The sequence below is a fragment of the Lactuca virosa genome, chromosome 2 (genome assembly GCF_052849685.1).
Source record: "Lactuca virosa cultivar CGN04683 chromosome 2, Lactuca_virosa_CGN04683_v6, whole genome shotgun sequence".
Lineage (NCBI taxonomy): Eukaryota > Viridiplantae > Streptophyta > Magnoliopsida > Asterales > Asteraceae > Lactuca > Lactuca virosa.
In genome coordinates, this window is record NC_136427.1 from 71,689,352 (window position 1) to 71,761,440 (window position 72,089).

Consider the following 72,089-nt stretch of genomic DNA (forward strand, 5'->3'; position numbering starts at 1 on the left):
GACATATACTCTAAAACATACTATAGTAATATAACTTACATAAATAGTCTCAAAACAACTAAGTAGATTGGTTTACAGACAACTCAACCAGCACATAACAACCTAAAGTAATATATTGGTTACTGAGTACCAGAGCATAGTAGTTATTGTGTAGATTCTTTCACAACTATCAAGTAAGGAATATCCAGTCAAGACAATCGGGAGGCATAATCATTTCGATATATAGCATTCCATAAATCCAAGAACTAGGCCAATATGTCTATCTTAGACATTATTCCCGTAAGTAAATCAATTAGTATAATAAATGGGAATAATGACTAATCTTGTATTTATTAGTTTCGTAACAATGACTATGAATATAATCAGACATGGATAAGAGTAAGTGTAACTTACTCGATTGACATAATCTACATGATTGCAAACATAACTTCGACACTTACTTCCTTTTCATATAAGTATCCTTACAAAAATCCCAGAGCTTTGTTGACTATATTTTGGAATTAGAAATCAAATTAGGAGGGACCTAGATCTCGAGATGGAGAGATATATATTTTTGAAAGAGAATGGTGCAAGGATGGAAGACGGGGGTGGCCCTATATTTATAGGGTCGAATTTCTGAAGACGCGTCGTGCCCTGACCTGGTTAGGTACTTCTTTTGTGGATGCAGCATCGGCTTCCGTGTACGTAATCTCGAAGCTGTAGACATCAGGCACATTAAATGTGGAACTCCGCCCCTGATAGGCTCCCCGCGCTCCCAGATTTCATCGAAACTTCTAAAAATCATAAATTAGTCACACAAAATTCGTTTTGGACGTTATTTTTGTCCACATGTTCGTATTCATGTCTAGTACAACGTTCGTGTTGATCATTTAAGCTAAAAAGAAATATATGTTTACTTACATTTTATAAACTAAGGTTTATATTTTCATTACATTTACAAGTGAAAACGGGTGTTACATAGTTGCTCAGAAATATTGGCCACTTATGAATTTGGATGTAAACTTCATATTTTGTAATGATGATTTGTCGAGAAGTTTATCTGCAAATACTGCAATGCTATTTTAGAATGCAAGGAAATTCATCGAAAACTCCGTTGGTTTGCAAGCTTCAAAAGTTTCGTTATGGTTTTCATCAAGACTCAAGATAATAATATGCAAAATTTTCCAATTTCTTTCTTTCGTTTGGTGTTAAGCAGTCTAAAGCTGGTTATTCTTTATTATGCAAAGGATTCTACGTATTTTGCACTTCTTTTATATGTTGGCAATATCATCATTATTGGGGATTCTTTGGATAACATTTTTGCTTTAAGACAATTTTTAAACTACCAGTTTAAGCTTCATGACTTAGGAGATTTATGACATTTTTTGAGTTTTGAAATTGCCAAATCCCTGAGAGAAAATTTTCCTTCCCAACAATAGTATACTTGCAACTGTTAGAAGAAATGGGCTTACTTGGAGCAAAACCAACACAACTTCCAATGTTCAAAAGTATAAGTCATCCAATATTGAAGGAGAATCGTTGGACGATCAATCGTAATTTAGAAGGTTGATTGGTCGTTAACTATGTGTTTACAATCACAAGACTAGATATCACTTATTTTTTCCATCGTCTTAGCCACTATGTTACAAAACCTTGTGTTCATTATATCCAAGTTGTTACATATTTTTTTGTGTTACTTAAAGTCTCGTCGTGGTCAAGATTTGTTCTATCAGCCCAAACTTCTCTACAACTTAAGGCCTTTAGTGATTATGTTTGGACAAGTTATAAGGACACAAGCCGAAAACTGGTTTTTATGTATTCTTTAGAGAGTCTCTTATATCTTGGAAGTCCATAACCAATTTGTTGTGTCCTGTTCCTCAACTAAAGATGAATATAGAGCTATCGTTCTTGTTACATGTTAAATTATCTGGCTACAATGATTACTAAAGGAATTTGGAGTTGTTGATCATGGTCCAATAATAATATTTTGTGATAATAATTTGGCCATTCGGCTTGCTTCCAACTCCACCTTTCATAAAACAACTAACACTTGCACAACTTGATTGTCATTTTTAATCGAGATGAAAGTGTCGATCATACTAGACTAAATTACACGGATTGTTCCTGTGGTTTGGGATAATTTACATGTTTGGTACCAAACAAATTTTTAACTTGGACAATCCCTTTGTTTTGTTTTTGTTTCGTCGTTGGCCCCTAAATGATGTAAAAAGACTATTATGTCCTTATGTATTTCCTTTTTAATTTTCTATTATTATTTTTTTTTAATTTTAAATAAGAAAGAAAAAAACCACTTATTTTATCCCGATTCACCCAGCTCTCCTTTTAAAACCGTTTTTCCGGCGATAAACTTTTCCGATGACACCGTTGCCACTTTTCCAATGACCACCCCTCCTCCCCTCCTTATGTTTAGTCACTGGGAAAACCACATACGGCCACCACCACCATAAAACCATATGCAAAAAAATTGAAATACCAACCCCCCACCTCCCCATTTTATCCTACACCAACATTTTTATGTCTCGTTGTTTTCTCAATACCATGTTCTCCATCTCAGAACATTAAAGAGAAAAAACCTCTCATCTCCCTCCATTCACCCAACTCTCCTTTTACGTCTCTCCTCAAACCCTTTTCAGGCGTCCCTCTTGTCGTTTATGAATAAGGAAACTATAGATACAAATAATATCGGATGATCCTGGAATCATGAACTAGAAAAAATATTTTTGTTCTTGAAACATAGAAATACAAATCCTTAAATCAAATATGATGAAATTTAAATCATAGACAAGGATGATGAAATTGAAATCATAGACAAGGAAACCGAAAATATTATTTTGTTCCTGAGGTATGTAATCGAAATAAACCGTAGACCTAAACCAAAATCAAATTGAATCAAAATTCCCTGAAATCAAACACAATAAGCATAAATCTTCATCAAACTCTTAGACATGCACACTCGATCTAGAAATTAAAGAGCTCCGTCCATAAAATCAAATGCGCCGATCTTTTTGTTGACATCAAATGCAATGGTCTTAACAAATATGGTTCTCCAGGGTTTGTTGCCGGAGAAAAATTAGGTTCACTAGGGTTTGCTGGTCGAAGAAAACTGCAAAACAGAAGTACCGTCCGCAAGAAAAAAGGAATGAGATGCGTCGCTATTTCATACAGTCTTCAGGTTTCTGGCAAGATGGTGATGAACTCCGGCGAGAGGTTTTGGTGAAGGGCAACAAACTTAGGGGGTGTTTGGCTTAGCTTTTCACAGCCCAAAAGTCCTTTTTGGAAAAGTTACAAAAAGTCAGGTTTTCCTGACTTTTCCAAAAAGTTCATTTTCCTTGTATCAAAACTCCAAAAGTAGCTTTTAAAACTAGTTTTGCCAAACATCTTTTGCTTTTTTTTCTTTTCCAAAAATGACTTTTGCCTGTGAAAAGCTAAGCCAAACACCCCCTTAATTTTATGAAATTTAGCGAGACATTTTCTTGAGAGAGAGAGAGAGAGAGAGAGAGAGAGAGAGAGAGGAATAAAGAACGCCCTTCAAGTCATTTACCCTTTTGTTTTTTTTAATTATGGATAATAAAATTAAAAAAGAAAAAAGAAAAAAGAAATTAATTAGGGAAAATTCGTCATTTCATGAGTCAAAGGGATCAAAGACGCAACAAAATCATAATATAGGGATCGTCCAAAGTTAAAAAAAAGTTAGGGATTAAACACACAAACAACCCAAATTAGTCGTATCTTATAGGTATTCATACTATATTTTGGCTAAAATTAGTCGTCAATTAATTATTTTTAGCCCATGAGGTCAAGAGCAGGAGAAAAAGGTTGCTGACAAAATGAAACACGCGCCTTATTGCCTAAATTGAAGGAGGGCAGCTGGCAGTCAATTTGAAATCAAGGAGTCGCACACCTAAAGTGAATCGAGGAGTCGAGGAATTGTGAAGTATAGAGGTCAGGAGCAATATAAATATATAATTGGTTAATCACCATTAATGATTAAGTATTTCACATTTTCTCATCTCGCCGACTTCTAATTTCCATATTAGACGTCTAACTCTGTGATCGGATGAAGTTTTTCAAGTTCAGTTCACGGAGAAATATAATACGTTAAGCTTTCCGAGTTCAATTCTTTCTCATCAGCGACCGACAAAGAGATCTTAAACACATCGAAGTTAAAACATGACAAAAAATTGTCTTAACATTAACAACATATTAACTTATTTAGTTTACCCCACCATTATGCAACTATACAACTAATAAAGTTAGATATACATTGATCAAATCAGCACTATGATCTAGTAATAAATATAATTATTAAAAATACAAACAAGCAAAGTATAAATATCTTTATATTATAATATTCATAAAATAATGTAATATGATATTGAACATCAAGATAATCTCATATTAATTATTACGTACTCGATTCAAAATAAAATTACAGTAATATAAAAAGTAAAGGAAATCACATGTGAGTAATGGAAAATGTTAAATACTTATGTACAAAATTATACTTTAATAAATGATTTTTTTTGTGCCATATGTCACATTTTTATTGATTTGGCTACATGTCATCTTGTGCTTGTTTTGAATTAAATTTTTCCACAAGACATTTTGTGGTTTTTGTTTTCCATTTTATTAATTCCAATAGTATTATATGTCAGATGGACTGTCCTTTCTTGATTTAATAAATGAGTTTTAAGTTATGAATGAAATAATTGAATCATTTGTACTCCAATTTCAAAATTTCCATATTCAATTTACAATTTAATATAATTAATATATTAGGTTAAAATATATTATTAAATGAAAAAAATTCTCTTATATTGGTAGATTTTTAAATTTATAATTACAATATACTTATTTTTTATTTAAAATATTAGGTGTGAGATCCGCGTACTACACGTGTTGATTAGAAAACTTAAATATAAAGTCTAAACATTAAATAAAATTTAAAAGTAAAATGATGAAATAAATATAAACACAATTATGAAAAAGTAAGTAATTAAATATATACTAATAAAAAAACAAATAAACAAATGATATATGTTAAACAATTGTGTTTAATATCATGGTGTAAATATTAAACATTTTATAAAGTATACTTTCAAAATAAATACAAGAAAAACATCTATAAATGGGTAATTGAATCTATATTGATAAAAAAAACAATTGACGTATTGTAAACAATTGTTATGAATCTTAAATTTCCAATTTTTTTTTAATACAACATTAGATGTCATATCGCTAAGTTTATCGTCATTGTCTAAAATTAATATTTTTAATCTATATATGCGGACAACTCAACATACAACTACCCATGAGTGAATATTGGTTGTCTAAAAAACAACCCCACCTTCGATAGCGATTGTCTTTGACTCTTGTTTATTGTTATCACAAAATATATATGTAGTTGAAATTGCCTTCTTTGAAATGCAAAAGGAATCCTTTTATCCGAAGGCGTTAAAGACATTCTTGGAAGAACAAGTTGACTTTAAACATACAAAACAATTCAAATGGAATCACTGTAAACATACAAAACAATTCAAATGGAATCACTGTAGAAATACCTTTGAAATGTGAAAGGAATCCTTTTATCATTTAACCTGACAAAATCGAAAGCACATAAAACAATTCAAATGGAATCACTCTAAACATACCTTATTTGAATATTAATTGAAATCGGAGATTGATTTTGGGGAATTGTTGAATGTGTGCTCATGAAATGACTCAACAAAGATAGTACATGTGACGATATAGGAGAGAGAGAGAGAGAGAGAGAGAGAGAGAGACCATCGATGAAATGACAAAAATGTGAACATGTACAACGCACATGGGCATGTTAACAATGCACTCAAACGAACATTTACAATAAGGACCATTTGTATGCAAGGTTTGCTCCGCAGGAACCATTCTTGGAAAAGAAATGTTTTATAGGGACGATTTTATGGACAAAATGAAAAACATACAGACCATTTGTGAAATTTTGACTAAAGTTAATTAATATGAATTCACAAATGGAAATGGAAGGTTAGAATATACATTAATATACATTAATTATTATATTAATAAAAATAAGAATTCACAAATGGAAAGTTATTATGTACATAAATATATATTAGTTAATATATTAATAAAATTAACTAATAGGATTTGACATTTAGTAGGTAGAATTTAAATAAAAAAGATAATTATAAAAAAAATGACAAGCGAAAAAAAGTATATCTTAAATTCCCAAAAAATGACATATGTGAAATTCAATGAGAAACTGACATTTGGCAAAAATAATCATCTTTTAATTAAGGTAGATTTTTGAATTTATTATTACAATATACATATTTTTTATTTTAAATATTAGTTATGAGATCCGTATACTACACGTTTTGATTAAATACGTTAAATATAAGGTGTAAATGTTAAATAAAATTTATAGTAAAATGATGAAATAAATGTAAATACAATGATGAAATAGTTAGTGATTCAATATATACTAATAAAAAAACTAATGATATGTGTTAAATAATTGTGTTGAATATCAACATGTAAATTATCCCTGTCGAAAATACCCAATACCCGAATTATCCACCCGATTTTTTCGGGTATCGGGTAAATCGGGTGTCGGGTAAATTTTTTCGGGTAATCAGGTAACCCGATTTATTTTCAGATCGGGTAAAGGGTACGTTTGTTGGGTTTCGGGTATACCCGAATTAACCGAATTATTTTAAAAATTCTTTTTTTCGTTGTACTCTGTACTAGGTATTTGATCACACTTAAACTAACTATCATTATTGTAAAACATGAATCTTTTTTATTATGACAATATGACACTAGCAATATTAAAAGCAATTGTTTATATATCATCATGTTCTTTAAAACTTAACTCTTTTCTAGATTATATTTATATTGCAACTAACAAACTCATTATCTTGACGAAACTTCAGAACATTGACAAAACTTATGGCTACAATTATCTTAAACATTTTAAACTTTTAAATTAAGATCTTTAAGTATTTATTTTTTTAACATCTTTTTAGATTAGATTAAGTTGTTAAATAATTACTTGATATCTCAGGTATTATTGACTAAAAAATCTCAATGTTTAAAGCTTGAGTAACTTTGTTTATGCCTCGTTTGTTTATATAAACAAGACTAATAAAGCATGACGTATTTATTTCATTAAATTTATTTTCAGGCGAAATTCAAAAAAAATTATATATTTCGGGTAATACTCGAATTACCCATACCCGACCCGATACCCGAATTACCCAAAACCCGAATTACCCGAATTTAATTTGGGTCGGGTAACGGGTATTTCTTTTAACATGAAAAACCCAAATTAGCCGACCCGAATTACCCGGAACCCAAAAAAAATTACCCGATAAATACCCCTAGTGTAAATATTAAGCATATTTTAAAGTAACTTTCAAAATAAATACAATCAAAACATGAATAAATGGGTAATTGAATCTATACTAATAACAAAACAATTGACATATTGTAAATAATTGTTATGAATCTTAAATTTCAAATTTGAATACAACATTAGATGTCATATCGCTAAGTTTATCGGCATTGTCTAAAATTAATATTTTTAATCTATATCTACTTTTAACTCTGGACAATGCAACATACAACTACCATTAGTGAATATTGGTTGTCTAAAAAAAACCCCACCTTCGATAGCGACTGTCTTTGACTCTTGTTTATTGTCATTGCAAAATATATATATATATATATATATATATATATATATATATATATATATATATATATATATATATATATATAGTGGATGTTACCTTCTTTGAAATGTAAAAGGAATCCTTTTATCCAAAGGCGGCAAAGACATTCTTGGAAGAACAAGTTGACTATAAACATACAAAAAAATTCAAATGGAATAATTGTAAAAATACCTTTGACCGACAAAATCAAAAACACATACAACAATTCAAATGGAATCACTGTAAACACACCTTGTTCGAATATTAACAAAATCAGAGATTGATTTGGGGGAATTTTTGAATATGTGCACATGAAATGACTCAACAAATATACTATAAGTGACGATCTAAGAGAGAGGGAGAGAGATAGAGGGAGAGAGAGAGAGAGAGAGAGAGAGGGAGAGAGAGAGAGAGAGAGAGATACTATCGATGAAATGACAAAAATGTGAACATGTGCAAGGCACATGGGGCATGTTAACAGTGCACTCAAACGAACATCGACAATAAGGACCATTTGTGTGCAAGTTTGGCTCCATAGTACACTACTCTTGAAAAAAAACGTTTTATAGGGACTATTTTAGGGACAAAATGAAAATCATACGGACCATTCGTGAAATTTTGACTAAAATTAATTAATATGAATTCACAAATGCAAGGTTAGAATGTACATTAGTATGCATTAATTGTTATAATAATAAAAATAGGAATTCACAAATGAAAAGTTATTATGTACATAAATATACATTATTTAATATATTAATAAAATTAACTAATACGAGGTGACATTAATAAAAATAGGAATTCACAAATGGAAAGTTATTATGTACATAAATATACATTGGTTAATATATTAATAAAATTAACTAATACTTGTGTCAAAATCAATGTGAAATTGACATTTGGCAAAATGATCTTTATTAATAGGGTAGATTATGTTAAATCCAAAAACATGAATTATATTATTAAATTAATTTATTAAAAATATATTTAGATACTATTTTTAAAATAATTAAAAAGGTTTAATTGTTGTAAATGTAGAACGACATGTCAAATTAAATAAAATTATCAAAATTATGTTTATTATAATTGAATTTTTCCAAAGAAGTCGTTTTTAATAAATTAATAGAAAAAATGACATTGCATTAACTTACAAACAATTGTTTATATATCAATTAACCATCATGATCAAAATTAGAAAGAAAAATAGATAAGCTATTTTCAAATAAATAGTTACAACATTAAATTTTAATACTAAATCGTAGACCATATTTAGTTTTATTTAAACGTAAATTGAGAGCAGATGCTATTGACTTATACGAGTATATTATCTACCTATAATTATATGTTATACAATAACAATTTTTCTCCAATTACTTAATTAAAGTATTTACTTAATTATTATTTTGATCGTATTTATTTCAAAATTTTATTTTAAAAATGTTTAATGTTTAGACCTTCATATATAACTTTTTTGTTTTAATCAACACGTGTAATACACATGTCTCACAGCCAGTAATTATATAAAGAGAGCGAACTTGTGTGAGTAAAAGATATAGAAAGTGAGTAACTCTTGAGAAACACGAGGCATTCTACAATACACATGTTGTTCTTTTTTTCCATCTCAACATTCTCAATTGTTTCGATAGCTCATGTATGTTTTACTCCAAATTGGAATGTTTATGTTATTAATACTATCTCTGGTGATATTGTTGCTCATATCAAATCCGGAGACGATGATCTTGGGAATCATACCATTCCATTCAATGGAAATTACAATTGGTCTTTTTGTGATAAACTTTGTGGGTCCACTCTTTTTTACGGCGACTTCTGGTGGGGTTCAATGTTTCAAACCTTAACATTGTTTGATAAAGAAATAGAAATGAACGTTTGCTATTTAGAGATGGAGCATAATACAAATTGTTATTGGTTTGTAAAACCTGATGGGTTTTATATATCTGCATATCCAAATCCAAGTGGAGATAAGGTTTTCTTTATGAAACATTGGAATTAAAAATATATATGTAATATTTTTCTTTTTGTAGCTTGATATAATATAAGATAAAACTTGATTGATGACATTAGTATGCTTTATACATGTTTATTTCTGGTGCCAACAAATGATATGTACTTGTTCATTTCTCTAGTAATGAATATATGAGTATTTAAAAATTCGCCAAAAGATATTTACCAAATACACATTCGCTACTGTATGTCTCATGTAATTATTAGAAAAAATCAAAGAGATGGACTAAAAAACTCGTCGAGACTATGATACCTAAAAAAAGGTGAAGGTATAGCCTTGCAAGGAGGTAAAAAATGAATTAAGAAAACTAACCTAAGTAAAGACTACCGACGAAATAATTTCCTTGATAAATTTCTTATATGTTTTTATTTGTTAATCAACTAGGTGTAAAACTCATGTACTACAAGGGTTGCTCAAAAAAGTTAAATACCAAGGTGTAAACTTTAAGCATTTTTTTAAAGTAAACTTTAGAAATTAATACAACTGAAATGATGAATAAGTAAGCAATTTATATACAATAATAAAAAACAAAGAGACTATAAAAATCGTAATTTTCAATCATAAATTTGCAAACAGTTACTTTTTAACAACATTGATTGTTTTTTTTGTAAGTCTGTCATAGTTATTTTTATTTAATATGTAAAATGATTTTAAAACATTCAAAGTTTTTTTTTTAACTCAAGATAAATATTAATATAATCATATTGTACGATGAAATATAAAATTTAATATACTAAAGAAAATTATAAATGACAATATCATTGTTTTATTTAAAATTAGAAAGCAAGATAAGGTAACACATATATCACTGGTTTTGTGTTAAAAAGTACATGTAAACAGCTTGTGTTTAGAAAAACATGAATGACACCTAGTACACCAAATTATATAAATGATAGCTGGTAAACTTGAAATAAATAAATATATGGTCTTATTTAACTAACGTTTAAGGTAAATTTACATATAAACAAATTTATCCAAATGTTTGAAAACACATTTCTTATATTTAATGTACGATTCATGATACATTATTTTTTTTATAAATGGCAGCTGATAAACTTAAATTATAGAAATGGTCCATGTTGCACTTACATTTGTAGAAAATTTACACAAATAGGATTTGTTCTAAAAAAATACAGGTTTTGTCCATATTACAATAAATAGATATTAAATGTACGTAAATGGTGTCGGATTAAGTTCATCTGCATAACTGCTATGTAAAAAAGGGGTAAACTTGTTGTGTAGAATGCTTTCAATTTAGGAAGCTAAACTTGGAAAAAACATGTAGACATCTTAAATATAATTAGTATTATTAGGTGACATTTAAATAAGTAATTCAAATAAAACAGAAAATAAAAAGTGTTCAATTACATGAGAAGATCACATGTGACAAAAATGATATTGATTTATTAGATATATGTTATACCTGTGGGAACCACGATTACAAAATTAATAAAATTTTTATCGTAAATAATCATAATTGTTAATCAGTTATTTTCAATAAATTAATAATTAAGAGATTTATGTTTCTTAGATGTGTAAATATATGATCGTTGATTAAAATAAATAGGTGAAATCATTTTTTTTCAAGATATAGGAAATAGTTTTTATTTGTGAATTAATGAAAAAAATCATTATATAATGAAATATTAAATCAATTTAAAGTAAAACAACCACAAACAATGAAATAAATGAAAATTGGTATGTGGAAAATTAGAAAATTAAGTTATTATAAAAGAAAATAAATTCAGTTAAATAATAGTGAATATGTAAATTTAAACATAATTCATATATTTTTTTAGTTAATTATATTTTAAGATTTTTGCGTAGAATGTTATATATTATACTCTTTAATAAACTTCATTGGTTCATCTACCCTAATAAACAAAAATTATTTTAACACATTTCACTTTGTCAAGAATTTTGCCACATGTCATTATATGAGATTTTTAAATTACTTAAATTACACATGTCATTATCTGCTATTTTCATATTTTTATTAATGAAAAATTAATCAATTCCACTGATTATTACTTCTATTATATATGTAAAGTATTCATTGTATTAAATGTGTAAATCAATACAATAACTATTAACTATAATTATTGAAACATTTATTATTTAATATAAAAATATTTTTCTTCATAAAATTAATATAATAGTAAATAGTTTTTTGTTTTTTTAACACTAAAAACATTTATTATGATTTTTTTGTTATATGAATTAAAATAATGAAATATTATAAATTAATATTGTCAAAAATGACATAAACTGATTTTAGTGGTGGGTTCTAAGATTTTAAATTTTTCTATAGCTAATTCGTTTTTAAGACTCTATTTTTAGTATGTATTTTATCTATCTATAATATCTATTTTATATGTTATATGACAATCAAGTTGTATGTATAAGTTATATTTTATACATGTAATACAATTATAAACAAAGCAAAAAAAATGAATTTGTAGTTTAGGTTTAGGTCATGTAAAAAATATTTTGATATATTAACATTATTTTTATATAGCTACATATTTGAATTTATAATATATTCATTTTACTAATCGAACTTTTAAAATTTTATAATATTTCTTCATTATATTTTTATTACATGAATTATTATTTAAAGATACAAATCCGATATGGATTCAAATGACCCTAAAGACAGACGCAAATATAGAAAATTATATTTGGATCAAAGAAAATCCAATGTTATGTCCAATGTCAATAGGAAATTGTTTATCTACAACTCAATTTAGTTTGATTGTCATTCATTTTTTATATTTTATCACTTTTTATGTCACATAACCAATACATTTTCTTATTAAACATTGTTACTATTATGTATCAAATATTGTAACACTCGGTTTCAGATTGCTTCATTATTCGGGGCTGTGGCCCAACCATCAGCTGTCATGAGGTTTAGGGCCTTAGGGAAGGTAGGATTTGGCCCTTTTTGGGTGTGGGTGTTATGGTTTAAGTGATCCAAGAGTTCGATTGTGTTTCAGAGCCCAAGGTTATAATCGTAATTTGTTAGTTCGGGCCTTTATGAATTTGGGTTCTTGTTCTGGAAGTTTTAAGGCTATGGTGTGTTCTTAGAAGCGTAGGGCTTCTCACCAGCTTTCCATGGGTATAAGGTTCGTTGGAAACGGACCTAAGACGAGGGAGTTATGGTAGTTTCAATAATTGGAAGATATGACCCTTATTGGAAAAGGTTTGCAAGTTGGTCCCATGCATGCAAGGAAATTAGGCTCGTGTTTGGTCGCGTACGCCCAACATAAGCTGGGGTACACCCAGCGTAACTGGAAGAGTGCCAAACCCTAATTTTTAGGGCTTGTGCACTATTTAAACATCCTTATAAGGTCAAGGTTCTCTCATTTCTCAGCCTCCACTAACCTCTAGCGCCATTTCGAAAAACCTAACCTCTCATTGAGTGTTTGTGAGATCTAAGTGTGCATTTTTGTGTGCTTTTGCTCATTTAAAAGGAAAAGGTGTTTGGTGCTAGCTTAGGGTTCAAAGGAAGACTTATAGATCCAGACTCTTAGCTTTTATTTCCAACTCACTTAAAGTATCAAGTTCATACCTTGGCTTCTTGTTATGCTTTATGGGTTTAAGACTAGATTTATGCTTATTTTGGAGTTTTGAGTCCTCCTTGTGAGTTTGAGCCACTTTAGGAGCTAAGATTGCTAGATCTTGCCCTTTCTAAGTTTATAAGTTCATAAAAATGCATTCTTGATGTTAAAGAATGGACCATGCATGTGTTAAGGTGCTTAATGTGAGTCTTAATGGTTATATTTGGAAGTTGGGTCCCATTAAGATATGTAAACTGATAAAGTTGCCAACTTTATTAGTTAAGAACTTATATTGAAGGTTTTATGAGGTTTGGATGCAAAGGACTTAAGGGATTAAGGCATGGTTTATGTTTTGGAAAAGTTGCAAGTACGCCCTGCGTAAATGCAAGTACGCCTCGCGTACTGGTCTGAGACCCCATCCAAAATCATCGAGTACGCAGAGCATACCTAGGGGGTACGCACCACGTATGTTCAGTTGTGGACTTTTGGGCTTGTCATGCTTTGGTATTTGGACTTGGGTTTAGCTTTGTATGTTAGGGTTAATGGGTAGAGGAATCTTAGAGTCTTGGACTCTTGTTTGGGCTTTCCTTTCTGGGCCTAGGATTGATGGATTTGGGCCTTAGTGGGCCAAATGGGTTTGGGCCTTAGTCAGCCCAATGGGCTTGGGCTATTAGTGGGCCTGATTAGTTGGACTGTTCATAGATTTATGGATTTGGTTTGAAACTCAATTGCTAATTGGGTGTTGTTTGTTTGATAGCGCGGGGTTTCTAGCGGATCTGCAGTCAAAGATTATTCATAGGTTCAGCTGTCGAGGTGAGTTGTCCTCACTGTACTTGCGGGTCGAAGGAATCAATGTCGGCCCATTGGATTGATATCCTATTATGCATGCTACTGTAATGTTATGATCTGTTTGATCAGTATCCTGTTAAATAGGATGTTGTTGTGTTGTTATGATTTGTTAGATCGGTAACCTGGTAGATAGGATGTTGCTATGCTTAGTGATCTGTAGATCTGTTTGATTGGCTGTAGACTATGATATGATAATTTGTTATATGTGCACATGTTTGATTGGTGGCTGGGGCTTCTCTGCTTTGTGCGTAAGCCAACAGGCCGGGGCAATCCCAACCCGATGGTTGAATGGGCCTCAGGGTATTCCATCGCAAGGATTACTGGACCCATTGTATATTGGCATTCCAACCTGATGGTTGATTGGATCTCGGGTATTCCAACCTGATGGTTCATTGGACTCATAGTGTGTTGGCATTCTGTGACATCCCCAAATTCATGGTCATTTTAAAAATTTTATTTATGCTTTTTTGAAAATCAGAGTATTCATTTTAAAGAATTTTATTGCAGAATTTGTTCCCAGAAAACATGATAAATATATTATCAGAGCATTTCCGAAGAAATTTATTTTGTTTATATTAAAAAACAGTTGAGATGTCATCGTCAATACAGAAACATAAGCATAAACAGACCTTACGTTCTTTTACACTAATGATCTGCATCTCCATTAATCTCTTAGTGTAATGTAGCTTCGTATCGACACTTATGATACAAATAAACTGAGTGGGTCAGGTTGAGAAACCTGGTGAGTACATAGGGTTTTCAACCCACAATAATAAAGTTATTAAGTTTCATCATCAAACAATTAACCCAATTACCCATCCCTATTATCTTCTTTACTCTTAACTATCTTCCCTAAGAATCATCTATTCCTCAATATTTATTCCTAAGGATTGTCCTAAGAATAGGCACGAAGTCCATCAGTTCCAGGGTTTATATAACATGCACTAAGTCCATAGCTGTTGATGTTATTTGTTAGGCACTAAGTCCATAGCTGCTAAGGTTCATCTATAGGGCACTAAATCCATAGTTGCCAACCTTTATTTGTTAGGCACAAAATCCGTAGCTGCCAATATTAATCTATAGGGCACTAAATCCATAGTTGCCAATGTTCATTTGTAAGGCACTAAGTCCATAGCTGTCAGGGTTTTTAGAGTGCATCTGGTGAACATATCGTTCACAACACCTACAGGCTGCGAGCCTGCTAGTATTCCACTGGACTGTCTAGAATAGTCTGTGGTTGTCATCTATACTCTGCTAGATGACTGGGCCATCGCTTGGGTCAAGGCTTCTCATCATACTTCACCTCTCATCATCAATATCATCTTTCATTTCTCATCTTTCATCTCATTTCATCTTTCATCTACCCATCTTTACCCATAATAATTATAGGTATAAAATATGTATATAGTTTAAATCAAATAAAACATGTATATTTTGTTCATCCAACATAGATATCAAGAACACAGATAATATGCATACATAACACGTAATTTATATTAAATACTTCATATGTATGTGTAATATTAAAGCAACTATACACTCACTTGTTAAAGTGATGATTCCAAAATCGAGCAGCGTTGCGCTTCTAATAATTTATTTTCCTTCGACGAAACCTAGTATTATTACCACTAGATTTTAGTCTAATATTTATTGCGAATAATTACAAGTGATATTTTTTTATAAGTGTTAAACAATGCCTTTCAACCACTATGTATAGACAGGGGCCAGACATGAAACACCGGAGGGCAGGACCATTTTGACATTATACAACTTCTGAAATCCAACAACCCAGACGGTCCTTCAAACCGGATTCCCCGTACCTCGAGTAGTTAAAAGATATTATAATAACACTTTTTATATTATATTTTATAATATATATTGTTTATAAGTTCATAATAATGATACTGAACTTAAACATAAGCTATACTTAATGTAGGGTAAGCATATCTCACTTACAGAGGGGTTTGGCTAAGAACCGGGCTCTACGGGGGCAGAACTTTCGAGCCAAAAAGCTTATCTTCACCTGACGTCCGTTTTCATCTTTCTTTTTATCATTGAGCTCCTATTAACGAGATTTTCGATTCTTGTTTAGGTTGTGTCGGCTAAAAATCGGTTGATCTAAAATTCGAATTTGGGGTTGCATATTATTATGCCAAATCTTAGAAAAATCATATCTTCCTCATACTAAGTCAGATTTGGGTGTTCTCTTTATGTACTCTCTCATTTTAACGTATAATACGACTTTTGTTTAGATCGCTAAGGCTAAAAAGTATTTTATCCCAAACTTACTTTTCACGTCACACACAGCCGTGCCGGTTTTGTCGCGAAACATCGACATGTCATAACTTCTTCGTTATAACTCGGATATCAGCGTTGTTTATATGTATGGAATCCTTGTGACAAATACTATAACCTAGTTAAGATTATTTATTCTAAATAATCTTCTATCAAAAATTCATTTTTGACACTTATTATCTCTAAATTGACTAGCCCGAATCTGTGGGCGTTACAATTATCTCCCCCTTAGGATGATTATGTCCTGAAATGATCAACGGAACAGGGCTTGTATAATGACTCCATACGTTATCTCTTCATCCTAGGTAATAACCGTAACTCTTTTGTTCCTTCACATGAGTATTTAACTCTTGGACTTCTTGATTGTAGGCGATGCTCAATCTTACACCCACTCTTTATCCTATGTTGGACTTCCAATCGTAACCTTCGAGTTAGAAATTGATCCTTATTGGATACTCCTACTTCTTCTTAAACAGACTTAACTTAAGATAAGTTCTTTACTTTGATTATCATGACAGACCGATGGGTCATGTTCCAATGACCTCATGTCGTATGATGCAACAGTTAGACTCAGGTCTCTTAGAGACAAATTATAGAATGGAATATACCTCCCTTGATGTTCTAATGTGATATAATCACATTCTAGCTTGTAGAACTTCTAGCTACAAGCTTCTTACTTTAACAACGATCACGATACTTCTACTGATTGCTTCGGTTATTTTTCATTTCGTTCTTCTGGCTTAAATTAGATGTTACATCGATCTTGGTTGTTTGAACCACGTAACATACTCGTCTTAGTCGGACTCGATATGATATGACATCTAGGGTCGGAATGATAATCATCATCTTCTTAGTCATTACCGAAACGATAGTAACAACATACATGAACAAAACGGAATCAATTACTAGTGCCTTGTTAACCTTGTGACTTTCCCTGATCCAAGTGTGAGTCCTGTGCTTCCGATAGTATAGGCCTCTACTACCATTCACACCTACTCATACTCGTCCCAAGTATTGTCTCGTAGTTCACCAAGTCAGCATACAAGAATTTCACATAGTCATTTAACACATCGGATAACATAACCAAGCTTTATATTATTTCTTGAAACGATTACATAGATGTTCAAGTTCAATCTATACTATGCCTCTAATAGGCTACACCACATGATACTATCCGCATGGCTACTTCATATCTTGATCTTCGAATATAAATTTCACATTTCTGATTCCTCGCACTGTCACCTGCTTCGTCAAGGATCATCTGGAATGGTCTTGCTTTCGGCTTTGGCGGTGATATTTTTTGTAAGTGTTAAACAATATTTTTCAACCACTATGTACAGACAGGGGCTAGACATGAAACACCGAAGGGCATACCATTTTGACATTATAGCACTTCTGAAATCCAACAACCCATGCGACCCTTCAAACTGGATTCCCCGTGCCGCGAGTAGTTAAAAGATATTATAATAACACTTTGTATATTATATTTTATAATATATATATATATATATATATATATATATATATATATATATATATATATATATATATATATATATTATTTATAAATTCATAATAACGATATTGAACTTAAACTTGGGCTATTCTTAAAGTAGGGTAAGCATATCTCATGTAACACCCGAAATCTAGAAGGTCAATTATGGAAATAAACCTTATTTCTATAAGTCAACTCGTCGTGTTTTGGAGGGAAAGTCGACGTGTTGGAATTATATGCCATGCACGATTTTAAGGATCAACTCGACGAGTTGGGAAGGTCCAACTCGACGAGTTGGCCGCAGTTTGAGAAACCCTAAATTCGGGGTTTTGCACCCTATTTAAGCAACTTAAGCTCTAGGGTTTGGCCTCATTAACAGCCTCAATCGTCCAAGCCCTAACCTCGAAAACATAAGGCCATTTTTGAGTGTTGTGAGTGTATAAAGAGTAATTGTTGGTGATTCTTGAAGGAGACTTGAAGAGGGAAGCACCTAGCTTGGAGGAGTGACTCTAGATCCAGAAACCCTTCATCACAAGCTCCATCTTTGAGGTATAAATTCGTCACCTTGGCATATAGCTTACTAGATCTCTTTTCTTGAAGTTTTAGCGTGAGTTTTGGGGCTTTGCTCAAATGGTCCGAAGAAAAGAGATTTCCAGGGATTAATGGGGTAGATCTGACCCCTATATAACCTCTTGAGGCTTAAATTTGCAAAATTTAATGGCCTCCATATCCCATTCATGCAATATGTCCATTGTAAAGCCAAAAATAGACATTTGAGGCGTGTTTCTAGCATGCATGGACATAAAGTTGGAAACTTTATGTGATTTGTCCACCTTGAGACATCAGATCTCTATGTTGGAGTGTTATAGTAGGAGTTTAGGGGCTTAATGGGTCAAGACCATCTTTAAAGAAACTACGGTTTGAGTTTTAAGCTTAGTAGATGGTTCTTGAGGGTAAAGTTGGAAACTTTACCCTTCTAGACATCATAATGGAAGGGATCTGAGGTTTGGAGCTGCTGGATTCGAGAAAAATGGCTTAATGTGTCACAACTAGCATTTTAGCTAGGAAATTCTATTCTTATGTAATCATTCAACTTTTGTAAAGCATGTACTCTAAGTGAATATCACTCAATGCTCATTCAAATACATCTCTCATGTTCAACTAAGGGTTGGAAACCCTAGAAACCCCGGTTCAAGTTTACTATGGACTAGGATTTTCTTATTGGGCCTAATGGGCCAATAAACCTTCAATTCGAATATTTTGGGCCTAGAATCCTTAATTGGACTCTAAATGGACCCACATTCATAAAACTTAACACTTTGGGCCATGTGGACCTAAAATGGTCCATGCTAATCCTAATGGGTCAGGTTGGGCCAAAATAACTCCAATAGCCCTAATGGGCAATAAACCCCATTTCTTTGGTTCTAATGGGCCGTGAACCACCTAATGGACTTGTATTGGGCCGTGAGCCATCCTAAGGGCCCAATGGGCCGAAAAATATTATTGGGCCTATGAAATTCGAACAAAGCCAAGAATTTGAGCCCAAAACCATTTTTCCTTCATTCCATTAGGCCCATTCTCGGCCCAAGGTAAAAAAAGGAAAAGCAAATAAGAGGACTAATGAGCATAAGACACATCATTATTGCATGGAGAATCTCCATGCAACATCACTTCACTCTCTCTCTTCTCACTTCTTCTTCTCGGCCAAACCACCCTCCCCACCATCTCATTTCTTTAAAAAATCCTTCAAAGAACTCTCTCTAGAAAAACCTCCTTCCTACTCCAAATTTTCGAAGATTTAGAGTTTTTTCAAGAAGATTTTCACCAAAATCATCAATCCTTGGTAAGTCACTACACATCTAAGTTATATAACTTCATTCTTATGTTAGATCACTCCTCCTAAACATTTGTTTGTGATCACACTCTTAGAAACCTCATAAGATCGAGATCTACTCAAGGAAAGGTTGCTAGAGCCGAAACCTCTCTCTTTTCTTCACCAAACCGAGAACAAACAAGCAAGGTGAGTTCATACCCCCTTGTTTTCGGTTTTCATATGTTTTTGGGGGAGAATACAAGTACTATGTGATAGATCTAAGTATTGTGCATGTTACGTGTGTGTTTATTGTGAAAATATGGTTAAATATTCTAGATCTCGAAAACTATAGTAAAAATGATTGAGTTTGTTAACTAAAATACTCAAAACAACACTCTTTAAGGGTGAAAACGTTAAACATGCATGTTTGTTGAATAAAACTACAATAAACCATGTTTAAGGACTATATTTGTCAAACAAACAAAAATGTTGGGACTTTTTATGACATACACGGTTTTCATGAGGACAAAAAGAGTCAGTATATTTTAATAATGAACTTTTATGTTATTTTGATATTAAAGGGACCATAAATGAAAAGTTTCGCATAATGGACCTGAAATGGGCTTTACGGCTTTCTTGGGCCCAAAGTGAAAAATATTGAATTTGGTGGACCAAAAATGTCATTATATGTAAACTTGAGCCTAAAATGAAAAACTCGCGGTTTAAGGGTTAAAAATGACACTTATTTCTAAATTGGGCCAAAAATGTAAAATTTACGGAATTTGGGCTGAAAATGTAAATTTTATAAAATAAGGGCTGAAAATGTAATTTTTACAAAATAAGGGCTGGAAATGTCATTTATTATGGAAAAAGGGCTGAAAATGTCAATGAATGTATTTTTGGACCGAAATTGTAAATTATTTTATAATTGGGCCGAAAACACAAAGTTTCATAATTTAGTGGGCTAAAATGTTATTTTTATCAAAAAGGACCAAAAATGTCATTTTAGGTGAAATAAGTCCTTAAATGTTTTATTTAGGTCATAAGGGACCTAAAGAGTCAATTTTGTTGAAAATAAGCCCAAATTGTAAAGTTATAACTTAATGGACTAAAATTTCCATTATAACACAAAAATTAAGCATTTTACGTCTTTTTGATAAATATTTAAACTCAAATAAAGATGACGTAACGAACAGAAACAAAATACAATGATTACATGTTTGTTGGGCCCAAATCATCTTTTACATGTTTATTGGGCCTTGGTGGCCCATTTACATGCTGATTGGGTCTGGACTATTCATTATATGCTTAATGGGCCTTAAAGTGTCCTTTTGCCTACTTAACAAGCCTGGAAATAACTTACATGCCTAATGGACCACAGTTGTCCCTTTTCCATGTTGGTTGGGCTTTGTCTATTCATATAAATTCTAAATTGGTATGTGCAAGAATCTAAATTCATATACATCTTATATCGTGAAATTCGAATAATTATGCATTAACAATTGGGATCTAGTGAGACATGTTGGTTGACACCACTAAGTGTATGATCGTAGCCTGTAGTTATAACCAGAGTCTCCTGGAAGGAGAGCGAGAGTTTGTGTATAGATCTATACAGGGGTGACTCCCCCACACCTAAGCTGTTCGCTACAGTTAGACTAGGCCAGTCTAGGATGACAACCTCATTCTTTATTAAACTGGCGTTTGGAAAATGCCACGACAGGCGAAATAGTCATTATCAAGCATGGTTATAACGACTCACATAGAGGTCATTATCATCATAACATTACAGAAATCAGAGTATCAATCACGTCCATACAAGTCATACATATATCAATACATGGTCTTAGGGTTTAAGACCACAATACGTTTATAATCAGAAAATATCGGATTTTCTGGAGAAACACTATTATTCAATTACCTTCTACTTACAACAAAAATAATACAAAGAATTATCTGGATTTACTATTCATACATATTTTACAACAAAATTCACACATGCATTTATACTCGACTATTACATCATTTTACAGACTATACACTGAAAATATCGGATTTTCTGGGTTTTACAAACAATACAAAATATTTCATTCAATCATGCTTATGAACTCACCAACATTATATATGTTGGCCGTTTTCAAAATAATTTTTATTCTCAGGTAACCGTTAAGCAGGGGAAACTTTCAAGTGTAGGGATTTATTTTTGTGTAATGTCAATCATCGTACAATTAATATTTTGGAATATGTAATCTAAGACAATGTACTTGATGTGAACAATACCGGTTGTATTTGATATGCATGATGATGATGTTGTCTTGTTTCAATTATATACAATTGTGATGATATTACAAGATGAAGTCACGCACAAGCCCCGGGACGATTCTGTCATCTGGTTCGGGGGTGTGACATAATGCATTTAGTGGGTTGGCAGACTGAAGAACTCGACGAGTTCATAGGTGAACTCGGCAAGTTGGTTTGGCGTTGCCCCGATTCGGTTGAAAAACAGAGAAACTCGACGAGTTGTAGTAGAACTCGACGAGTTGGGATGCGGTATTGCGATTCTGACTTTGGGGAGGACTCGACGAGTTAAAGGGTAACTCGACAAGTTAGGTCAACTCGGAGAGTTTACCTTGACTTTGACTTTGACCTTTGACTTATGAATTTGACCAAGTTTGCCCCAATAGGTGTTTGGGATAAAATGAGGAGCATTCAAGGAAAATATGGGCCCAAGAAAGACCCATATAGGAGTGGGCCCAATTTGGAAAATTGGGCCATATGTTGGGCCTTGGATCATTGTTTGGCTTTTGGGCCTTCAGAGTGTGAGTTTGGGCCTTGGGCTTGAATCAAGCTAGGTTGGGGATAAAGTAGTCTTTTACCCCAAGAATGGACTTATGGTTACGTATTGGAACCCAATTATTAATTGGGTGTTGGTTTGATGTTGACAGTTCGGGAATCCGTCATCCAGCAGCTAGACTTTATCTGCGGGATTTCAGCAGTGCGAGGTGAGTTACCTTCCTAGTAGCAGTGAGTCTACGGCACCAAGGCCGACCCACTAGTAGTTGTTTATAGTTAGATGATTGTCTGGTATGCCACTATCTATTATGAGTATGTGCCAGTATGCTATGATATTATGTGGTAGTGGTATGAGGTGAAATAGACCCCATAGGCGGTAGGAATAAACCGGCGGGTAGGTCGGGCACCCATATATGCCTGACAGTATGATTATGTTTTGAGATTATATGGTAGTGGTAGGGGTGAAATAGACCGCGTAGCCGGTTGGAATAAACCGGAGGGTAGTTCGGGTGTAACACCCCGATTTTCTGAATGTGGAATTTGAGAATTTTATACAAGGTGGAGGACCCACTCGACGAGTTGGTTGGCCCCAAATCGTCGTGTAGGAGTTGATCAGGACGCACGGGTTTTGAAGCCTACTCGACGAGTTGAAGGGCTGGACTCGACGAGTTGAGGCTGCTTAGTGAAAACACTAAGTTTCAGGGTATGCACCCTATTTAAAGGAATTTAACTCCTTTACCTCGCCTCCCTCATCACCATATCACGTCTAGAGAGAAACCCTAGTGAGCTAACCTATATTTTGAGTATGTGAAGCCAAAAGTGTGCATTCCTTGAAGAAGCTTGAAGATTGAAGAGCTTGGAACAAGAAAGAGTTTTTTTAGATCCAACATTTATACAGTTGTAGCATCTATTTGGAGGTAACAAGTCTTTACCTTGACTTACAAATTGTTAGATCTCTTCTTATGTGAGTTATGAGCATTTTGGTGAAAAAATGAGGACCATTCTCGGGTTAAGCTTGTCCAGAGGGTGTAGTAGCAGATCTGGACTCCTCTAAACCCCCATGTATATAAAGTCTCAAGATTTATGATGCTTTGACCCATCTTCATGTCCTAAACCCCTTCTTGAGCTTAGTTTTGGGTGTTTTAGCCTTATGAGGCCTTGCATGATTGTAAAGTTAGCAACTTTACGTGGTAACTTCATCCTAGGAGGTTGGATCTGAAGTTTGGAGCATTGGAATCGACTGGAACGAGTTTATTGTGTAATAGCTGAATAAGTCGGCGAGTTGGGCATCGAACTCGGCGAGTTGACTCGGGTTTTCGCGATTTACTGAGTTTTGAGGTACTCGACGAGTTCGTGAGTTGTACTCTGCGAGTTGAGTCAACACGGACTGTTGACTTGTGTGTTGACTTCCGTTGACTTTTAGGGTTGGCTCAAGTTATGGACTTTGGAGAACATGGAGGGGTAAAATGGTCTTTCACCCTTTCTGAGATTTTGTAGAGGAGTTAGCTTAACATTTTATATAAATGTTAAGTAGAGATGATTGTGATATGTGTAGGCGGAGTCTAAACCAGCAGCTCGAGTGTAGGATACATTGCTTTACTCTGCGAGGTGAGTCTTCTCACTATACTTACCTGTGTGGTATTTATGTGATACCGGAGGGACCTATTCGTGTTATTGACCGGTGGGTCTTATTTACATTATTGACCGGAGGGTCTTACTCGTGTTATTGATCGGAGGGTATTATTTACACTATTGACCGAAGGGTCTGATTACATTATTGACCGGAGGGTCTTATTTGCTTATACTTTGATATGTGTAATTATGCATCCTGTCTCTGTGACTTATGCTATTATATTATTCTATGTATATACTGAGTAATGATCGGAGGGTCTTATGTGCTTATATTGAGTTATGTGGTATTATGCATCCTGTCTTTGTGATTTATGTTGTATATTAACATGTGCATTATTGAGATAGGACCAGAGGGTCCAACCCGATCCGTGAGACCGGAGGGTCTTCACCGAGATACCGGACCGGAGGGTCCAACTTGAGCCGTGAGACTGGAGGGTCCTCATTGAGAAACATGACCGTAGGGTCCTTATCGAGATACAGCCATCAGAGGCTAATTATTTATGTGTGGTATTTTGGGGAACTCACTAAGCTTCATGCTTACAGTGTTTGTCTAAATGTGTTTCAGGTACTTCTATATATCTCGGAAAGGCGAAGGCATGATTGTACACATCCGTCGACTTATAGAGATTTGAGGATTTTGGGATACTCTGATGTTTTCTTGATAATAAATTACAATTTTTGTGATAACTTGGGTTTATGAGTAATATTTTGAGAATTAAAAATGAAAATTTATTTGAAAAATTTAGAGTGTTACAAGTTGGTATCAGAGCCTTGGTTTGAGATATTCGAATGTACCCTCGAGTATGTCTGGACTCAAACTGAGGATTTGAGGAAATTTTCTAAAAGGAAATGATTTTCTAAACGAGCAAATGATTTTAAGAGGAAACGAGATGAACCGGTGTGTACAATCAGCCAGAGCCCGAACGGTGATTTCCCAAAATAGCCTTACTTTTTTATATTATGAGATGAGATATTTCAGAGATATTAGAGCTACATGCTAGATGGTAGGCTAGGTATTTCAGGATTTAGAGCTAGAGTTGTCTGATTCATGATGCCTTAGCCTAGGAGAATGCTATTGATTGACATTATTTGGTATTTGCTCTGTGTGTGTGCTGAGTAGGGGTATATGGCAGGTAGTTTTGAGTCAAAGAGTAATCTAGGAGGGATACCTAGATGTTCAGTTGAGGAGTCTAATAAGAGAGTAGTTAGATATCCATGAGAGGTAGGATTGCCTAAGTTCGGTGATGCCTTTTGTGTTGTGTATAGAGCAAGTGGATTTGTATGCTAGAGTGGGTTCATGTGCTAGTGGAGGTTACTCGATGCCCGAATGTTGCTTGCTTTGTGCTTTGAGGAACTCTCAAGTGATGTGAGTTAGCTAGAATAGCTAATTGTCATTGTGAGGAGTCCTTCTGCAGCTGATGACAGAGAGGTGTGAGAACCTAGGAGAGGCTAGAGAGTAATTTCAGTCCTATGAGTGTGCTGTTTAGAGTTGAGTAATCGCTGGAGAGCGAGCATGGGTAATGGAATTGGTCGATCGAGAAGGTTGGGCAGCTACATAGGAAGTCTGGGACGATCCTTGTGGAAAGTATGGGTAGATGTGGAAGGTAGTATGGGCCCGTACTAATGAAAGCAGAGGACCCATACTTGGAACAATGAGTATTCCAGAGGTTCTAAGTAGCAGGTTGGGGGAGATAACATGGTTCGAGTACCATGATTCGTAGAAGTGTGTGTTTCCGCCTTTAACAGTTATCCGGTTATGGCTGTTCAGACTGGGGGTGGATATGGGAAATTGTTTTGCCAGAGGGCCATGTCGGTTGAGCTTAAATGGAGTATGCCCTGGGTGGGAAAATTTGAGTTTAGATCTCGAGGTATTTGACTGGTGAGGTGTCAGTTGGAGTCACAGGATTCAAATAGGAGGTGGAGATGATACATTGTGGAGGATTGCAGTCTGAGTTGAGTGGTCGGCCGATGGCTTGTGATGGCAAAGTTCTATGTTGAGGATTATATTGTTCCTGCTTTCCATTTTGAGAGGATAGGTGAGTGAGCTTTTGATGTCAGATATTAGAGGAAGACCTCGTGGGGCACCAGGTAGTTGCAGTATTAGCACCAAGAGGAGTTAGCTTAACATTTTATATAACTGTTAAGTAGAGATGATTGTGATATGTGTAGGCGGAGTCTAAACCAACAGCTCGAGTGTGGGATACATTGATTTACTCTGCGAGGTGAGTCTTCTCACTATACTTACCTGTGTGGTATTTATGCGATTTCGGAGGTTCCTATTCGTGTTATTGACCAGAGGGTCTTATTTACATTATTGACTGGAGGGTCTTACTCGTGTTATTGACCGGAGGGTCTTATTTACACTATTGACCGAAGGGTCTTATTACATTATTGACCGGAGGGTCTTATTTGCTTATACTGTGATATGTATTATTATGCATCCTGTCTCTATGACTTCTGCTGTTATATTATTCTGTGTATATACTGAGTTATGACCGGAGGGTCTTATGTGCTTATGTTGAGTTATGTGGTATTATGCATTCTGTCTTTGTGATTTATGTTGTATATTATTTTGTGCATTATTGAGATAGGACCAGAGGGTCCAACCTCAGCCATGAGACCGGGGGGTCTTCACCGAGATACCGGACCGGAGGGTCCAACCTGAGCCGTGAGACCGGAGGGTCCTCACTAAGACACGTGACCAGAGGTTCCTTATCAAGATATCGCCATGAGAGGCTAATTATTTGTGTATGGTTTTTTGGGGAATTCAGTAAGCTTCGTGCTTATAGTGTTTGTGTAAATGTGTTTCAGGTACTTCTGTAGATCTCGGGAAGGCGAATGCACGTTTACACATCCGTCGACTTATAGATATTTGAGGATTTTGGGATACTCTGATGTTGTCTTGATAATAAATTACAATTTATGTGATGACTTGGATTTATGAGTAATATTTTGAGAATTCAAAATGAAAATTTATTTAAAAAATTTAGAGTGTTACATCGGGCACCCAGATATGCCTGATAGGGTAGGTCGGGCATCCAGATATGCCTGAAAGTATGATTATGTTATGAGATTATATGGTAGTGGTAGGTGGTGAAATAGACCCTGTAACCAGTTGAAATAAACCGGTAGGTAGGTCGGGCACCAAGATATTCCTAGCAGGGTAGGTCGGGCACCCAGATATGCCTAACAGGGTAGGTCGAGCTCCCAGATATGCTCAGCAGTAGCCGGTCAGATTAGACCGAAGGGGTAGGTCAGGCATCTAGATATGCCTGGCGGTATGTGGTTATGTGGTATGATGGGGGAACTCACTAAGCTTCGTGCTTACGGTTTTCAGTTTTCGTTTCAAGTACTTCTTCTTCAGGAAAGGAGCTGGCATGATCGCAGCGCATCACACTATGATTTTCCGCATTATGAGATCCTAGGGGAATATACTCTGATGTTGGTTTACTGTGACATGATATCGTTTTTGACACTTGGCAATGAGTATGATTTGGATAATGTTTTCGACTACCGTTTTATAATTTACCTAATTAAAAATGAAATTTTTGGTTCTAAATTTTGGGATGTTACATCTCACTTACAAAGGGGTTTGGCTAGGAACCAGGATTTACGGGGGCAGAACTTCCGAGCTGAAAAGCTCTTCTTCTCGGAGCCTTACGACGCTCCGGGACTCGCTCTTAGCACTTCGTAAGTACTAAGGCTTGGGAGAGGTTTAGAGAGAAGTTAGAGAGAAAGAAAAGGGTTAAGGTGTGAGAAATGAATGAGACATTCGCATGCTATTTATAGAAGGCTGATCCTCGGTATGATGGGCGTTCCTCGGAGGTAAGATGCGCGTACCGGGTACGCTGCGCGTACGAGGGGGCACATGTTATCATCCGAAGCGAAGACCTTGGGGAGCAAGCTAGAGCTCGGATCGTGCCACATCACCCATTTCACATCAGCCCACTTCCGACTTCCAAATTCCATAACTTGCGCATACGAGCTCCGTTTCGACATTCTTTATATCCACGCGTAGATGGAGATGTACTATACAACTTTAGTTTAGACTCCGTCGTCTAATTTTGATTTTATTTTTAATGTTATATTTTAACAGACCTGGACTTGTACAGTCCGTTAAAAATTCATAACTTTGTCATCCGACGTCCGTTTTCTTCTGTCTTTTTATCGTTGAGCTCCTATTAACGAGATCTTCAATTCTTGTTCAGGTTGTGTCAGCTAAAAATCGGTCAATCTAAAATTGAATTCCGGGCTGCATACTACTATGCCAAATCTTAGAAAAATATGAACTTCCTCGTATGAAATCAGATTTAGGCGTTCTTTTTATGCACACTCTCAGTTTAACATATACTACGACTTTCGTTTAGATCACTAATGCTAAAAAATATTTTATCGCAAACTTACTTTTCACGTCATAGAGCATCGTGCTGGTTTTGTCGCGAAACTTCGACAGGTCATAACTTCTACGTTATAACTCGGATTTCAGCGTTCTTTATATGTACGGAACCCTTGGGACATATACTACAACTTAGTTATGATTATTTATTCTAAATAATCTTCTATAAAAAAGTCATTTTTGACACTTATTGTCTCTAAATTGATTAGCACGAATCTACGGGCGTTATACATTCCATCCCGATGGTTGATTGGGCGTGTGGTATTCCAACCCGATGGTTGATTGGACCCATTATGTGTTGGCATTCCAATACGATGGTTGATTGGACCCGATATGATTGAATGATATGTGGTGAGATTGGACTGCTTTGTGCATCAGTTAATAGGCCTTGGGTATTCCAACCCAATGGTTGATTGGACCCATAGTGTATTGGCATTCCAACCCGATGGCGGAGAGCCTGGGGTACTCCAACCTGATGGTTAATTGGACCCATAGTATTCTGTTATTTGTATATGTTACATGTATGTGTGTTGGTACTTTGGGGGACTCAGTAAGTTTTATGCTTACAGTTTTGTTATGGTTCCAGGTTCTTCAGAAGATTCGTGGCAAGGTGAAGGCGTGACCGTACACATCCTTGGTTTTACAATAGATTGGATATTAGGAGACTTTGATTTTAAATCATGTTTTGGGAATCAATGTTTTTGTAAACACTTTTGTTAATAAATATTTTGTAATGAAAAGTTTAAATTTGCTGAAATTTTTGGGATGTTACAAGTTGGTATCAGAGCCTTGGTTTGAGTGAATTGGAGGAACACTCATGTGAGTCCAGTCACAAACTAAGGAGGAAGGCTTTTAAAAATGATTTTCAAAGTAAGGCTTTTAAAAATGATTTTCAAAGTAAGGGTTTTAAAAATAACTTTCAAAGTTGCTTTCAAAATAACCAAAGGAGGATGTGATGTGAACGAACAGCCACAGCCAGTAAGTAGACCCCAAATTACCACACTGTTCTTTGATATTATGATATGTTAGAACAACATGCTAGTGATAGGCTAGGGATCTTCAGGAATTGCCTGATATATGGTGCCTTATCTCTTATAGAATCCCTGATTAATTGTTGTATGACTCATTCGTGTGTGAACTAGCTATTATGTGAATAAGATAAGTCACATGCTACATGGTTTAAATGATCTTAGGATAAGGGGTTTGGTTCTGCTGCGCAGCTCTCGTTTGAGTCCAACTGTTGTGGGATTGAATCTTTTAGCCTAAGAATTTTTAAACTATGGGGCATGTGATTGTATTCATGCGATAGTCAATTGGCACCAATGGTGGGTCACGTGGCAGTTAGTGGTAGGGTGAGTGGTGAGGGGTCAGCCGAACAGTTGTGTTTTTGGAAAAGGAGGCAGTGGTTTCCTTAGAGTGGGTGCGGTTCATAGCAGGTCAGCATGAGGAAGATTAGCCACTCTTGAGAGAGTGAAGGCAGGGTGAAGGTGCATCCGAGATGATGGGAGATAGAGATCGAGGATGTCGTATGAGGACCTGTCTGATTTTATTGTGTCTTAGTGTCAGTCGGCTTCTCTGTTCGAATCCTGCTTGCTTTGTGCTTTGTGATACCCATGTTGATGAGAATTAACCATCAAATGAATACAATAAATTACATGCTATGAAGGTTAAATAATCTTAGAATGAAAGACTCAGACCTATTGTGTAGCTCTCGTCTGAGTCCAACCATTGTAGGGATGACCCCTTCAATCGAAGGATAATTTAAGCTTGGTTTCATGTAACTGTATTCATGAAGTGGTTAGCTGACATTGGTAGGGGTCCTTCAACAGCTAATGGTAGAGGGGATGTGTGTGAATCCTAGGACAACCTAGGTAGTATTTTAGTGTGGTTGATTCGCTGTTCAGCAAGTTTCAGGAGTATTTTGTTATTAGGTCTTAGAGGACCCGAGATGATTCTTGAGGAAAGTATGGATAGATGTGGAAGGGAATATTGGGTCCGTACTACTAGAAATACAGGATCCATACTCGAATTCAGGAAGGTTTCAGGGATTCTAAGGGCTGGTCGGGGAAGGTTGCATGGTTAGATACCATGATTCCATTCATGTCGATCTTTTGGGTTGTGACTGCTCAGGCATGAGGATGGTGTTGGTAATTGTTTAGAGCCCCGACGGTGTTATCGATTTGAGTTGTTTGGTGCAAATCTAGTGAGCTTATTGGTTTGAGGCCTCGGAGGTTTTGCTCGAGGCCGAGTATTCGAGTCGCACGACTCAAGAAGGGGGCGATGATTATGTTTGGCTTGGGAATTTACAGCTGGAAGTGGGATGGTTGATTGATGGATTGGAATGTTGTTATCCGTGGAAAGGGTTATGCCCTTTCAGATTTTCCATGTTCGAAGAAAGAGTGGGCAAGCTCGTAACTTCCAGGGTTAGAAAGGGCAGTACCTGCTTATGCTGGTTTGAGTTATGATTTGGTTTCAGCGCCAGTGGGTGGTAGTTCGAGCCCTAAGTGGGGGAAAAACCAGGATTCTCGGATTGAGTATTTTAGCCATTGAGGGATTTGCCAGTTCGTTGTTTTGATTACTATTTTCGGATTAGTTGGGCAGATGTTGATCGATGGATCTTTTCCATAAGTGGGTATGTTCAGTTCCTTGTGAGTCTTGATTCTCGGGATTAAGTGTCAATGTGTCCTTGACCACTGGTCATGGGGTTCATCATTCAGCGGAGGTTCACTCGAAAGTTTAGTTGTGTCAGCCGAAAGTCAGTGGCCAGGCCAATCAGTCATCCAGTTCAGTATGTATTATGTTCCTTTGGTCTTCAAGTATGCTTTCCCTCAATGGTGGAGTGGAAACTTGGTCCATAGCTGGCTCAATTTTTGGTAACCTTCAGGATCACCGTGGAAGTCTTCTCGAGCTAGTTGAGTAGTGGTGGAATGATGGGTTTTGAGCATTCTAAAACTCCTATAGTGTACATGCAACCCTAGATACCTTATATCTATGTTTTCTCTATTATACATGCAAACTTTCAATTTTCCAAGGTATCATCCTAACTACCATATTATGAAGTATATACAATACAAAAGTCTAGTTGAATGACATACCTTTTGTTCTAGCTTGAAACCTTAAACCTTTAAGAGCCTAGTGCCCCAAGTGTGATACCTCAAATGCTTCACTCAACACCACCAACAATGGAGAAACTTGAGAGGAGGTCACTTGCACTCATAAAATCGTCTAGCCCTCTTGTGTATCCACTAGTGGCGATTTAATGAGCTAGAGGGGTGCTTATATAGTGTGGCTTAATTAGGGTTACACCATGAAAACCCTAATGTGCATGACCTTCCATATTCCTCATGCTCCATGGGTTTAAACCTCCATGGAGTATCCATGGATCACCACATGGGTTTAGCCCAACATAAGGAACTATGGATCATAAGCCCACTTTATAAGAATGAATGATTTACACAATCAATCCCCATATATTTAATTAGTCTCTTTTGATCACAGAATTAGTTTCAAATTAATTATTGATCAATACTAATTAAATAATATGATTTCATATTAATATATTAGAACTTATAATATATTAAGAAATCGTAAATATCCTCTTCTCAAAAGTCCATCCTTACAAATTGTTCTGGTGCCATGTAACCCAAATGGACCATGCTACTCTCGGGTCAAGTACATACCAATTATAGTTATGAGTTTAGACATCTAATCCAACAGTTTCCCATGGGCTGTTTGGCTGGATCTGAATTTTTAAGATCTGAAACTTTAAGACGTCTGAATTTCTAAGAGGATCTGAATTTTTAAGATCTGAATTTTTAACAAGTTGTTTGGTTGAAACCTTTGAATTGTTGTGTTGAATAATGAAAACGACTATTTTACCCTTCTATATTATTTTTTTGCTAAATTCAATACTACTATTGTATAAAATAATTTAACATTTTCTTAAATAATTATAAGGAAATATAAATACCATATAAAATCCAAATATAAACACCCTACAAAATCCAAAACATGAAAACGCATACAAGTATACAACTATAACAAATATGAGCTACACATAACAACAAAAATGCTATAATTGGAAGAACTCTATCAGCAAACACCATATTCACCACCACCATAACTTCTTGAAGAACTCTATCAACAACATTTTCTTTGACAAATGAGATGATATGCAATCCCTTTAGACAGATATTTCAAGTATGAAAACCACATCAGATCAAAATTGAAATATAACCTAACAAATAACAATAACTTTGATGAACAGTGGCTACAACATAACGGGTGGGATCAACAAAATCAAACCAAAAAAATTTGATGGAGGGAGCGACACCAATCAAAGGCAAACCGAACAAATCAAAGCTTAAATTAGTCTGTATCGATCCATAAAAATGCTTACTTTCACCATTGTGCTTGAATGATTGTTTGGGATTGGGATTGAACCATAACAATCGAGTTTTACGAAAAAAAAAACTTAGCAAGAGCTATGTTGTCGATGAGGGACCTGGAGGGCTTCGCTTCCGGTAGCGATGGCGGTACTGGCGAAAATAGAAGGGATCATATATTGAGAGGGAAAAAGAGGCTGTGTCGTGAAATAGAAGGGAATTCGTTTTGGGCAAAATAGTGCGTCCCCTTATTTTTTTTCCAGATACAATCACATGTATGAGAAATTAAGAGGTATTTTTTAATTTAAGAGGCAAAAAATAAGATCCTATCAAACAGTCTACATCTGAATTTTTAAGAGCTTGCCTCTTAATTTTTCAATTAAGAGGTAAACAAACATCCCCTAAGTCTAACAACTATTATTGCAAGTACGACTCCAAAATCCCGACTAGCAATCGTAGCTCTTAAAGAACCGTTGTCGAACTCTGAACAGATTAATGACGCGTCCATTAGATAAGGGATCATATATTCCTCCATTCCAGATATCATATGGACTGAGACATGGATTATAATCATTCTATCTGTCCATCTGTTGTTTCCCGATTTCCGATTTATGACGACCGACTAATTGAACAAATCAAATCAGTCCAGGCTTGGCCAAGAACCTAGGTTTGTCATCACTAAATCATCAAGGGGCACACCGATATCGCTTTCATACCTCTAAGGATAAAAGGAATGGATAAACTTTGACTCATATGCTTGCTCTATTTACTCATCAAGTCACACACAACGATATTTTTTTTAACACCGAGTACCGGTGTGTTTCCATATCATCAATGTGCAACCGACTTGTAAACTGCAACTCATATCTCTCAGTTTCAAGAATATAAGATATTATCATCTCATGATCACTCGTGATAAAATCCATGAAGTGATACAAATGATCGTGGGTTGAATCCAATACTCGAATCTTATTCCATGAGCACTCATGAATACTGCAACTATGTCTAAAACACCTAGACAAACTTCAGACCCATTCATGACAGTCTTGCCTCAATACCTACTTCCAAAGTATGATCGACTGTGGATGGTTTGAATAAACTAGTTATTCGGGAAATCAAAACATGCAAATTGAAACACAAGAATAATACTAACCCTATATGGCCCCAAAACTTTTGAGTGTAAATAAAACACCTTTTATTTAATCACCATATTGATTACACATTATTCATTGTATAATGTTTCGAATAATCAACTTAATACTTGAATTAAAATACTAGTTATGCCATGCTCCAAGCATGCACACTATGTTTACCTATGGTCCTTACTTTGTGAAATTGATCAATTGACAACATTTCAATGATGCTCATTTCACAATTCCAAATCCTTATCGTAAATGTAAGAATACCAAATTCTTGTCATTTACTATAATCTGTTAGATTCTAAACTTATATGCAATGATCCTCTTGTAATGACTATGCACAAAAGTCACAAAGACTTGGCAACAGACATTACAAAGTATTCCAATGGAGAGCAATTCCATGGAAGCGAAGTCTCACATTCCAAGTACATTCCTTTGAACATCCTTCTTGCATTAAGTTTTTCTAATCTTACACAGATTTAAAGAATAACTTCCACTGATGGAAATATTTCCATATTCCCATTTTGACTATCACTTCTGAACAAGAGTTGCCTCTTTTCAGAATATGTCAATATGGTCCTTTCCAAAATTTTACACTATACTTCCAACTGTCCATGAGCAACCAATCTTTGGTAAACCTCAGATTGTTCTCGACAATCGCTTAATCATTTTAGTCATATCCAGTTCTATTCCTTTTTCCCTCTTAATGCCCTAGGCATTTGGAAAAATTTTGAACGGATGAATATTATAGCACATGTAATCGATCCTATACCCGAAGCATATGGGACACGATTCATAATGTCTCACATGAAAGCGTTTCCTCACAATCATTTTCATGAAGCAGAGAGAAAGCTTATGACACTTAGATTTTTATGGTGTATGTGTTCCTATCCATGTGAATTTGTCAAAACCATAATCACAAGAAAAGGTTGGTGACAAATCCAAACTCATATGGACTGAACTGATTCACTAGCACTGGGGCATACCATTGCTTCCAGGTTGTTATGCAAATGATTGAGAACTCATAGAACTCACATGAATAGTCAACTTCAACTGAAATTGTAACATCCCACTATTTTTCTATCTTGTAAAGTCAACCCAAGTCAACCAAAGTCAAACGAGGGTCAACTAAGGTCCTTTTTATTGTTTAGGTCTTTTTTATTTAGGTTATAATAATAACCTTTACTTGTTAAAAATCCTTAAAATAATTACAATTGAATTTAGAAGGAAAAGGCTTAAAAACCGAGAAATTTCGCATCTTATTCCTTCGCTTCAGACCGCAAACCTTCGGGCCGCAAAAGGTTCATAGCTGTAAACTCCTTGGACCGTGAACCCTCGCAGCCGCACACACTTCGGATATTATCACCTCGGAAACTGAACCATATCGCATTGGGGCACGTTCTCGGTCGCAAACCACCTTCGGACCGTAAACACTAGCCGACCTCGGACCGTAAACGGCTTCGGCCGTAATCAATTTCGACCGTATATGAGTTTCACGGCCGTGAACCCCTCGGACCGTGAACCCTCGCATATATATATTCAATTCAGCCGATTTTTCTTCACTTTTTACACATTCAAACACAATTAAAAGCCATTTTCTCTCAAGTATCATCAGCCAAGAACAAGAAGAACAACCTCTCTCCTCAAGAACATACCAAGATTCATCCTTCTCATCATATTCAAGTGATTAACACTAGTTCTTCCTAACATCTAACAGGTATCAATTAATGATCTTGTTAACACTTCAAGAACACCTTTCAATCTTCTTATATTAGATTGAAACCCGTTAATTTCATCTATTTTTCGCGAAGAACACGAAGAACACGAAGAACAAGCACCTCAAAACCTTGAAATCTTCTTAGAATCTGTTTAAGATCATCTAGTGTTCTTCATTCCTCAAGAACTCCTGTCCGTGAACACATATCATTTTCTTTTTAGCTTCTAACACTCCAATTTGTAAGTTATACTTACAAATTACCCCGATTTTCAATCATTCCTATGATTATTTTTACTAAATGGATGCATATATGTTATACAAATTATTATATAGGACTTGTATTGTTGCGGGATTTCACTCGTGGAACTAAACATCCTATACCAAATCATCAGTTGAATCACCCTCCAAAAGGTGAGTTCATAGCGCCGTATTTTCATAGTTTTTACTGTTTTAAGGGGTGGGGGGGGGGGGGGGGGGAACACAAGTCTAACACAAATATTTTGTGTAACAAACAAATAGTTTCAAAATATCTTATCAAAATGGATTACAGATATCATCAAATCAAATGGTTTCAAAGATTGTGTTAAAATGACATCAAGTCACCAAATGTATTTCAAAATATTAAACTTCTTTCAAATGATTTTATAAAATTATATTTTTCGCAAAAATCATGTTTATATATATATATATATATATATATATATATATATATATATATATATATATATATATATATATATAAGGTTTAAAAGGCTTAGAGGCTTAGGACTGATAACTCACTTTGGTTCATTTTCCTTGTTTGGATGTGGGCCTATAGTATCGGTTATTTGTCCGAATGTCGCTTAAATTTTACTTATATATAATTGTATATGTATATAAACATAAAAGCTATTTCATTCAATTTAGATACCCTTTGTAACATGTTGAGCAAGGGGTTGCATTCATAGAACATTAATTCACGATTCAAGTATACTAAAGTACACTATTTTACAAGAACAAGGGTTTGATTCAAAATTAAACAAGAGTATACATCTTTCATATACTAATTCAGGGGCATACTATCAATCATTCATTTCATAATGATTGGGTTTTCATAACTATTATACATGTAACGTCTATATGCTTTTTATGAGTCATTTGGTTCAGGTTGTTTAGTTCATATACAAAACATAGTTAAAGTCCTGAGATTATAACCAGAATCTCCAGTCGGGGATCGAAACAATGTGTGTATAGATCTATATTGGGATTGACAACCCCACACTCAGAGTGCTAGCTACAGCCAGGCATGCACGCCTATGAGTGACAGTTGTTATCAACAGTTTTTTACGCCTTCAAAGCGTTGGGTCAGGCCATCTAGTCTCAGTATGGTTATACTAACTCGTTAAAAAGATATTAACAATACGTTAGTGTATAATTAACTAAACATAAGTACATTTTCAAAGTACTAGTTTACAGGATACAATTTGAAATATTACATTACAGTTTACAATAATAGCTGGTGGAACCAGGCACACTCACAGTTACAAGTTTTACATAAAGGAATACAAATACAGAACATTGGTTTACAAACAAAACAATTTTATGAGATTAAAACTACTTTTCATATACAGCAGAAAATATAGGATTTTCTGGAACAGTTTACATATTCAAGAAATAGAAAACATATTTTCAAACATAAATACTTATGCACTCACTCAACTTTATGTTGATACTCTCTTTTCAAATTACTTTTATTCTCAGGGAATCAGTAGACAGGTACTCCCCGAGCTTTTGAGAAGATCGAGTTATTTTGAGTCATGTCTTCTTCTTTTGTATAACTATTTTGGTATCAATATACAGTGATTGAACACATGTAAATACTTATACTTTCTAAATACAACGGTTGTTTGTACTTTTATTACTATGATGCATGTGTTGTGATACTACAAATGAAGTCATCCACCCCTGGACGTTTCCGCCGTCTAGTTTGGGGGTGTGACAGATTGGTATCAGAGCATTGTTTATAATGAACTTAGTATATCAACCCATAAAAGATATACAAACTATAAATACATTGGGGCTAAGAGCTCTGACTACAAGTATACTTTTTAAAATTTAAGTATTTTACAAGAAGTATACTAACATTCATACCTACAAGTACAGTATCACAGGCATAACAACTTAAAAGTATTTGGATATTGGACACTACAGTCAAACCTGGACAGTTATGTAATCATATCTAGGATTAATATAGCCTGATCAACTATATTGGTTTGAGATTTGACCAACATGTGTTTAAGAGTGATGGTAGTGTTGCGACATGTCTAAAACTTACCAACTATACATATGCAAAAGAACTCTAGAATAGAACATAAAGTTAAAATACTATAGGATTATTTTAGGCACTATATACTATTAACAAACATATGAAAACAAAAGAACCATTGTGGGTAGAGCTATAAATATTAAGGGTATATTACAGTTATATATAATTAAAAATATATAGACTTAGAATACGTGATCTAGCTTCATTTCCTGTTCCTTGTTTGGTTGTGGATTTAGAGCAGGATCATTTAATCGAAGGTCGATTATACCCGAGTTATATATAATTAGTATACACTTTGTAGTTATAGTAGTACCTAGAACAAGTCATACATAATTCATTATCTGTTAACTGTAAGTTTCTCTCGTAGAAACTTGTATTTGCAAACTATCGTTGCTAATTATACTTTATATCTCTTATCCCTCTTCTCGCTTAGATATCAATGGCTGGATTCCATCTACCCGGAGACCCATACTTTTCCAATCAGGGAAATGGAGGATGGCTTGAAGATGAACCAGAATAGAATCCTGAAATCCCCTTAGACGATGATTTTGCAGAAAATTTTCCTGAAGATACTGATTCCGAATCAGAAGCCTATAATCCACCACCAGTTGCCCAGAATCCCAATCCACGAAAAAACTTCCAAGGCCCGACGCCTCTGTGGGAGATAAACTTAGAAAGGTGGAGTAACGAACAGGGCCGGAACATTCCTTATCAAGGAGACCGGAGCTTCTACAATTTGGACACAGGAGGCTCAGCAGATAGAGCTCTCCCAGTGTTAGTTCGTCGAGTGGCGCGTAATGATGAACAAGGAAGAGCTGCTATCAACCGAGTCATGCTGGTTGATGTTTCTATAGGAGTCAACACCGTTCGCATTCGTAACATAGAGGACAGTCATAATGCGACAAGAGATCGTACTAATTACTTGATGAGAGAACTAGCAGCATCCCAGACCAAATTTAGGGAATTGCGAGAACGACAAATATCACAAGACAGGCGTATGTACGAAATAGAACGCCAGTTAACTAAATACAGGGTCGGACCTAGTAGGAAGTAGATTACGCTCTACTCATTCACTACTTACTCTTTTGGTTATAGTTAAGTCTGCGGATATGTTCTACTGTTATTTTTCATGTCTTTCAGTACGACCACGAAAATTTCATTTTTAGTAGGCCGGTTTGGTGTCGATGTTTTCCCAGTACTTTGGTATATTGTAGACCTGCTCTAAGGTCAAATTTTCATAAACTCTATGTAATTAATATACCAGTTCAATCTGTTGGAAGTGTGTCCAAGGTCATTAACTAATTGGTGATATTTCTAATAATAGCAGGGTCCTCTTGGGTTGCCCTCAAGACTCAAAACTGAGTAGAATAAATAATAGGAGTGATTAGTTTATTAATTATTATTGTTTAATAATTAATTAGAAACTAATTGGAAAACAATTTGGGAATTAATTAACAGTTTGATTAATAGAAGGGTTGAATGTGAATTAATCAATAGTTGGTTGATCAGGGAACATTCCAGAACCCTAGAATGAAGAGGGTTGGACGAAATCTCCTTTTGGATAAAGGGAATTTCGTTCTTAGCCTATCCCATCCCACATGGATGGAAGGATAAAACCCTAAGAGGTATCTAAGGCTATAAATAGGGCATTAGGGATTCATTCCTCCTTGCTCATTTTTTGGATTAAGTATTCACCACCTTCTTTCTCCTTCATTGTGGAAGAACTTTCTTTTAGTTCATCCCTCCTAGTTTAATATTTGTTTCTACTCTTTTGAGTTCATTGGGTGTGAACCAAGAGAGGGATTCTGGTTTGGATCCTCATCATCCAAACAAGGTGGCACGCACAAGGAGTCAAGCTCGAAGATCATTAGCTGCTAAAGAGGTTAGTATTCTTCCTTGTATTTTCGGATTTCATAGGGTAAAAGTAATAGTATGAAGCCATAGATCCATAGGATGCATGTACACTTAGGTAAATCGTTTTGTTGTTTCGATTCTTCCGCTGCCTAGTTATAGAGTGTATTTGATGCATGTATTATCCAACAGTGGTATCAGAGCCATTGGTTCATGGTTACTATCACCCTACATCCATGTTTTCTGAAAAATACTTGTTTGAAACTGAATAATGAATGAGTAATCAAAAATTCGTAATGTGATAAAACCCTAATCGGGGTTCACAACGTGAACATGGTGTTCACGACGTGAACTCAACAGATTCGGGATTTTCGAATTTTCCTCCATATTTCGAATTTGAAGTTTTGATAAATATGGATAAATGCCAAATTTTAATTGTGTAAATCTGAAAATAGATAAATATCATTTAAATATGTTTATTTGAATTCGAATATTTATTTATTATTTAAATAGGGATTTAAATATTTTAATATTATTTATAATAGAGTTTTATAAATTTGAATATTAACCCCTCATGTTTGATTAATTGTTATATTGCATCCTTGTAATTAATTTGAATTAATAATAGACAACTAAATTTAAATTGTTTTAAATTTACTCCTTGTATATATGTAAGATTCATATGTTGTAAGTATAAGAGAATTACAATATGCGTCATCGCATATTTTAAATATTGACATTGTCAGTCTTACCTCGACTAGGCTCACCCATTCTAATGTAGGGGTTTAAAGGAGGTCTCTATGATTCCTAATGAGGTCGGTTTTAATATGCTTCGCGCTTACCACCCTCACCGCCCTATTGCATTTTGAGAATGGAGTTACCGAAAGGGTTTGATAGTAATGATGGTCAATCTAAAAGTATTCTAAATACAAGTATAAAACAAAATCCTGTTTTATTTAAATAAAAGTGAATCTTATGCTATCCATAAAAATTGCACATTCTCTTTATAACTTGTTGATGGAGCTCGTGTGGTTAACCGACACGTCAATTTGAGAGTATAGGTAGAGAATGATGTGAGACTCGCGAATCTCAAGCGTAACTTGAGCCGGGGAGCACGCAATTTTGTATGGGTGATTCACCATCTGTTCAATGATCCGCAGCATCCCCGTCATTGAATTTGAGATGAACATAATCCGAGATTAACATGCCATTGATAGTCAATGAATCTCAAAGATCTAGGAATTTCATAGTGATTGAAATTGACAAAGAGCATTGTCTACCTAAATAACTTTGTGGCGTGTTTACGACATCCCTTTACACATCATGAAGCCAAATATGGATCCTAGCCTTAATCAGATAATTTATTTAGGGTGATTATTAATTATGGACTTATATCAAACTAATTGGAATCTTGTCATTTGTAGATGTCCAACCAAGCCAACAACAACAACAACAATCTGCCTCCTCCTCCTCCTCCTCCTCCTCCTCCTCTAACTCAAAACTCAAGCTTCTCTCTAATGCCGGTTCTTAATAGTAAGAAACTCAAGGATGATGGATCCAACTATCTTGATTGGATCAGGACCTTGAGGATCACGTTAAGATATGAGAACAAAGAGTATGTTCTCGACGAAGATGTTCCCATACTTGGAGACAACCCTACCCTAGAAGAAGTTACTGCCTACAACAAGCATTACGATGAATCTACCAAAGTGACTTGCCTTAAGTTAGAGACCATGTCTTCTGGTCTCCAGAAGAACTTTGAAACATGGGGTGCATTTGACATAAACCAGCAACTCGAGGATATGTTCCAAGAGCAAGCTAGGCAAGAATGATTTGAGATCGTTAAGTCCCTCATGGCATGTAAACTATAAGAGGGAGCTTCTGTGTGTACGCACGTCCAAAAGATGAAGTCGTACATAGACAGACTTGGGAATCTACGTGTCGAGCTACCTAAGGAGTTGGCCATTGACATGGTTTTGAACTCGCTTACTAGTTCATATTCACAGTTCATCATGAACTTCAATATGAATGGACTTGAAAAGACCTTGATGGAGTTGCATGGCATGCTCAAAATTGCTGAAGCGAGCATGAAGAAACCTAACAACTCTAACCCTACTGCTCCAGTATTGGCTATTGATCGTAGTTCTGCTAAAACGAAAAGGGCGCCTCAACCTAAAGGAAAGGGTAAGGGTAAGGCCAGACAGTCTGAACCTGCTCCCAAGAAAAGGGCTCAAGATGAAATAGCTCCTTCTGCTGATCCAAGTGAAGCCATTTGTTTTTACTGTCAGGAAAAGGGACACTGGAAGCGCAGTTGCCCTAAATACCTCGAGGACCTTAAGAAGGGAAAAGTCAAGGTGGCTAACACCTCAGGTATGTTCATGATAGAACTCCATAGCACATCTACTTCTAACTCTTGGATTCTTGATACAGGATGTGGTACTCACATTTGCTCTGATATGCAGGGACTAAGACAAAGTAGGAAGTTGAAGCATGGTGAGCTCAACCTAATCATGGGAAACAGACTCAAGTCAGCTGTTACAAGGATTGAGAACTATGAGCTCATGCTTAGTGGTGATGTTTATCTTAGTTTATTAAATTGTTACTACTCGCCTGATATGGCATGAAACATTATTTCTTTTCATGCACTTTATAAGGATGGTTGTCGTTTTTCTTTTGATAATGATAATGGTGACATTTTGGTTTATAAGCATGGTTGTTTTATTTTTAAAGCTAGTCCTTGTAAAGGTGTGTATGAAAGTGTTGTTTGTGATGGTGATTTTGATAAACTAATTATGAATGTTGGTTCATCTAATAGTGAATTAGATAAATCATGTTTGTGGCATTGTCGACTTGGCCATATAAACAAGAAACGCGTTGCCAAGCTCCAATCTGATGGAATCTTGGAATCATTTGACCTCAAGTCAGATGATGTATGCGAATCTTGCTTACTTGGCAAGATGACAAAAGCGCCATTCACAGGCCACTGTGAAAGAGGCAAGGATTTGTTGGACCTCATCCACACAGATGTTTGTGGACCCTTCAAATCCGCCACAAGACATGGAGAAAGATACTTCGTGACTTTTACCGATGATTTCAGTAGATATGGATATATCTATCTAATCAAGCATAAGTCAGAAACTTTCGAGGTGTTCAAAGAGTTTCAAAACGAAGTAGAGAACCAATTGGGCAGAAAGATCAAGATGCTCCGATCCAATAGGGGTGGAGAATACTTAAGTCTTGATTTCTACGATCATCTTAAGAATTGTGGAATAGTTTCACAATTGTCTCCTCCCAGAACACCACAGTTGAATGGTGTGGCTGAAAGGAGAAATCGAACCTTGTTGGATATGGTTCGATCTATGATGAGTCGACCTACACTTCATATATCTTTTTGGGGGTATGCCTTAGAGACAGCCGCCCATATCCTAAACCTCGTACCTACTAAGAAGGTTGCTAAAACACCCTCTGAAATGTGGAGTGGGACACGTCCTTCTCTAGCACATATAACGGTTTGGGGATGTGAAGCTTTTGTTCGTCGCGAGGAGAATGACAAGCTCGAACCCTGGTCAGAGAAGTGTTACTTCATTGGCTATCCATAAAAGTCGTTTGGATACTTGTTCTACAAGCCTTCGGAAAACAAAGTGTTTGTTGCTCGAAGGGGATTCTTCCTTGAGAGGGATCTCATTTCCAAAGAGGACAGTGGGAGCCACATAGACCTTGAAGAGTTTCAAGAGACAAATGAAGAAGAACCTTTAGTAGACACTAGCACTCAACCTGAGGAGCGACAACCCGTTGAGGAACCTCAACTCGGGGCTGAGCAACCTGTTGAGCAAAATGATATATCTCCACCTCCCCTTCGCAGATCCAATAGAGTTCGTGCTCCTCCTGAGTTCTATGGTTTTCATGTGAGCACAGAAGGAGACATATTGATTAGTGATCGTACACTGGTTGATATGGATGAGCCATCCAACTATAAGGAAGCGATGGTAGGCACTGAGGCTGTTAAGTGGAAGGAAAGCATGGAGAGCGAGATTCAATCTATTCATGACAACCAAGTTTGGAATTTGGTTGATCCTGCTCCTGGCACTAAACTTGTCGGATGCAAATGGATCTTCAAGAAGAAGACAGGCATGGATGGGAATGTGCACACGTTCAAGGCTAGGTTGGTTGCAAAGGGTTACACTTAGACTCAAGGAATTGATTATGAGGAAACTTTTTCACCAGTAGCCAAGATCAAGTCTATTAGGATATTACTTGCCATAGCAGCTTTTCATGATTATGAAGTATGGAAAATGGATGTGAAAACCGCTTTCCTTAATGGAAAACTCACAGAGGAAGTGTACATGGCACAACCTGAGGGTTTCATAGATCCAAAATATCCAAATAGAATGTGTAAGCTTGAAAGATCCATATATGGACTAAAACAAGCGTCTCGCAGCTGGAACCGATGCTTTCATGCAAAGATCAAGGAGTTTGGTTTTTCAAGAAGTGAAGGAGAGTCCTGCGTATATATAAAGCTAGTGGGAGTAATGTAGTCTTCCTAGTGTTGTATGTGGATGATATACTCCTTATAGGAAACGATATCCCGACGTTGCAAGGTGTTAAGACGTGGCTTGGGAGTTGTTTCGCTATGAAAGATCTAGGAGAAGCTGCATACATACTTGGTATAAGGACCTACAGAGATAGATCAAAACGTCTACTAGGACTGAGCCAAAGTACATACTTGGATAAGATCTTGAAGAAATTCAAGATGCAGGACTCCAAGAAAGGGTATCTACCTATGCAACATGGCACGAAATTGAGTAAGACTCAATGTCCTAGTTCTAGTGATGAACAGGAAAGAATGAGTCGAGTCCCATATGCTTCTGCTATAGGATCGATCATGTATGCCATGACATGTACTCGTCCTGACGCCTCATTTGCTCTGAGTATGGTGAGTTGTTTTCAGGACAACCCAGGCGAAAGTCATTGGACGGCAGTAAAGAACATTCTTAAATACCTAAGAAGAACAAAGGATAGGTTCTTGGTATATGGAGGTAAAGATGAGTTGAAAGAACAAAGGATAGGGTGCAGTAGCTTTGACTAAAGAACCCAAAGACCATGGTAACTCAAGACATATACTTAGAAAGTTCCACTATGTAAGACATCGAGTCGAGGATGGAGATATTGTTGTGAGCAGAGTATCGTCAGAGGAGAATCCAGCCGATCCGTTCACCAAACCACTATCAAGGATCAAGCATGATGGTCATACTAGATCTATAGGCATTAGATTTGCTGAAGATATGGTGTAGTTGTTTAGTTGTTTAGTTTGATAATCCTTGAAACATTTAACAGTATGAATTTGTAATAGAATTGATGTTTATTTTGTGGAGACTTAGTAAAGTGTTGGATTGCTATCATGTCTATTTATTTATTACTGTGTTTCACTTTTGCATGTTTAGAACCCACTTCCCGAGTACTATGTACTCAAATCTCCACAGTCGGTCATACTCTTGCAAGTAAGTAGTTATTCAAAACTGTCATGAGTGTCGATGGATTGACCATTTTGATTGAGCATGACATAGTGATTGTGTCAACACTTATGAGTGCTTAACAGTGATTTAAGTATTGGAACAACCCATACTTAGAGATTACTTCATGGATTAAGTCACGAGTAATTCTAAGATGATAATATTTTCTGTTCTTCAAACCGAGATACATGTGGGGCTTTGCTCTAAGATTTTGTTATGCATTGGTATACTCCAACTCTATCCATAACTGGTGGCTATAACGGGTGTATTCATGTGTGACATGATGAAATAGACAAAGACTATATAGTCAAAGTTTATTCATCCCTTTTGCCTTAATAGGAGAAGCGATATCTATGGGCCCCTCGATGATTTGGTGCTAACATCTAAAATACATGGCCGGGTGCTGACTAGAATTGATGTGTTCGATTTAGTAGTCAGATGTAGTCATCATAAATCTATATCGGGAAACATAATTTTGAATTATGAGATTGACCATTATCCATGTATCGAATTCATACAGATATCATGAGGATGAAGGAATAGTTGATCACTTATCTGAGGGCTGAAACTGATTAGATTAGAGTTCGGCAGATGCATTGGATGGCATTCTCTGTGTTGATTATTAGGTGGATATAAGACTATATATAGTTGATGACTTGTCCAAGTGGGAGACTGTTGGAAGTGTGTCCAAGGTCATTAACTAATTGGTGATATTTCTAATAATAGCAGGGTCCTCTTGGGTTGCCCTCAAGACTCAAATTGAGTAGAATAAATAATAGGAGTGATTAGTTTATTAATTATTATTGTTTAATAATTAATTAGAAACTAATTGGAAAACAATTTGGGAATTAATTAACAGTTTGATTAATAGAAGGGTTGAATGTGAATTAATCAATAGTTGGTTGATCAGGGAACATTTCAGAACCCTAGAATGAAGGGGGTTGGACGAAATCTCCCTTTAGATAAAGGGAATTTCGTTCTTAGCCTATCCCATCCCACATGGATGGAAGGATAAAACCCTAGGAGGTATCCAAGGCTATAAATAGGGCCTTAGGGATTCATTCCTCCTTGCTCATTTTTTGGCTTGAGTATTCGCCACCTTCTTTCTCCCTCATTGTGGAAGAACTTTCTTTTAGTTCGTCCCTCCTAGTTTAATATTTGTTTCTACTCTTTTGAGTTCATTGGGTGTGAACCAAGAGAGGGATTCTGGTTTGGATCCTCATCATCCAAACAAGGTGGCACGCACAAGGAGTCAAGCTCGAAGATCATTAGCTGCTAAAGAGGTTAGTATTCTTCCTTGTATTTTCGGATTCCATAGGGTAGAAGTAATAGTATGAAGCCAGAGATCCATAGGGTGCATGTACACTTAGGTAAATCGTTTTGTTGTTTCGATTCTTCCGCTGCCTAGTTATAGAGTGTATTTGATGCATGTATTACCCAACATAATCGACATGCATTTTCATACTCCTTGAAAAAATAACCACTCAATTTCAAAGTATCCTGTTGCAAGTTGTACTTGTAGTAGACTTTTATTTGCAATTCTTTACAAGATTCATGTTGAACTAAGTGTTTTAGTTCAGAGATATCATATTCATGTTCACTCTTGATATCTTATCATCTTTTCATCTTTTAACTTTTATAGTAAAAGATGCCTCCTCGGAGAAACCCAAGGCGTTTCAATACTTATGAAGCGCCAACACCACCTCCGCCACCACCTACGCAATTTGACGTTACCATGTTTCAGGCGGCAGACACGGCAACTATTGCCGCTGTTATGTCTTATATAAACACCACTGGTGCAAGTGGATCAGGAGTTGGTGTGCATCCCTCTAACCACGACGAGAGTCACGAGCACTCACGAGAGTGTACCTATAAGGATTTCTCGAACGCCAAACCCATGACCTTTAACGGGACTGGAGGAATGATGGCGTTAAGACAATGGATTGAGAAGACAGAGGAAATTTTCGAAATATGCTCATGTCCGGAGAGTAGCAAGGTCAAATTCGTTGTTTGTACCTTTGCTGATAGAGCCCTAACATGGTGGAACGGTCATGTTAAGTCACTGACCCTGGTAGTGGCTAACTCTATAAGTTGGGAGAACTTGAAGACCATGATGATGCGGGAGTACTGTCCACGAGGGGAAATTTAGAAACTTGAGCAAGAGCTCTGGGGTCTTACTATGGTTGGTTCAGAGATAACAACCTACACAAATAAATTCTGTGACTTAGCGATACTTTGTCCGAAAATGGTTGCTCTGGAGAGCAAAAAGATCGAGAGGTATATTTGGGGACTGTCGCCCCAGATTCAGGAAAGTGTCATTGCTTCTAGGCCTGTTACCTTTGACAGTGCCAAAGAGCTGGCACAGTCTCTCATTGACCATGGAGCTCGTCAAAACTCTGTGGTTACTGCCCCAAAACAACCCAAGGGAAACAACAACAACAGCAGGAAGAAAGGTTGGAATAAGAGGAAGGGCAAATCTTCTCACGAACCCTCAAAGAAACAACAATTAGTGGCAGTCCATGCTGCTATTGTACCTGCTGCTGTTCCTGCTAACCCTGCACCAGCTAAGCCTTATGCTGGTAATCTCCCCAAATGCAACAAGCGCAATTTTCATCACAATGGAAATTGTCGGGAAATGCAGTGTCGTAACTACAACAGAAAAGGGCCTACTTCCCGATTCTGTAAATCACCACCCCAACCGATTAACCAAGTACCTGCCGCTGGACTACGTCAAGCATGCTATCAATGCGGTGATGTGGGGCATTTCAAGAGAGATTGTCCGAAAGTTGGAAATGCCGGTGGAGTTGGTAGGATTCTAGCATTGGGTCACGAAGAAGCTGTGGCAGACCCTGCGGTGGTCACGGGTATGTTTCTTCTCAACAATACATATGCATGCATTCTATTTGATTGTGGTGCTGAGAGAAGCTTCGTGAGCCATAATTTCAAACACCTGCTAAATCAAAACTCCCAACCACTAAATGAAACTTTCACAGTAGAAATGGGTAATGGGAAATCCGAATACACCAACGATATATACATAGGATGTAACCTTACCTTGAATAACTTTTCCTTCCCAATAGACCTTATGCCAGTCTCTATCAAAAGTTTCGACGTCATAGTAGGTATGGATTGGTTGTGCCCTAACCATGCTGATATCCTATGCTATGAAAGAGCCATTTGCCTCAACTTGCCAACTAACGAAACTCTTATCATCTACGGCGACAAGCCCGGAACGAACCTTCAGATCATTTCTTGCATCAAGACACAGAAGTACCTTCGCAAAGAGTACTGTGATTTCTTGGCTCACGTGGTAGATAAAAAGCAAGAAGTAAAAGATATCGCGAGCATTCCTGAGGTCTGCAACTTTCCCGACATATTTCCCGACGAACTTCCAGGAGTGCCTCCCGAACGACAAGTTGAATTCAGAATCGACTTAATCCTTGGGGCTACCCCTGTAGCCAAATCCCCCTATCGTCTTGCACCTTCTAAAATGCAGGAATTATCCAGCCAGCTGAACGAACTCCTTATCAAGGGTTTCATAAGACCAAGCTTCTCACCCTGGGGAGCACCGGTTTTGTTCGTGAAGAAGAAGGATGGATCATTCTGAATGTGCATAGACTACCGCGAGATGAATAAACTTACCATCAAGAATTGATATCCTTTGCCTCGCATCGACGATCTGTTCGACCAACTTCAAGGTGCGAGCTACTTCTCGAAAATAGACTTAAGATCCAAGTATCACCAGTTACGGATTTTGGAGGAGAACATTCCCAAAACCGCGTTCAGAACTCGTTATGGTCATTACGAGTTTGTAGTGATGTCGTTCAGATTGACGAATGCACCTGCTTTGTTCATGGACCTAATGAACAGAGTGTGTCGTCCATTCCTGGACAAATTCGTCATAGTCTTCATTGACGACATCCTTATCTACTCAAGAAGTGAAGAGGAACATGGCCAACATCTTCTTCAAGTATTGCAAACTCTTAGAACAGATAAACTCTATGCGAAGTTCTCAAAATGCGAGTTTTGGATCAGGAAGGTTGATTTCCTAGGTCATGTGGTCAGTTCAGAAGGAATACACGTGGACCCTTCCAAAATAAAGGAAATTGAGAGCTGGTCAGCACCTAAAACACCTACAGAAATCCGTAAATTCTTAGGTCTTGCTGGCTACTATCGCAGATTCATCCAGAATTTCTCCCGAGTTGCTAAACCCCTTACCACCCTGATGCAAAAGGGTGTAACTTCTAGCTGGGGAGAGAAACAAGAAACAACGTTCCAAACGCTGAAGCAAGCTCTGTGCAGCGCACCGATCCTGTCTCTTCCTGAAGGGACAGCGGATTTCGTAGTATACTGTGATGCTTCTAATCAAGGGCTTGGATGTGTTCTTATGCAAAGAGGAAAGTTTATATCCTACGCCTCAAGACAGCTTAAGACGCATGAGGTCAACTATACAACACATGACCTTGAACTAGGAGCAGTGGTATTTGATCTGAAGATCTGGAGACATTATTTATATGGCACGAAATGCATAATATTCACGGACCATAAAAGTATTCAGCATATCTTCGACCAAAAAGAGTTGAACATGAGACAACGACGGTGAGTGGAGCTACTAAACGACTACGAATGTGAGATTCTTTATCACCCTGGTAAAGCCAATGTAGTAGCTGACGCCTTTAGAAAACAAGAATACTCGGGACGCCGAGTAAAGTCGTTGACCATGACAATCCATTCACATATGTCCACACAGATCAAAGAGGGTCAACTCAAGGCCTTGAAACCCGAAAACGTGGCAGGTGAAACCCTGAGAGAAACGGATAAGAACTTCGAAGTCAGGGATGATGGAGTCTATTGTTTCATGAACCGGATCTGGACACTAAAGTTCGGTGGTTACAGAGACGTGGTTATGAATGAAGCACACAAAACCCGATACTCCATACATCCAGGTTCATATAAGATGTACCTGGACCTCAAGAAACTTTACTGGTGGCCTAACATGAAGGCCGAAATCGCTACCTTTGTGGGCAAGTGCCTTACTTGTGCCAAAGTTAAGGTAAAGTACCAGAAACCTTCAGGTTTATTGCAACAACCTGAAATCCCTGAATGAAAGTGGGAGCGGATTACGATGGATTTCATAACTAAGTTACCCAAGACATCAGGTGGTTATGATACTATTTGGGTGATCGTCGATAGATTGACCAAATCCGCACACTTCTTGCCAATAAAAGAAACCGACAAGATGGAGAAGCTAACAAGAACTTACCTCAAGGAGATCGTTAGACTGCATGATGTGCCAATATCTATTATTTTCAGACCGAGATAGTACATTCACCTCTCGTTTCTGGCAGTCTTTACAAAAATCTTTGGGAACTAGGCTGGACATGAGTACAGCCTACCATCCACAAACTGACGGACAAAGTGAGAGGACGATTCAAACTCTAGAAGATATGTTGCGAGCTTGCGTGAATGACTTTGGAAAGGCATGGGATACTCATTTACCCCTTGTCGAATTCTCTTACAACAACAGTTACCACACTAGCATAAAGGTTGCTCCTTTCGAAGCCCTCTATGGCCGCAAGTGCAGATCACCTCTGTGTTGGGATGAAGTGGGTGACACGCAGCTGAAGTGGGTGACACGCAGCTGGCTAGAGGTCAAGTTCCTGACAGTACTCTCACTGGTCCGGAAATCATTCGTGAAACTATGGAGAAAATCGTACAAATTCGGGAGCGACTTAAAGCTTCCAGAGATAGACAGAAAAGCTACGCTGACAAAAGGAGAAAACCTTTGGAATTCCAGGTTGGTGACCACGTCTTATTGAAGGTCTCACCCTAGAAGGGCATGATACGCTTTGGAAAGCGTGGCAAGCTGAACCCAAGGTCCATAGGACCATTCGAGATTCCTGCTAGAATCGGCCCCAAGAACTAAGTAACATACACCCTACTTTCCACGTCTCTAACTTGAAAAAGTGTTTATCCGACGAGACTCTTGTTATCCCAATTGATGAGTTTGAGGTAAACGAGAATCTCAACTTCGTGGAAGAACCCATAGAGATTTTAGAAAGGGAAGTAAAGAGAACCAAACAAAGCCGTATCCCGATAGTGAAGGTTCGTTGGAATGCAAAACGGGGACCGGAATTCAATTGGGAGCAGGAGGATCAAATGCAACAGAAGTATCCACATCTTTTTCCCTAGTCTTTCTGTATCTCTTTAATCCAAATTTGGGCATGAAATTCTCTCTAACAGGGGGATAATGTAACATCCCATTATTTTTCTATCTTGTAAAGTCAACCCTAGTCAACCAAAGTCAAACGAGGGTCAACTAAGGTCCTTTTTATTGTTTGGGTTTTTTTTATTTAGGTTATAATAATAACCTTTACTTGTTAAAAATCCTTAAAATAATTACAGTTGAATTTAGAAGGAAAAGGCTTAAAACTGAGAAATTCCGCATCTTATTCCTTCGCTTCGGACCGCAAACCTTCGGGCCGAAAAAAGGTTCACGTCCGTAAACTCCTCGGACCATGAACCCTCGCAGCCGCATACACTTCGGATATTATCGCCTCGGAAACTGAACCTTATCACATTGGGGCACGTTCTTGGTCGCAAACCACCTTCGGACCGTAAACACTAGCCGACCTCGGACCGTAAACGGCTTCGGTCGTAACCAACTTGGAACGTATACAAGGTTCACGGCCGTGAACCCCTCGGACCTTGAACCCTCGCATATATATTCAGTTCAGTCGATTTGTAGCACCCGATCCCTGGTACGTATTTAATTTCATGAGATGTTGCTATTTACTCTGGGACTCGGCGAGTTGGAGGCCCAACTCGTCGAGTAGACTCGACTGACGATCGAGGGATTAAGTGACCTACTCGACGAGTCGGGAGACCTACTCGACGAGTAGGAGCTGTCTGGACAAAACCCTAATATTTAGGGTTTGCACCCTATTTAAACAACTTAACTCGTCCCAAACCAGCCCCCATCGCCCCTCTCATTTCCAGAAACCCTAGATTGAAACCCTAAGCCCTTGTTTGTGTGCTCTTAAGCCATTTTGTGCATTCTTGGTGATTTGAAGTTTGAAGAAGGAAGGAAAGGCTTGGAGATCCAAGAGGAGGTCAGTGGATCCAGAGATTTGGTTGCATTTCCAGCTTGTTGGAGGTAAAAAGCTCCAACCTTGACTTCTTAATTGATAGATCTACTTTAGGGCTTGAATCTTGACATCTTTGGGGTATTCCTAAGCCATTTCGGGTTTAGAGGGTAATGTAGAAGTAATGGCTTCAGATCTTGGACCTTGGAGGGTCCTCATGGCATAAAGGTGCCAAATTTATGGCCATGAGAGCCCCATGCATCTTGTATATCTCATTTTTGGTCCTTTTGAGCGTAAAGGCCCATGCATGGACGTAAAGTTTGTGACTTTACGTGTTATATCGACCCCAAGAGGTCAAATCTACCCTTTGGATGAAATAAGCTCAACATAAATCGAGTTTATGGAACAAGGACTTAGTGGACTCGGCGAGTTGTTCTTGGGACTCGGTGAGTCGGGTAATGGCTTCCCAACCTTTGTTGTTTTGAGGAACCTGTTTGAGTCTAGAAAAGGACTCAACAAAGAATGGACGTGATTATGGACTTGGAAGTCATAGGACTCGGCGAGTGTATGAACAGACTCGACGAGTCCAAGGCAATCTCCCAACTTATGAAGACGGACTCGGCGAGTTCAAGAGGAACTCGGCGAGTCATCGACTGAACATCTTCTTATGGATGAAGATGAACTCGGCGAGTTCAAGAACAAACTTGGCGAGTCGGTTAAAGATTTCTCTGATGTGTTGTTGAAGGCGAACTCGTCGAGCTCTTGCTAGACCGGACGGGTAGGAACGGGTTTATGACATTTTGTGGTTATGGGGACTCGACGAGTTGGCGGGCCAACTCGGCGAGTCGAGTCAACCAGATGTTGACTTTGACCATGGATTTGACTTGGACATTGACTGGGATTGAGTGGCCCTCGTAAGGGTTACGAGTATGAGTTGATAACTTAGAAGATTTGTCGTGTAGGGATTAAGGAGTCGGGGAGAGTCGATTTCCACACCGAGATCAGTGTAGACACTACGCGACAGCAAAGTGAGTTACCTTCCAGTAGCGGTGGGTCTACGGCCACCATGCCGGCCCACCAGTAGGATTTGTTTGTTAGATGATTGTCTTTGTGATATTCATCTAGGTTTGCTACTACCTGATATGTTTATGTGCTAGCATGATATGTTATATGTGATAGTGGTAGTAGGGGGAGAATAGTCCCCAAGTTCGGTCGTTAGGATCGAAGGGTAGGTCGGGCACCCCAGAATTGCCTAACAGTATGTTTATGCTATGATATTATGTGGTAGTAGTAGGAGGTCAAATAGTCCTCGTATGTCGGTCGTAAGGACCGACGGGTAAGTCAAGCACCCCAGAATGGCTTGACCTGGGTAGTCAGACACCCCAGAATTGTCTGGCAGTATATGTGTGTTATATGCTAGTGGTAGGGGTGAAATCGTCCCCGGTAGTCGGGCAAAATAGACCAGCGGGTAAGTCAAGCACCCCAAAATGGCTTGACCTGTGTAAGTCAAGCACCCCAGAATGTCTTGACCAGGGTAAGTCAAGCACCCCAAAATGGCTTGACCTGGGTAGTCAGGCACCCCAGAATTGCCTGACAGTATGTTATTGTATGGTGTGTGGTATGATGGGGGAACTCACTAAGCTTCGTGCTTACAGTTTTTAGTTTTGTTTCATGTACCTCTTCAGCGAAGGGGAAGGAGCCGGCGCGGTAGCGGCACATCACACACACGCATGATTTCTGCATTATGAGATTTACTTGGGATTGTACTCTGATTTTTATTACTATTGATGATATGGGTTGAGACACATTGTTACAGTTTTACAAATTCATTTGACATCGGTAATGTTTTTGGTAAACTATTTTATGTGTTAATTAAAAATGAAATTTTGGCCTTGAAAATTGGGATGTTACACGATTTTTCTTCACTTTTTACACATTTAAACACAATTCCAAGCCATTTTCTCTCAAGTATCATCAGCCAAGAACAAGAAGAACAACCTATTTCCTCAAGAACATACCAAGATTTATCCTTCCTCATCATATTCAAGTGATTAACACTAGTTCTTCCTAACATCTAACAGGTATCAATTCATGATATTGTTAACACTTCAAGAACACCTTTCAATATTCTTATATTAGATTGAAACTTGTTAATTTCATCTATTTTTCGCGAAGAACACGCGAAGAACACGAAGAACAAGCACATCAAAACCTTGAAATCTTCTTCGAATCTTTTTAAGATCATCAAGTATTCTTCATTCCTCAAGAACTCCTGGCCGTGAACACATATGAGTTTCCCTTTTAGCTTCTAACACTCCAATTTGTAAGTTATACTTACAAATTACCCCGATTTTCAATCATTCCTATGATTATTTGTACTAAATGGATTCATATACGTTATACAAATTATTATATATGACTTGTTTTGTTGCGGGATTTCACTCGTGGAACTAAACATCCTATACCAAATCATCAATTGAATCACCCTCCAAAAGTTGAGTTCATACCCCCGTATTTTCATAGTTTTTACTGTTTTAGGGGGGGGGGGGGGGAATACAAGTATAACACAAAGATTTTGTGTTACAAAAAAATAGTTTCAAAGAATCTTATCAAAATGGATTTCAGATTTCATCAAATCATATGGTTTCAAAGATTGTGTTAAAATGACATCAAGTCACCAAATGTATTTCAAAATATTAAACTTCTTTTAAATGATTTTATAAACATATTTTTCCCAGAAATCATGTTTATGTGTATATATATATATATATATATATATATATATATATATATATATATATATATATAAAGTTTAAAAGGCTTAGGACTGATAACTCACTTTGGTTCCTTTTCCTTGTTTGGATGTGGGCCTATAGTATCGGTTATTTGTCCGAATGTCGCTTAAATTATACTTATATATAATTGTATATGTGTATAAATATAAAAGCTATTTCATTCAATTTAGATACCCTTTGTAACATGTTGAGCAAGGGGTTGCATTCATGAACACTTAGTATCAATTCAGAAAGTACATATAAATTATAATAGGTATAATTTATGATTCATAGAACATTAATTCACGATTCAAGTATACTAAAGTACATTGTTTTACAAGAATAAGGGTTTGATTCAAAACTAAAAAAGAGTATACATTTTTCATATACTAATTCAGGGGCATACTATCAACCATTCATTTCAGAATGATTGGGTTTTCATAACTATTATACATGTAACGTCTATATGCTTTTTATGAGTCATTTGGTTCAGGTTGTTTAGTTCATTTAAACAACATAGTTAAAGTCCTGACATTATAAACAGAATCTCCAATCAGGGATCGAAACAATGTGTGTATAGATCTATATTGGGATTGACAACCCCGCACTCAGACTGCTAGCTACAGTCAGGCATACACGCCTACGAGTGACAGTTGTTATCAACAGTTTTTGACGCCTTCAAAGCATTGGGCCAGGCCATCTAGTCTCAGTATGGTTATAATAACTCATTAAAAACATATTAACAATACATTAGTGTATAATTAACTAAACATATGTACATTTTCAAAGTACTAGTTTACAGGATACAATTTGAAATATTACATTACAGTTTACAATAATAGCTGGTGGAACCAGGCACACTCACAGTTACAAGTTTTACATAAAGGAATACAAATACAGAACATTGGTTTACAAACAGAACGGTTTTATGAGATTAAAACTACTTTTCATATACAGCAGAAAATATAGGATTTTCTGGAACAGTTTACATATTCAAGAAACAGAAAACATATTTTCAAACATAAATACTTATGCACTCACTCAACTTTATGTTGATACTCTCTTTTCAAATTACTTGTATTCTCAGGGAATCAGTAGACAGGTACTCCCCGAGCTTTTGAGAAGATGGAGCTATTTTGAGTCATGTCTTCTTCTTTTGTATAACTATTTTGGTATCAATATATAGTGATTGAACACATCTAAATACTTATACTTTATAAATACAATTGTTTTTTGTACTTTGATTACTATGATGCATGTGTTGTGATACTACAAATGAAGTCATCCACCCCTGGACGTTTCCGCCGTCTGGTTTGGGGGTGTGACAGAAATGGGCATAGAAACAAGAATGTGTCAACACGATAGGTTCCAAACCTCAAGTCGTGTGCTAGTGATCAACAATAGGTTTTTATTCTTGATTACTTCTTGAAACGTTTTCAATATCTTTAAGACTCCCACCTTCCTCTTGACATATAAGATTCTTTTGTCAAGAACCATTGATTGACAAACAAATAATCAAGAGTTGGTGCGGATTCTTATCAAGATAAACACTTCACACAAATGGTCTTATTTGGTCTTTGTTTTATACAAAACATCACAACTTACCAATTTCAAATATACAAGAGTAGAAAACATTTTAATCTACATTTGACAAGTGTTATAAACCTTCTTAAGATTATGTCACTCAATTTACAATCTTGGAGTATGACTCTAAGATTCGATTTTGGAACGAAGTATGACTCATCTTCTTGATTCAAACATTTCAACAATTCACGATTCCCCTTCTTAGCCATACAAATGCACTAAGATAACCTCAGAGGATCAATTGTGATATTGTTTTCATAATCATTAAGATGATCATAAAACACGATACTAAAGTACTCTCCCATCTTTTCAGATTGTAGAAACTTTTATCTTTCTGCCTAATTTGATTCTTCTTATTCGTTCTGCTACACATTGAAACTTTTTCAATGATTCAGAATTACACTTAATCTTGTAAGTATAACCATATTTACTAAACTTTAGTAAATCATAACGAATAGTCTTATCGTTCTTTGCGGTGGACCTGATCATCGCACAGGCAAGTGTACCCGATCCCCTAGTCCTTCACTTGACTCACATATACATGTGAAGAAGGAATTAGTCTTAATTTCCCAAAGATGAAGGTTCTCATTCATCATAAAATACAAGTTGCATGATTCCAAGTTTCTATCCAACTAAAACTTGGTCGATAAGAATCTTCCCTTATTTGGTAAATTATGACACTGCCACAAACGAAAGAATCAAATCCATTTTCCAATATTGCTATTAATGGAATCATATAAACAACAATTTTCATAAATGTCATTGTAAGGAAACTTAAAATATAATAAAAAAAAACTTTTCTTTATTTATAAAACTACGGAAAAAATTTGTCCTTACAATGCAAATACATATGAAAACTATGTTGTTATATATTCCTAAGCAATGTATCATAACTCTTAAGCAACAGCTCAAAATTCTGATCACCGAACCATGCGATCAAAATCCATCTCTTCACGATCAAAATCAGCTTACTCTTCCTTTAAGCTTCCTTTCTTTTCTTCATTTCTTCAAATCATCAAAATGTAATTACATTAGATCATGTACTAAGAATCTCCAAATAGGAACTTAATAGAGTTAGATAATGGACTTACCTGAAGTAAAGTCAAACTTTTTGACTTTACTATCCTTATGATCTTTCAGGTAAATATGGAAGCTTCGCAACCAGTGTCCCTTTAAATGGAAAAAACAATCCCAGAACCGGCCTTTCTCTTAAGTTCAAACCTTTTGACTTTAGCCAATTTCTCTCTCCTAAGAGAAGAAATCATTTATGGATTGTTCATTGGAAACTTGGGAAGTAGATCTTCCAATCACATTTGCTTTACCAGTGCTCCAAATCATTGTTGATTCAGCAACATCAAGCAAATAGGTAAGATCAATAAGGGTCATGTCGTGATCTGTCATCAGGGAGTGACTGAAGAACCAAGTCAACAGCTAGCTTCCTCAAGACTTCGACACCCAACTCTCCCAGCCTTTCAATATGTAACTTGATTTCCAAGACCTGAGCACATAAAGACTTTGCTTGCCAATAGAGACTGAGTGACCTTGAACTTTTCAAGTCTTTGAACTTGTGGGTTAGCGAGAATTATTGGGGGAGGTGGAGGAAGTGAAGTATGATTTCCAGTCCCATTAATGCACAACAAAGGGATTAATCTTCCACCTTGATCGCCATGTGCGATATCATCTTCATTAGGAATGCTTTTTCCAAAAGGATAAGGAAGACCATAGTTGTCAGAACTAGACATCTATAAGGGAGAAATTCAAGTTAGTTGATTTAAATCCTTAATATAACACCCAAATGAAATATTAAGGCTAGGACCCAACACAATTTTTTATAACTTGGAAGAGGGATGCAGTAATCCAAGCTACAAAATATTTGAAGGTAGGTAAATGACGATTTACCAATTTCCACCATGAAAAAACGAAATTGAACATTAGGTTTTAATTGGACTGAAAGTCCTAGATCCTTTGAGATTCATTTAACTATTCAATGACATGTTTAAATCTCGATTGTGCCCTTCAAGTATGTGACTGGGATGCCGAGGATCACAAACAAGGTGTGAATAAACATGCAAATTAACTTGATACACCCAATGTTACAACCACCTAATCAATGTGCCGGTTAACCACACACGCTCCATTGATCTATAATTAACATCAAGCTACCCTTTGCCACGCACTGTCAGTCCCAGATTAGTGTGCCGGTTAACCACACACGCTCCACTAACGACTTAACAGGGTGCAAAGTGCAATTTCATGGGTTAGAACCATATTCACATTTTTTCTAAGGTAGCTAAGATTGGGAATTTAATGAAATTTAGTTACATTATATTTATCATTATACTTTTAATGAAGGGAGAATTAAAGTCCTATCCTACCCGTTCGGCTAACGACCCTCCACCAGTCAAGGAAGCGGTGGGTGAGAGTGTACACCCATTAAACTGCCATTTTATAGGAAGTAACCTTATACCCCCTTTATAGATTGGCTTCGTGAATGAGGCCTATTAACAGTAAGACTTACTTACTCTTATACATATATATATACATATATATATATATATATATATATATATATATATATATATTAAACCTATAATATTATAATAGTATAAGGGTTGAAATTTAACTTTTAAAATTCTGGGGTTTGGAACTAAAGTATTAAAAAATGAGACTTTGCAAATTCCAAAACTTGAGGGCAAGTTTTGAACTATTCAAAAACTTTTGGTTTCCATAACTTATGAGTTTAATATAGATTTAAATGAAAAGACTCTTGAACATCCATAACTTGAGGACAAGTTATGGAGTTCATAAAATAATTTATGGGAAAAACACTCTTCAAGTTCATAGCCTATGATTTTAATGATCTCTTTAAAAGAAAACTTTTCATTTTCCAAAACTTGAGGACAAGTTATGGAATTCATCAAAACCATCTAGATCAAAAAATTCTAACCAGAAAATCAAACAATTTGCCTATGATCTAAATTAAACTCATAAGAACAAGATAATTCATATAAAACAAATTTCATGTTATTAGCATAACCATTAAACTAATACAAAACATGAAACTTTGACAATTATCTTTTGAATTGGATAAGCATGATCATTACCACATCAAAAACAGGTTTATAAGTTCAAAAACAGTTTAGGGTAATGATCCTAGTCCAGTTCCAGCTTTAAAACTCAAAAATATGCTGTCAGGGGCACCAACGCATCGAGTGCATGAACTGACTCGGCGAGTTGGTTGAATTATAAGGTGAAATCGCCGAGTTCCCCAGTGGACTCGGCGAGTCCACTGTCCAGACATCACAAAAAATGATTTTTTCAAGCTCTTAAGGCAAGTAGCATCAAGTATAATTGAAAACAACCCTAGGCTCTGATACCACTGATGGGTTTTGAGCATTCTAACACTCCTATGGTGTAGATGCAACCCTAGATACCTTGGATCTATCTTTTCTCTATTATACATGCAAACTTTCAATTTTCCAAGGTATCATCCTAACTAGCATATTATGAAGTATATACAATACAAAAGTCTAGTTGAATGACATACCTTTTGTTGTAGCTTGAAACCTTGAACCTTTAAGAGTCTAGTGCCCCATGTGTGACACCTCAAATGCTTCACACAACACCACCAATAATGGAGGAACTTGAAAGGAGGTCACTTGCACTCATAAAATCGTCTAGCCCTCTTGTGTATCCACTAGTGGCGATTTTATGAGCTAGAGGGGTTCTTATATAGTGTGGCTTAATTAGGGTTACACCATGCAAACCCTAATGTGCATGACCTACCATATTCCTCATGCTCCATGGGTTTAAACCTCCATAGAGTATCCATGGATCACCACATGGGTTTAGCCCAACATAAGGAACTATGGATCATAAGCCCACTTTATAAGAATGAATGATTTACACAATCAATCCCCATATATTTAATTAGTCTCTTTTGATCACAGAATTAATTCCAAATTAATTCTTGGTCAATACTAATTAAATAATATGATTTCATATTAATATATTAGAACTTATAATATATTAATAAATCACAAATATCCTCTTCTCAAAAGTCCATCCTTACAAATTGTTCCGGTGCCATCCAACCCAAATGGACCATGCTACTCTCGGGTCAAGTACATATCAATTATAGTTATGGGCTTAGATATCTAATCCAACATGGAATCCGTTTAGTTTCAACCTAGTACGGGATCTTGTTTCGACTAATCGGGGGGATGTTTTCCGTTATTGATTAAGGTGAGCTGAGCAAGATAGCATTGGAGCCCTTGGTTCGAATTATGTGCATGGTTCTTTTGAGTTATAGCCTTCGAGTTGGACCTAGAGTGCAACTGTTATTCTATCTGTGGGTCGTGTGCGACCTTTTTTCGTAAAGTTTTGCTTTATTAGCAACTTTGTGGTGCTTAGTTGGTGTTGTAAGGGAGTCAATTAGGTCCCTTCAAGGTAATAGAATAAGGTGAGTATCTTTTGGCCCGGAGTGTTGGGCGATCGATGAAATGGCGACAAGGTCGGTGTGTTATCGAGAGCATTCCAATCATGGCCCGAGTTCAGCTAAGGTGCATGTTCGAATGCGTGGTTGATTTCGGATGTGTTTGGATTGACAGATGAGCGGTGATTATAGCAAGGTAGAAGTGTTGTAAGACTGCAGGGTGGCCCGTAGCATTCATTGATCCCTATATAGTGGTGAGGGTGAGGCAAATCCGTGTCTGGTCACAAATTTCTTCAGATGGTTTAGACCAAGATGGGTCAGTTCGTAAGATTGTGGGAGGGGGGAGGGGGCACAACATGTTTGGGAATCAGGAAGTAGCAGCTCGATTAGAGACCGGGTATGGTATGAGACTAAAGTTGGTCAGGTAGCATTCATTTTAGTATGGGATTTGGTGGCGAGTTGGTTTGGATAATTATTGCCAGTTGAGGCTTTCTTTTGGAAGTCGCACAGGGCGACTGCGTGTGTGTGCCTTTTGACTCAGCAACCGGGTAGGAATCCGGTATTTTAGATAGTTGGCAGACAAGTTGGGACCAGGGAGGTCTCACCTGCTTTTGGAAAGCAGCTAGGAGGCAACACGATGTTTCAGGCAGTATTAGTGATTTGGGGTTCGTATGTGTGGAGTAGCTTGTTGTTCGGGAAATGCTAAGTCACTTGCAGTTTGGATTAAATAATCTCAGAGTAATTGATTTGACCCTGTTGCGCAGCTCTCATTTGAGTCTAACCGTCGCAGGGATGAATCTTCTACTCGAAGGATTATCTGAGCCTTCTGTCAAGTATAAGCGTTCTGTAGCTGTTAATGGTCAGTGACTTTGTTTCTAGTGGTAGCATCCAAATAATCAAGTTGGGAAGTGTTCTGTTTGGTCTACTATTCAAGGTGGAATTGGCATGGTAATGGTTCAGTGAGGGCAGTCTGTCTGGGGGTCAGACCAACTTGATACTTCAGGTTTCGGGAAGGTAGAAGTGGTCTTATGCATGGGTTTATGGACTCGTCTTCGTTGGGTCGAAGAGTTCTGCCAGGGTTAGGTTCGGTTGCTTTGGGAAGGCTGTTGTATGCTCAGGCTTTTCGGTTGCGTTCCTCGGGTTGTTTGGTATGATCTGAGTGTTAGTAAAGAGCGATTTCGAGGATGGAATCTAATTTAAGTGGGGGAGAGTTCTAACACTCGGTTTCAGATTGCTTCATTATTCGGGGTTGTGACCCAATCATCAGTTGTCATGAGGCTGAGGGACTTGGGGAAGATAGGATTTGGCCCTTTTTGGGTGCGGGTGTTATGATTTAAGTAATCCAAGAGTTCGATTGTGTTTTAGATCCGAAGGGTATAATCGTAATTTGGTAGTTCGGGCCTTTATGAACTTGTGTTCTTATTTGGAAAGTTTTAAGGCTATGGTGTGTTGTTAGAAGTCTAGGGTTTCTCGCCACCTTTCCATGGGTATAAGTTTCATTGGAAACGAACCTAAGACGAGGGAGTTATGGCAGTTTGAATAATTGGCATATACGGCCCTTATTGGAAAAGGTTTGCAAGTTGGTCCCATGCATGCAAGGAAGTCAGACGCGTGTTTGGTCGCGTTTGCCTACCGTAACTGGCAGAGTACCAAACCCTAATTTTTAGGGCTTTTGCACTATTTAAACATCCTTATAAGGTCAAGGTTCTTTCATTTATCAGCCTCCACTGACCTCTAGGCTCATTTCAAAAACCCTAACATCTCATTGAATCTTTATGATATCTAAGTGTACATTTTGGTGTGCTTTTGCTCATTTACAAGGAAAAGGTGTTTGGTGCTAGCTTGTGGTTCAAAGGAAGACTTATAGATCCAGACTATTGGCTTCATTTCCAGCTCATTTAAGGTATCAAGTTCATACCTTGGCTTTTTGTTATTCTTTATGGGTTTAAGACTAGATTTGTGCTTATTTTGGAGTTTTGAGTCCTCCTTGTGAGTTTGAGCCACTCTAGGAGCTAAGATTGCTAGATCTTGCCCTTTCTAAGTTTATAAGTTCATAAAAATGCTTTCTTGATGTTTAAGAATGGACCATGCATGTGTTAAGGTGCTTAATGTGGGTATTAATGGTTATATTTGGAAGATGGGTCCCATTAAGATATGCAAACTAATAAAGTTGCCAACTTTATCAGTTAAGAACGTATATTGAAGGTTTTATGAGGTGTGGCTGCAAAGGACTTAAGGGATTAACTCAGGGTTTACGTTTTGCAAAAGTTACAAGTATGCCCGGCGTAAATGCAAGTACGGCCCGTGTACTGGTTTGAGACCCTATCCAAAATCATCGAGTACGCTAAGCGTATCTAGGGGGTACGCCCGACGTACGTTTAGTTGTGGACTTTTGGGCTTGTTCATGCTTTGGGATTGGGACTTATGTTTAGGCTTTGTGTGTTGGGCTTATTGGGCAGGGGAATCTTAGAGTCTTGGACTCTTGTTTAGGCTTGCCTTGCTGGGCCTAGGATTGATGGATTTGGGCCTTAGTGGGCATAATGGGCTTGGGCTATTAGTGGGCCTGATTAGTTAGACCGTTTATGGATTTATGGATTTGGTTTGAAACTCAATTGTTAATTGGGTGTTGTTTGTTTGATAGCGCGGGGTTTCTAGCGGATCTGCAATCAAAGATTATTCGTGGGTTCAGCTATTGCGGTGAGTTGTCCTCAGTGTACTTGTGAGTCGAAGACACCAATGTCGGCCCATTGGATTGATATCCTGTTATGCATGCTACTGCACTGTTATGATCTGTTAGATCAGTATCTTGGTAGATAGGATGTTGTTGTGATGTTATGATCTGATAGATCGGTAACCTGGTAGATAGGATGTTGCTATGCTTAGTGATCTGTAGATCTGTTTGACTGGCTGTAGACTATGATATGATAATCTGTTATATGTGCACATGTTTGATTGGTGGCTGAGGCTTCTCTGCTTTGTGCGTAAGCCATTAGGCTGGGGCATGCCAACCCGATGGTTGAATGGGCTTGAGCGTATTCTATCCCAAGGATGATTGGACCCGTTGTATATTGGCATTCCAACCTATTGGTTTATTGGGCCTGGGGTATTCCAACCTCATGGTTGATTGGACCCATAGTGTGTTGGCATTCCAACCTGATGGTTGCTTGGGCCTGGGGTATTCCAAACCGATGGTTGATTGGACGCATAGTGTGTTGGCATTCCACCCGATGGTTGAGGGCTTGGGGTATTCCAACCCGATGGTTAATTGGACCCGATATGATTGAATGATATATGGTGAGATTGGATTGCTTTGTGCATCAGTCAATAGGCGTGGGGTATTCCAACCCGATGGTTGATTGGATCCATAGTGTTGGCATTCCAACCCGATGGTTGAGGGCCTAGGGTATTCCAACCCGATGGTTGATTGGACCCATAATATACTGTTATTTGTATATGTTACCTGTATGTGTGTTGGTACTTTGGGGGAACTCACTAAGCTTTGTGCTTACAATTTTGTTATGGTTTCAGGTTCTTCAGATGATTCGTGGCAAGGTGAAGGCATGACCGTACACATCCTTGGTTTTACAACAGATTGGATCTTTGGAGACCCTAGTTTTAAATCATGTTTTGCGAATCAATGTTTTTGTAAAAACTTTTGTTAATAAATGAGTTGTTTTGAAAAGTTTAAATTTGCTGAAATTTTTGGGATGTTACAACTATAAGTAATCATCCACAATGACATTTAATATTTTCAAATAATTCTATGTATGTTGCCGGTGACAATGAAAACGTGAATCCAAATATATCATGTGGATATCAGCATACAAGTTTTCAATCTACTTTTAATATTAGTATTACAAGTCCATTAGATAACGATGCTTACGGTAAAAGAAAAATTAGAAAACTATATTTGGATAACAGAAGATCTAGTAATATGTCCACTACGTCAAAAAATATTTCTTTTTCTATCATGAAATTTATTTTACTTTTATTCCATATTTTTTCTGTTATACATTGGCGTTAAGTTTATTGATTAATTACTTTTGTGTAGAACTTTTGCAACATAACCAATACATATTTGTATTAACTATTGTTATTATTACATGCCTAATGGTCGTAATGATCATCATTCCTTTGAATCTATTTTCATTTTTAATTTAATAAATCTGTTATACATCATTTCTGATAATATCACTATGTTTATTTTATCTTTTTTTTTCTTAATATATACGTTAAGCTACAAATATTTATACGTATAGTATAACTTACTTCGTTTATATTTTTCTCAGTGCCTTCTAATTTCAGTAGCAACAATTAAACTCTGTTATCAAGCAAGTGTACATATGCTGCAGGTAACAATCTAAATGTCAACCCAAATATATCATGTGGATATTAACATACATGTTTCCAATCTACTTCCGAATTTAATCTAAAAAGTCCACTATAACCCCGTCTTTTTTTTTAGTTTGTGATTCAGAAAAGTATTTGGAAATTTTGATTGATAACAACTATTTACAATATGTCAATATTTTTTTATTAGTTTGGATTCAATTACCTACTTATTTATTATTCCGTTTGTATTTATTTCGAAAGTTTACGTTGAAAAATGTTTAATATTTACAACTTTAATTTATCATCATTATTTAAAATATATCAATAATTTTTTTATTAGTATTGATTGAATTACTTATTTATTAATTATATAGTTTGTATTTATGTAAAAGTATTTTCTTTAAAAAATGTTTAATCTCTGCACCTTGATATTAAACTTTTGTTTTTAATAATATGTATAGTACACGGGTCTCACACTTAGTTTAAAATATATAAATATTTTTTTGTTAGTATAGATTGAATTACTTATTAATTATATAGTTTGTATTTTTGTAAATATATTTTATTTTAGAAAATGTCTAATCTTTACACCTTGATATTAAACTTTTATTTTTAATAAACCTTTGTAGTACACGGGTCTCATCTAGTAAAATTAATAAATAATAAAATTGTTACATTTATTGAAAAAATAGAAAAAAAAAAAAAGCGAGTAAGGTTGTTTTCCTAACTTAGAGCAAACTAATATCACTTACAAAATTTGGAAGTTGTGAAGGCAAATAATCACATTGTTTACTCATAATGCAAGAAAATAATATGAAGGATCATCCACAATCAATTATAGAACAATTATTAACCAATAGTGACATTATACCAAATACTTATTTTTGTTTATATTAATAAAAATTATAATTATAAAATAAGTTAGTCCCATACATACATTAATCCCCCCCCCCCCCCCACCCCACACACACACTCACCTTCTAGTATATCATTGTAACCCTATTGTCGATCTACGCACCATCGCCAGCCTTTGTTCCTTCTCTTTTTTCAGAAAAAAACTCAATATCTGCATCCGTTGATCAAGTATCAGAAGAAGAAGAGAAATGAACGGAATATCTTTCAAATAGATTAACGCAAACTCCTTTTGCACACGATTGGCGTCGATTACTAATTAGCACCAAACTTTTCAAATTGAAAGTGACAAGGGTTTGAAGATGGTAAGATTCAACAAATTACTCCATGAATTGTTCATATTTCGTCATTATTTTAAGAAAATATAAATATTAATGCATAATAACTTACTTGTTGAATCGGTAGGAATTATCTCCTTGAATGATAGCCACAAAACGTAGAAAGAAAAGTATTACAAAGAACGGCTGTGAAAGAAAGTATCACGTACATTCAAAATTTTCAGCAACTATAAATTGAAATTTTGAATTTCAAAATTGCTAAATATTAGGCGATTTTTGTTCAAAGTATCGATATTATACATCTTGTTAATATATAAGAATTTGATTTTACTAATTTACATTCCATATTCGGTGAATACTTGCCGAATCTACTCCAAATGGGAGAAATTGAAAAGCATGCAATGAAAACAAGGAAAAGACTAAAATACCCTCCAATTCCATTCTAGCAAGACAAGAAGCAGGTTACACCAAATTAGGCTAACATAAATGTATCACAGGAAATGACAATGATGCTACTTTAGACTTATCTTTTTAATGTATATAATTAAAATATCACAGTTAATGACAATGATGTTACTTTAGAAGGTTACTGTTTTCTATTTTTCACCATATCTGCATACCACAATTCCTTACTTTTTATATCATTTTTTTAACTGGCTAACATCTTTGTAGTTGACAGGGATAAACACATCTTATCTATTCACAAACAAAAGATATATGAAGAACTTGCCAAACGGAAGGAATCATTGGACAAGTTAAAGAAAAAAGTGAGTTTGTTCTTTCAAACAGAACGCCGAGATTGGAAGTACCATAATTGCATGAATTTGAACCAGATGCAAAGCTGCTCTTAAAGGTAAATTACTAAATTACCCTTAATAGTATGTGAAGTATCTAAATTATCTGTAAATAATATGTAAAATGAGAATGGAATCGAATTATGTTCGAACTTAGAAAATACCCCAAAAGAAGGAATCAGACTTTCCTTTCGTAAAGTCTGTGAAGTAAGTAAAACTGAAAATGTTGATAGCTTTATTTCTTTAAAAAACATGTGTGTTGTAAAGTAATATTTATATTTTATAAAAACTCTGTGTTTGCAAAAAAGAAATAATTTTATTAAAAAAAATTGGTTGCTGCAAATCGGTTAGATGTGGTTTCACTCCTTCACATCGTTCTTTCCATTCTTCTTCATCTCCAATATGCAATCGTGACGAGCATGCCCTCTCTGTATGTACCTGCCGCATTTGGACTTGCAGCATGCGAACACGTGTGTCCTTCTATCCTTACCACAGATCTCATGGTTGTTCTGACCTCCGGTTCATAGCGCAACAACGTCAAACTTCCTTGATAGTTATTAACAAGGTCAGTCCCTATGACCGCTTTCTTCTTCCCAGTTGTGTCTCCTAACTAGACTCTCTCCTTAGATGCCCGCACTATCTCATCAACTGTCTCAACGGCTGCTCCTTGAACTAGACAACCAAACTATTAGTGATTTGTCAGTCTCGTGTGGCTAATCGCCTCGAAAAACGAGGCTCTCATTAGACAAATTTTATCTAATGATACATGCAACTTCTCTAGTAAGGTCTTACGAGACCTCAACCACAAACCAATCACATAGGACTGTGTTGTTCGAGCCAATCTGAGACCTCTCAGCTCCATGTCGTGTAGGCGGCATTTGGTTGATATAAACATAACTCATCACTACCGATTCAGGTTTTACCATTACACTACTCTCTATCTACTCGCTCACTCGCATCCCCAATCTTCCTTTCCAACGACATAACTGTCGTAATCATCCTTAGTGTCTCGTCGGCACACAGTCCGGTAGCAGATCTTGAAGCACCATTTCTCGTAGACCCATTTTGCAATCAAACGGGGAACATTAAGATTACCAAGTTTAATAATAAACATATAACCATGTAAACGTTACTATACTCAGCTTCTTTATTTCCCCCCGTGACTTCTCTTGGTTGGGGCGTGAATCTTGTGCTTTCGTTAGTAGGTTCCCTACTATTATCGTCTACACAGATACATGCCTGCTCCAAGGTCCATCCCAAAGTACCCAAGTCACTTCTCGTCGACGACCTTATGATGTGCCCTACACCAGCACATGTCGACACTCCTCCTAGCTTACTAGGACTCCCACCCCACCCTACTATTCTAATGGAAAGAAACTCCTATTAATGTTAATTAACTACCTCGCAAATACTATTACATCCAACTAGAATTAAGTAGTCTTTTGACTGAAGATCTCACACTACAACGATTGGACTCAAACAAGAGCTGCGAAATAGAGCTAAACCTACGATCTAAGGCCACTTAATTCTAGGGGCATGAAACTTAACATATTCGTTTGATAGCTAATTAATATTAACTAGAATTCCTAAAAGCACAAAGCAGTTGGCAATTATGCAGTGCAATTCTATCACATCCACTCTATACTAACATCTGCTATAATTTTCCTAGATCTGTAAGAATCACTCTTACCCTGCTGCTCTACATCGAAGGGAGTCTTTACTAGTCCCGACATGTCATCACATGAAAGCACAATCGTATACAATGTAAAACCAGATAGTTATTCAAATAAAAGATTCTGCAGTAGAACGGTTGGCATCAAACAAGAGTTGTGCACCAGGCTAAACCAGTCATTATAAGTCTATCTAGTTTCTATTGCATACAACCTAAAACCTTCATTTAACAACGTATAAGTACTAGCACAAATTCCAAATAACACATAATAGGCGTCCAACATAACATGTGAAGAATCGGGTTAGCTAACATACATAATAAAATCTTTATATCTAAGAATAATAAAGAAGATTTGAACACTTTCCTTTTTCCTCTAGCATCGGATGACTGCACACATTGTGCTTGCGTTCACATTTTTTAAATTGTTTCATTTAGTTTCGATAAAATTTTATTTTAGAAAAATAACTCTTGAGCCATAAACTTGAGTTCAGAACTCACTAAAGCGAGCATGATTCTCTCAGTCTATGCTCTGATACCAACTTGTAACATTCCAAAATTTCCAATAAATTTTAAAATTTTAAAATAACATAAATCATCTATTTGATATATTTTTATTCAGAACAATGAAATACCACACCCCAAGATCAATTCAGTTTCCAAACATTATTAGTTATAATTCTAAATTAATGAAAACATAACCAATTCAATATCAATTACAAAAACCCGCCTCGAGCCAATGTGTACGGTCATGCCCTGCCATCCTATGTACCTGAAACAATATTTTTAAAGGGAAAAAGGGTAAGCACAAAGCTTAATGAATTACATACATACACAGTATCATATCATATACACAGATACAAACGGTATCAACATACAACCACGCATACATGTCAAAGAAGGAATCAGTAACATACATACTCCTATAGGGACACATTGGCCAGGCCTGATCACCCTTTCTTAGTACATCGATCCCTTAGGGCATATTGGCTAAGCTCGATCCCCCGTACTCAAAACTATTAGGACACATTGGACATGCCCGATCCCCCTTAATTATTTAGTTGAACTCGTGGGACACATTGGCTATGCCCGATCGCCCATACCCAAACTCATTGGGACACATTGGTCATGACCGATCTCCCTTGCTCGGTTCGTCGAGCCTTTGGGACATATTGGCTATGCCCGATCCCCAGTCGGATGCGCCGAGTCCTACCATGCATATTCCTCAAGGAGTAAGAGAAACCATACTATCACTAGACTCTAACCCCGCTTAATGCTAACTACATAAACAACATTTAGCCCACACAAACTATCTTAAAGAAAATACAATACAAGACGTTGTAGTGAGAAACTCACCTCCAAAAGCAACACAATCTCCAAAGCAACCCACAACTCACTCACACCTTCTTTTTGTTCACACTTCCTAATAATAATGATTTAAGTTATGTTTAGTTACTTATGTGCTCTAATTATGTAAATAGACTAAGGGGTTAAATTTCTGCTTTATACATAAAAATTGGGGTATGTTCGGGATATGTTTTCCGCACCATAAAATCCATATTTTTCAAAGCTATATCACAGCTGATAGTTAATGTCCTTAGCTTTAAAAGTTGTACCTTCACGTATCCATACTATGTTTGTACAATTTATGGTGAATTTCACAAAACTGCCTCGCGTAACACCTCATTCCGGACCAATCTGGATAAATGGTCATATTTACCATAGTTAGAAGCCTTTCTGATTTTTGGTCAAAACTAATGAAATGTAGTAGACTCATATATGAAACTTTAGACACTAGTCTCGATGCAAAATTGATATTCCATGATTTTGTTGTGATTTTTGCAAGACTGGGACAGATAAGTAAATTTCCAATATTCCTAGCTTGGTCCATTTTAGGGTTAACTAGCTTCATAACCTATTAAGACCTAATCCGAAGTGGCTTATTTTCTTGAAACAAGTCATTAATAGTAGCCATGTAATTGTTTGATAAAAATGTCTTTTTGTGAAGAAAATACAACTCAATACGTAAGGTTTACAAAGAAAACCAAAGTATGTTGCCTAAATGGTAAAAACTCCAAATTAGGGTATTGGTTTCCACCAAGACCAAGGATTTACAACCTGGAATAACACCATACATTGCCACCCTAGCACGGTAGCCAATGGTGGTTGATGATAGCAGCGATGGTCGGCGGCCACGGTGGTTCGCAATGGTGAAGAAATCAAACAAAATAAAAAAAGAATAGAATAGAATTCAATTGATTTACCTTGCAATCGACAACCACATCCAAACACTCCCTTGATCGATCCTATCTGCTCCTCATATCTTTTTTCTCACTGCCTCAACCCTTTTCGGTTCTTCTTTGCTAAATCCACATATATATATATATATATATATATATATATATATATATATATATATATATATATATATATAGAGAGAGAGAGAGAGAGAGAGAGAGAAGAACTCAAAGCTTCCCGAGAACTAAAGGTGGATCGTTGGATCAAAAAAAGGAAGGGTCGAGATGCAAGGTGGCGTTTTTGTAAATAAATAGACAAAAAAAGAAGGAAGGATATTTTAATTAATTCAGTCAGGGGTATTATTGGAATATAAGTATAATTTAATGATTTCTTAAATCTAATATCTGATAAAATAAATTTTCATCTCTCTCTCCTCCCCGTTTTCCTCTCTCGCTCAAACCTACGATCCATCCTCCGACGACTCACCTCCGTCGAATTGCCTCCAATCGTTCA

General features: G+C 36.4%; 1 protein-coding gene and 1 long non-coding RNA gene across 3 annotated transcripts in view; both read left to right on the plus strand.

Moving 5' to 3' along the window:
• Positions 1-41,482: 41,482 nt before the first annotated feature.
• LOC145157503 (uncharacterized) lies at positions 41,483-41,797 on the plus strand. The gene has a single exon (XM_079076536.1). The coding sequence runs from the start codon at positions 41,483-41,485 to the stop codon at positions 41,795-41,797; it is 315 nt and encodes a 104-aa protein (XP_078932662.1).
• Positions 41,798-66,657: 24,860 nt separating this feature from the next.
• LOC145159172 (uncharacterized) overlaps positions 66,658-72,089 on the plus strand; it is an 8,130-nt gene continuing 2,698 nt past the window's right edge. For both annotated transcript variants that reach the window (XR_013737527.1, XR_013737526.1), the window contains exons 1-2: positions 66,658-66,902; positions 67,548-67,728. This is a non-coding gene — a long non-coding RNA (uncharacterized LOC145159172). The remainder of the gene's footprint in view (positions 66,903-67,547; positions 67,729-72,089) is intronic.

Excerpts from the sequence above, each read along its gene's own strand:
- LOC145157503 (XM_079076536.1), top strand. The coding sequence starts at position 41,483 with ATGCCGGTTCTTAATAGTAAGAAACTCAAGGATGATGGATCCAACTAT.